The following is a 72,089-nucleotide window of genomic DNA, read 5'->3' as shown; positions in this document are numbered from 1 at the left end:
TTAATGTTGGAAGGATGGTGAAAAGACAGGGACAATTGGGAATTATGTGAAGAAAGTGAATCAAATGTTCATACCCTGACCAAGAGATTCTTCTGCTAGGCATATGTGCCATGGAGATTGATGACAAAAAGAATGGTCCTGTATAAACTCACATATTTACAACAATGTTTTTGCAGTAGGAAAGAATTGGAAACAAAGTAGATGCCCACTGATTGAACAAAGGTTTAACAATTTGTTGATATGAATTAATGGAATATCACTAATCAAACTGGAATTGTGTAAAATTTTAATGGCCATGTTTGGCTGCAAAAAATACCAGTGAGAAGGCACCACTCCCTGTTTGCAGCGGGAGGGGGCTATGGATATGGAGCCCTGCATTTAATGTCAGACCTTGTCAATATCTTGGTTAGTTTTACTGAACTTTCTTCTCCTCTTTCTTCCTAGTTTAAAAAAAAAAGATATAGTGCTTCTACAAGTTAGGAGAAAAGATACATTGGGAAGTGTAAGTGGTGTAAAAAACAAAAGATATCAATAAAAATTTATTTTAAAATTATAGTGTTGTTTCTAGCTCTGTCTCTGTCATCTTCCTTCCATACCACCTCTTTGAGGATTCCTTAACAAAACATGGATAGACATTATTATCATCACAGATATATCTAGTCATACAGAACCTGTTTGTACAACACCAAAAACTTGGTGAATTTATATCAAGGAACTAATCCTATACCAGCACCTGATAATTCTGCTTCAGGTGTGATTCTTGTAAGCAACATACTATTGGATTCTGGTTTCTAATCCATTCTGCTAGCCACTTCTGTTTTATGGGTGCCTGTATAGATATTTGAAACCAGTGAGTCTCACTTTACAGAAAAGATTATTCTTGAAATATTGGTTTCCTAAACAGATTTTTATATATTGTTTTCATTCTTCCCATTGATATTCATTAAGAAATTTGAGATGTCAATTGGGGAATACTTGGAAGCAAGTTGTGGCATATGATTGTGATGGAATACTATTGTGCTATAAGAAATGATGAGCAGGATGGTTTCAGAAAGTATGAAATGATGTAAAGTGAAGTAGCAATACAAGGAGATCGTTGTATACCAGTAAGAGCAATGTTTTAAAATGATGATCAACCATGAAAGACTTAGCTACTCTGATCAATACAGCAATCCAAGACAATTCCAAAGGATCTATGATGAAAAATGCTATCCATCTCCAGAGAGAGAACTGATAAACTCTGAGTGCAGACTGAAGCCTCCTTTTTTCATTTTCTTTTTCTTGTTTATTTTTTGGCAACATAGTTAATAAGGAAATGTGTTTTGTATGACTTCACATATATGATTTCACATGTATAATTGACTTAACTTCATATGTATTATGAGAAGCTTGCCTTCTCAATGAGTGGGGGTGGGGCTTGATGGAAGGAGAGAATTTGGAACTCAATATTAAAAAGTTAAAATAAAGTAACTAAATATAGATATTTGTGAATATATATATGGATACACACAACTATATACATATATGTGTACACACGCACACACACACAAACATATTTCAGAAGATAGAGGGACTGGTTAGAGGTATTCTACTGCCTAGCTACAGCTCAATTCAGGAGACATCAGAGAGCTACAAGTAATGGTATTATAGTCAATTTCACTCTCAGAGTCTCCAGCAATGGGACAGAGTCTTGTCTTGGTGTCCAGGAAAAGCAGAGTAGAGTGGGATAATAATAACTGCTATTACTAGATATTACATTTACATAACACTTTGAGGTCAGCAATATGTTTTACATATATTACCTCAAATGATCTTTAATCAATCCATGAGGTACGTGCTGTTTTACAGATGAAGAAACTGAGCCTGAGAGAAGTTACATGATTTCCTCAAGGGCCTTGGTGAATGATGGAGAGGCAACTTTTGTCAAGCTGTTAAAAGACTGGGCAATCTGCCAGTCTATACAATAATTCTAGATAATCATCACGACCCTAAAAAGACAATCCATTCCTACTGCTATCTGCCCACAGGGAAGTTAATCTGATTCCCTGGATGAAGACAGGAATCAAGGGGAGGAGGGTGAGTGAATTCAAGGAAAATCCAAGTATCTATACACCAAGTAAAAATGTTCAATTGGCTATAAACAATGTCTCCATGTGGAGAAAATCCAGAGAACATTTCAGAGAAAGTAGAAACTGTATGTAGGTACAAGTTTTAGGGTTAACAAAGCCTATAAGGCTTATGACAGCTTGATGGGGACTATTTCCCCTGGATTAGGGGAAGGCTGAATCCAGAGATCATCTTTTACTCTCTGATATTTCAACTGTGAAGGCTACATGAGGATGGAAACCAGGTAAATACCTTGATTTATTGATCTAGAGACAATAATAATAAAAAATCTGGGAATACCCACTGGCCCAGGATTCAGATTGGAAGCTAGAGGACCTGAGTTTATGAGAGTATAGAATACAGAGTGGTCACTGCATGAAAGTCAAGACTAGTAAGCTTGTGTTCAATCTGAAATGATGTCCCAGCAATAATGAGAGAGAAGGTCATGCATGTACATTTATACCAGTGTATACTATGTATATTCTGTATGTGTAGCTTTAGCATGTGATATGTATGGGACCTATGTGTCTGGTCTACTGCATGCAACGCTAATATAAATGTTATGTAATAAATGTTTAGGAAAATCACCTGTGACTTTATTCTGTGTTGATTAATGAATGTTTGTAATGTACACCTACAGAAAGTATACCTGCTCACTGGGTGAGATTAGCAATGACTGCTTCAATTAACTATTTGATTAATTAGGCAATTAATTTTAAAAAATTCTATGGAGGAACTTTTCTGTGTAGGGTATTATGAATGTGAATTCAAGACAGATATCCTGAATAGTTTCAGCCTGGAGAAACTATAAGACAAGGCTGGTGTGGCTGATGTGAAAAAGGCATCAACATATGACTAGAGCTAAAAGCAAAAATAGATCAGAAATAACCACTAAATTGAAGGGGGAATAGTATGTGAGGGAGAAAAGGATAGCTCTCCTTTTTACTAGAAATCAGTTTTTTTTTCCTCTTCAATTAATTAAGAATATGGGGAATTTAAAGTTATGCTACTGGTTATAGCTGTCAGGATTCATAAATATTTTTATTTACATGGAAACTATTAATTAGGGATGGTGCTGCATTGGCTTAGATGTAAGAAATAACCTTTGAAGATGATTGCATCTTTTAAAAATACTACTAGGAGTTTAGGCAACTCGATGAAAATAAAAGGACTTAATATGGAATAAAGAGGTAGCATAGCAGGGTGGGTAGAGAACCATGCCTGGCAGTCTGAAAGACCTGATTTAAATTTTGCCTCTGATTTATACTGTCTCTGGGACCCTGGGCAAGTCACTAACCCTCCAGGAGCCCCAGGAAAATAGGAGATAGAATGCCATGATGAAGAACAGTGAGACGGCCAGATTGGCTTGGCCTATTATGTTTTTTTTAAGAGGACCAATAGTATCAAGGGGTGATGTCTTGACTTGTGCATGAATCAGATTTAAGTGAGGTAGAGTTGCATAAAGTTGTCTGCCTCACTCCTCCTTCCAGAATCATCAAAGTCCAGTGGCAAGACAAACATTGGGATGACTGATGAAGGCTTGGGTTGCAGTGGACTGCCTTTGCTTCTTCACAATGTCTGAACAAGCTCTAGGCATTGCACAGCTCCTGCTTCAGCTGCCTTCATGGCCATTGGAATAAATGGTTCTCATTTGCCCATTCTCCTGGGGGAAGTCTTCACACTCTTGGGGTTAGACATCCCCCTAAATCACTAACAGGTTTGAAGCCTGTCAGTTACCCTCAACTTGGTTTAGTTCATTTGCCAAGATGGTTTTCCTGGGGTGTGGCCACTGGGCATAGGACAGCTTCTTGGAGCCACAGGTGAGAGTTGGGTGAGGTAGATGAGCAGCCCTGAAAAAGACTTGGCAAGCCCTTTCACCAGAAATGCTAGTCTTCCCTGAACACCCCATACACTTCAGTCTAGGGAATCAGACACAGTAAGATATTGTACAATATTAGAGAAGGAAAAGGAACTTAATAATCATCTAATCCAGTGCCTTTTACTTTATAGAAGAACACAGGGACTGGAGAGGCAGTGATTTGTCCATGGTTATAAAGTCAGCTATTATCAGAACAAGACCATTACTGGCTCCCAGTGAAGTCTTTTTTCTCCTGCACTATTGGGATCTATCATAATAAGACAGTAGATAATATTTGGTTGATACAAGCTCTTGGATAACAAACTGAAAATTGGCTATAGCCATGGAAGAAAGTTAGCATTTTGCAGGATCTTAATCCCTGTCTTAAGGTGGAGAAGAAAAGGAAAAAAAAAGAAGCTTAATTAAGGACATTTCCCTTCAATCTGATCACCTCAGTGGTGAACCATTTCAATGGAGGTAACAAGTTCTAAACACTGTCAAACTGGGAGCAAGTGAAGGGGCACCAGACCAGGTTGCAACCTCTGTTTCCTGGTCTCTCACACCTGTTAAGAAGATGCCAGCTCTCTTCTGCAAGAAAAGGACCATGACAGTATTACAGCATTTGTCACCTACCCACTGCTCTATGTGAAAAGTTGAAAGCTTGACAGAAAGAGATGATAGGGATCAAGGAGAAAGCAGGAAATTGTTTGCTAATAAGGCATAGGAGCTCAGCCCAGCAGTAGCAGGCTTTGGAAATGGAATTGTTGTCTCCCAGGTGTTCTTCATGAGCAATAGTAATGACTCTGGCCTGACATAAAGGCTTCTGGAGTTGGCCTCTGGGAAATTAGGGAGCATAAGCAAAAGGGGTATTCACTGGTGTAAGAACACCACCCCACCCCTACCGTCACTTTGGTCTCTGCTCTGCAACTGGTCAACTCTCTGAAAAACAAGTGAATACCACAATGGGCTATTTTCTTTCCATTAAAATTATCTTTTCATTTGCTTGGTGGTCTCACTTTTCACTTTCTTGAATTTCACCGGACCCAGAGCCCTGAGGCTGAAGCTCCCTCTTTAATCCTCATTAAATCTACAAGCCTTTAGCACTCATGCCACAACTGTCAGCAGATAATTATGCTTCTACACTGTTTGGGGGGGTGGGGTGACAAAGCTTCTCCAGCCACAGGGGCAAGACTTTGGCTAATGGCAGCAACTATTTCTTACATCTACCTAGTTATGGGGGAATATACTATTTGAAAGATTCATTTTTCTACTGGTTCCATTATTCCTTTAGAATTTCATTTAGTTTAAATGCCTGACAGAAAAGATATTTAGAAAGGGAAACAAACATATCTTAAAGGAAATCTTTACCTAGCTCAAAAGGCTAGTTATGAGAAGAGCATTTTGCATATTAGAATGCTATAAAAATATGAGCTGTTGTAATTACTATAAAGGGTGCTCTGGGGAACCTAGTCTGTCTGGGGGTTTCTTTTAAGGAAAAATAAAATGTGCTTAACATGCCCTGTAGCTGTTGTTTCCACGCCAACAGACTTGTCATGTGAAAAATTGGGGGTGATTGTTTTATGACTTGCCAGTCTGTACTGGATTGGAATTGTTCTTTTTCTTATTTGAATTCAGGGCTGTGAGGAAGAACAGTGAGAAAATTTTCTGATTAAACACGAATTTTTTTTTCAGCATTTTATAATTTCGAATAACAAAGATCAATTGTGACACTTATTCCATTCAACCTCCCTTGCACAGATTCATAATTAGGAAAGATTTTACCTAGGGCAGAAATGAATGGGGAGTGGGGAGTGTTGAGAGAGGCAGGAAAACAATCTGTTAGGGCATCAGTAATGCAGAAGAGAGTGAAGCCATGTAATTGAGGAAATGGTAAGGGAACCCTCTTGAGAGACAGGAATCATGGAAATGCAACTATGAGCCATGGCTTGGTGGGGGATTGTGCTGCAGAGCACACCTGCCCTCCAAGATGTGAGATTCTTGTGGCAAAGTCGTGGTTACCTCACACTAGTTATGACTTTGTCTTGTTAGCATCCCATTAACTCTTTGACAAACTATGCTCCTTTGAATAAAGTCTTCTTCTCCCTTTTTGTTTCCAGGAAGAACTTTCCAGTTCATTTGATGAATGTTTTCACATTCTCCAGATTCTTTCTCTTTTATTGTGCTTTATTTGGACATTACAAACTTTATTCTGGCTAGTCTGTTCCTTAGTCAGAGAAAAGGTCGGTAACAGGTACCCATAGATAAGACAGTTTACCACTAACCCCACCTGCAGCTCCCCCATGATTCCTTTCTCCTTGATGGAATATGGCTAGACATGAACCTGTGACCTTGAATGCAGAAACATTATGAAGCTGGAGGCAGAGAACTGGGAATTAAGCATGCTTAATAAGGCAAAGTGATGGAGGATAAGGTTGACTCAGTTTTCAAGGACATTGAGAGAAAGAGATAAAACAGGCCATTGGTAGAGTGGAGAGAGTCAATATGTAGACAAGCACTTATTAATCACTCACTATGTACCAGGCACAGTGATAAGTGCTGGGGATACAAATAAAGGTAAATAACAATCCCTGCTCTCAAGAAGCTTACAATCTAATGGAGGAAACAATGTGCAAACAACTATATACAAACAAAATACAGGACAAATTGAAAATAACAGAGGGAAGTCAGTAAAAATGAGAAAGGCTTCTGGCAGAAAGTAGGACCTTAGATGAAACTTAAAAGGAACCAGAAAATCCAGGGGGTGGAGTTCCAGGCATGGGGGGCAGCTAGAGTTGGGGATGGGGTGCAGTGTTATGGGGTTGGGACTCAGTGTTATGGGAGGGGAGCAGGAAAGGGACCAATGTCATTGGATTGCAGATTATTGAAGGAGTGAGATGTAAGAAGACTGGAAAGATAGGAGGGGAACAGATTATGAAGGGCTTTAAAAGTTAAACACAGAACTTTATGTTTGATTCTTTTGTTTTATGGTTGTTTCCCATGCTACAACTTTGAGCTGTGCCTTCTGGACAAGAATAGTCTCAGAAGCAAGGGGGAGGAGAATGGCATCAAGAAGCTAAAGGTATGATTAGAGAGAACACCTAGCACAATGCTGGGCATATACAAGCAGTACACCTATCTCATGTCAGTATTATAGAACAATATAGCTAATAATAAGCTACCATTTACAAAGCATTTAAGGTTTGCAAAACTCTCTACATATATTATCTCATTTTATTTTCACAACAAATCTGGGGATAGGTGCTAATATTTTTCTCATTTTACAGATGTGGAAACTGGGGCAGATGGAGGTTAAGTGACTTGTCCAGGGTTGCACAGCTAGTAAGTGGCTAAAAAAAGGATTCCCACTCTGATTCCAAGTTCAGCATGCTATCAGTCTAGTTGTGCCTGGAATCTTAGATAGAGATCTAGAAGGGAGTTTAGTGGTCATCTAGTCAGATCCTTTCATTTGAATTTATTTATTAAATTGAATTTTTTTCAGTCATTGAAAATCTATCTTCTTTACCTCCCATCTCTTCTTCTTCCTCCATTGAGAAAGCAAAACAAAGCTCCTGTTATAAACATGCATAGTCAAGTAAAACAAACTCTCACATTGGCCATGTCCAAATACACATTTCATCACCTCTCTATTAGGAGGTGTTATGAGTCCTCTAGAATTGTGGTTCATCATTATACGGATCAGAGATCTTATGTCTTTCAAAGTTGTTTGTTTTTACAATGTTATTGCTATTGTATAAACTGTTCTCCTGGTTTGCTCTGAATCAGGACATAAAAATTGTCCCAGGTTTTTAGGAAATCATCCCTTTTGCTGTTTCTTACAGCACAGGACTATTAAATCACATTCATATAACCATTTCCTACATGGTGGGTGTAATCTAAGTTACCTATTCTTTGTCATTGTAAAACAAACTGCTATAAATATTTTTGTATATCTATACTTAGAGTTTGTTTTGCTTAAGACTAATCCCTCCTTTAGTCTATCCTCCTTCTTAATCTCCCTTTCCTTTTCTCCTCTTCCCTACTTTTACCCATTGAGTGAAATGTTTTTCTATACTCAACTCTGTGTATGTGTTTTCTTCTCTCCTTTGACCTGTTCAGATGAGAGTGAGATTTAAATCCTATTCATTCCCCCATTCCTAACTCCTGGTTTGTATAGATTTCTCCTTATATACCCTGACTATGTGAAATGATATTCTCTATCTTTCCCCCCCCTCCCCACCTAAAATGTATTCTTTTTTCCTCCCTTTCTATTCTTTTTTAAAGATAATTGAAACATAACAGAACCACTCCCAGACCCTGTCTAATTAGATTCCATTTATGATCCCTGATGACAATAGGATTTGGAGAAACATTATGTATCCTCTCCCCATATTAGAATGTGAGCACTTTATCCTTGTTTATAAAGTCTCTAATGATTGTTCCTTTATACTTACTTTTAAATAGTTCTCTTGACTCTTGAGTTTGCAGTTCAAAGTTTCTATGCAGCTCTGGTCATTTGATCTTGAATGCTTAGAAGTTCTCTATTTTGTTAAAAGTTTCCCTCACTCTTCCCTCCCCCCAGAGGATTACACTCAACTTTCCAGAGTAAGTTATTCTTCTTTGTAAGCCTATTTCCTTTGCCTTCTGAAATATGGTATTCCAAGCTCTCTTTTTCCTTAAAGAAATAGCTGCTAGATCTTCTGTGATCTGGATTATGGCTTCTTGGTACTTGAATTTTTTTTTTGATATCTGCAACATTTTTTCTTTAACTTGAAAGCTCTGAGTCTTAGGTATAATGTTTCTATGGATTTGGGGGTTTCTGTCAGGAGGTGATCAGTGGATTTATTCTATTTTCATGTTGCCCTCTGGTTCTAAGAGACCTGGACACTTTATTCATTTCTTGAACCATGTCTAGGTTCCTTTTTTTGATCAGGATTTTCAGGTAATCTAATAATTCTTAAGTTATCTCTCCTTGATCTCTTTTTCAGGTCATTTGTTTTTTCTATGAGATAACTTAGATTTTCTTGTATTGTTTTCCAGTCTTTTGACTTTATTTTAATATGTCTTGTTTTCTCATGCAGTCATTAACTTCTATTAGGTGCGTACTAAGTTTTCAGGAGTTTATTTTTTGTGTAAGGTTTTCTAGCTCTTGTGCCAAGCTCTTAATTCTCTTTCTAGTTCTTTCATCCATAGATTTCATTATTTATCCATTTTTTTCTTCTAGCACTCTCATTTAATTAAAAAAATTTTTAAAAAATTCTTTTTAAACATCTTGTTTGATCTGTTCTACAAATTCTAGTCTAACTCATGTCCAAGTTGTGTTTTTCTTTGAGGCTTTGTACGTAGATATTTTGAAATCATTCTATTCTTTCAGGTTTGTGTCTTAAGTGTTCCTGTCACTATGTAAGTGTCCCTGTCAGCTTTTAATGGTAGAATTTTATTTTTACTCATTTTTTCCAGCTTATTCTCTGATTTAAGAATTTATGTTAGAGTTGGGCTCTGCACATTTCTGGAGGGAACATCTTGATTCAACTTATATCCCCTTGAGTTTTGCTACTTTCCTGGGGTATTGAGCACTGCATTATTCCAGGATCTCAGGGACAGCTCAGATGGGGACTTACAAACTTCCAATACTCCCAAAGTAATCTGATTTAGTCCAAAATCTAATCACTGACCTCCTGGTTTGAGCTCTGCAATTGCTTAATCTCTGTTGGGTCTGATAAAAACAGCTGTGGGCTTGCCCCTATTTGGAGTTCCATTAGACTGCTGCTGGAATCAGTCACTATTAGCCACTATCAAATGGAAACATCTGCTGGTTCAGAGTGACAGAACTCCAGACTCTGGTCATAGTTATTGTGCTGTAGACTTTGAGTGGTCTGGAATCTGGAATTGAAACCCCATTCCACTCCTGACATGAGAACCACAAAGCTATTACTTGCTTCTGAACTTTCTCCTTGTTTACTACACTGCCTAGTACCCAGGACTACTCCTCATCCTGTAGTACCAGCCCAAGGTGCAGGTTCCCTCTCTAGTTCACCCTGGATCTGTGATCTAGAACTGGGTAGTGAGCAACTGAGATGCTAGTTGACACCTGTTCCTGCACTCTGCCCAAGATCAGATTCCTCATTGTGGAACTGGGACCTCTTCTTGCCTCTCCTTGTGCTAGAAAGTTTCATGTAGCTGTTCCTGGATACATTCCATCACCAGTGTCTACAGGCCTTTCCGTCTGTTTCCCTTGGCTGACCTGGGCTGGAAAAATGATCCACTGTGATTTTTCTTCTGATTTTATGATCAAGATTCAGTCTGGTACATTTAAGTTAAATAGACAAGGAAACTGACACCTCAACAGGCTAAAGGAATTTTTTAAGGTTGTAAGTGGCACATTTGGGATTCACGTACTTGGCAAGACTAGTCTGGTCATTGGAAATAACCTGTCTGCCTCCAAATACCTCACTTACCCACTTATATTTGAAATTATTCTAACAGAGCACAAAATTTTTGTTCCAGAATTAGAGAGAAGGTTCAAAATGACATTACATATAGGAGAAATACAAGAAATACAAGCCTGAGAAAGGGCTATTTGACTGGTTTATACTAATCTAAGGTACAAATGACTGATATCAGCTTTTTTTTCTCTGAGATGAGGTTTTGATAGGGAAGAAAGTTACGTGGGGTACTACTGAGGTAGAGAATCTCAAGATGAAGTTTGTAGAAGAGGCAAAAGAAAACAGGCTAGAGGCACCTCCATTTTTAATTTGATTGGACCTCTTATTATTGGTGGTAGACATTCTTGTTATGGAAACTTCATCCCCTGATACAGATCAACAATTTCTCTATAACTTACACTCTTAGACAGTTTTCTGGGGGTACCAATAGGTTAAGTTATTTGTTCGTGTTCACATAATATACATACATCAGAATATAAATCCAGGAGTTCATTATTCCAAGGTCAGCTCTCTATCTAGTGGGTCATGCTGCATATTTGCTCATCCAAAGGTCTTTTGATTTAGGATTTAAGCTTGCATGATGTACTGTTCTGCTTTTAAAATGTCAATTGATACTTCTGGCAGTGTATAAGGAGGAAAATGCTTGTTTTGAAGAATTGAAATCCTTTCTGTTGAAAGCAACAAAAATCATCCCCTGTCTTACCCAGCAGCACTCACAGGATACAAAACTCAGTTCAATCATATTGCTTCAGATTCATGGTCATTCTCAGCCTGCCTGTCTCTCCAATATATAGCTCAATTTAGTCAAAGGTATGTATGATGAATGAACCAAAAGTACCATTACAGAAAGTGCACTCTCAAGACCTACATCTTTAAGTCTGGTACCTTGTATTCTTCTGTATTTGACAAAAGGCCACGTATAACACTGATGAAAAGTTTAGAGTTCATAACGCAATTGGAATGTAGAAAGATTTCTCTGTAGTTTTGCTGAAATGGAAATAAGTTGTTGGTACATGTTATTCTAGAATGAAATACCTGAGATGATAACTTTTCTGCAACATAGCTGAATCAAAGGGAAAACATGGCATAGTGAGAAAGCAAACAAATTGAACTGTTGCAGATTGGCCTGGGAATTTAAGACTACCACTAAATGGAAAGGGAATTGGATTTCTAGTCAAGCCTTTCCTATGCTTTTTATTTACTCTATGTCCTGGGCAAGTCTCTTGTTTTTCTGAATGTCAGCCTCCTCATCTGTAAAATGGGGTTAATTATATTCACCATGTCCCTGGGTACTTGTGACAAAAGCACTTTGTAAACCTTAAAGTGATAGATAAATGCTATTTATCCACAGTTACAGTTATGTAGTTATAGAGTTATAGTTACAATGGTGATTATCAGCAATAAACATATTATTATTATCAATAAATAATAAACATTCACCAAGGACCCATTACCTACCTGGAAGACATTGTGCTCTATGATGGGATGCCAAAGAGGTAAGATGAAGAGAAAAGCCAATGTGAATGGGACCACCATAGAAGAGAGGGATTCTACTCCTTATACACCTATTGCCAGTATCAATCATTTGATTCTCTACTGACTTGGGATGGCCTTTACATCATTGCCTTATATTCTTATTTAGCTTTTAATATATACATATCTTGTAAACTCAGATGGAAAATAAGCCCCCTGAAAGGAGAAACTTGGTTCTTTGGGAATAATGGAAAATAGTATGACAGAAACTAGGCATAGACCAACATCTCACACCCCATACCAAGATAAAGACAAAATGAGTACATGATTTAGACATAAAGGGTGATACCATAAGCAAATCAGGAGAGCAAGGAATAGTTTACCTGTCAGATCTACAGAGAAGGGAAGAATTTATGACCAAACAAGAAATAGTGAACATTATCAAATGCAAAATGGATAATTTTGATTACATTAAATTAAAAAGTTTTTGCACCAACAAAACCAATGTAACCAAGATTAAAAGGAAAGCAGAAAGCTGAGAAACAATTTTTACATTTAGTTTTTCTGAAAAAGGCCTCATTTCTCAAATATATAGAGAACTGAATCACATTTATAAGAATACAAGTCATTCCCCAATTGGTAGTTGGTCAAAGAATATGAACAGGCAGTTTTTATATGAAGAAATTAAAACTATCTATAGTCATATGAAAAAATGCTCTAAATCCCTATCAATTAGAGAAATGCAAATTTAAAAAACTTTGAGTTACCACCTCACATGTATCAGATTGGCTAATATGACAGAAAAGGAAAATGATAAATATTGGAGAAAATGTGGGAAAATTGGTACACTAATGCATTGTTGGTGGAGTTGTGAACTGATCCAACCATTTTGGAGAGCAGTTTGGAACTATGCACAAAGGGTTATAAAAATGTGCATACTCTTTGATCCAGGAACACCACTACTAGGTCTGTGTCCCAAAGAGATCATAAAAAAGGGAAAAGGACCCACATGTCCAAAAATGTTTATAGCAACTCTTATTGTGGTGGCAAAGAATTGGAAATTGAGGGGATGCCCATCAGTTGGGGAATGGGTGAACAAGTTGTGGCACATGAATGTAATTAAATACTATTGTTCCATAAGAAATGATGAGTAAGAGGATTTCAGAAAAATCTGGATAGACTTACATGAACTGATGCTGAATAAAGTGAGCATAACCAGAAGAACATTGTGCATAGTGATAGCAACATTGTGTGATGATCAGCTTTGATAGACTTAACTCTTCTCAGCAGTACAATGATCCAAGACAATTCCAAAAGACTTGTGAAAAAAATGCTATTCACAACCAGAGAAAGAACTGTAGAGTCTGAATGCAGACTATTTTAACTTTTTTGTTTTTTTTCTTTCTTGGGATTTCTCCCTTTCATTCTGATTCTTCTTTCCCAACATGACTAAAGTGGAAATATGTTTAATGTGATTGTACATGTATGGTTTATATCAGATTGCTTTCCATGTTGGGGAGGGGAGGAAGGAAAGGAGGGAGGGAGAAAAATTTGGAACTCAAAATTTTATGGAAATGAATGTTAAAAACTCTCTTTACATGTCATTGGAAAAAATAAATACTATTAAGTGCAAAAAAGAGGGGTGGGAAGCAACTTGGTTCTCTTTTGAGAACCATCAAATCATGAATGCTTCCTGGTCAACATAGCTGTTAGCACCATCCTCTCTAAAGTTTCCTTCCATCTATTCTGTATTCCTCTTGTGTGTTATGATTTATACATGATATTTTCTCCATTACAATGTAAACTCTTTGCCAGGAAGAAATTTTTTTTGGATCTGTGGCAAAGGGAATAATTCATGACCAAACCAAGGATAAAGAAGATCACAGAAGATAAAATGGACAGTTTTGATAGTATAAAATTTAAAAGCTTCTGCACAAACAAAACTAATGTAATTAAAAGGGAACTAAATAACTGAAAAAGCAACAACTTTGGGTTTCTTTGATAAACATCTTACATACAAGATATAGAAGGAACTGATTCACATTTATAAGACTAAAAGCCATTTCCCAATAGACACATTGTCAAAGGTCATGAATAGGCAGTTTTCGAAGGAACAAATGCAAGCTATCAACAACCATACAAAAAAAATATACTCCAAATCACTAATAATCAAAGAAATGCAAATTAAAACAGCTTTGAGATTCTGCCTCACACCATTCAGATTAGCTAAGATGACAAAAAAGGAAAATGACAAAAGTTAGAGAGATTTGGAAACAGACACAATAATGTACATAGTTGAGCATAGTTGTGAATTAGTCCAGCCTTTCAGTAAAACAATTTAGAATGATGTCTAAAGAGTCTTTAGTGTCTAAACTCTTTTGCCCTAGAAAGACTGTTATAGGACTCACTACCCTAAAGTGATCAAAGATGGCAGAAAAGGACAAAATATTTAGCAATTATTTTCATAATAGCTCCAAACAAGAAACTACAAGAGTGCCCATTTACTGGGAAATAATTAAACAAATTATATTATATGAGTGTAATGTAATGTTACTGTGCCATAAAAAATGATGAAATAAATAGTTTCAGAGGAAACCGGAAAGACCTCTATAAACTGATGTAGGGTAGGATTAGGAAAACAATTTATACAGTGATAATATAAATAAAAACAACTCTGAAAGAATTTACAACTTTGACTAAAGCAATGACAAACCAGAATTCCAGAATACCAGAGTCAGAAAGATAATAGACTCAAGATGCATGAAGAAACCTACATTTTTGGATATGGCTAATGGAATTTTCTTTGCTGGACAGTGCATGTTTGTTAGGATGGCTTTATTTCTTTTTTCTTTTTCTTTCTTGTTTGAAATTGGGAGGGGAAACAAGACGGAAAGATAATAAAAATACTTGTTGAAAATTAAATATACATATGTATTAAAAAAAACTATAAGCTACTAGAGGGAAAAGACTACTTTGATTTTATTTTTTCCTTGAATTGCCAGTAATTTGCACGGTATCTGGCACACAGTAAATGCCTAACACATTCTTGGTGATGTGTTGATCATAGATCAATGGGTTAGAACCAGAAGAAAGTTGGGGAGCAGCATGGATTAATGAAAAGACTGCTGCATTTGGAGTGAGAGGACCTGAGTTTGAATTTTGGCAGTTCTGATTACTACGTATGTGACCATAAGTAAGTTACTTAGAATTTCTGGGCCTTAGTTTTCTCATTTGCAGTTTAAATTAAAAAAAAAATTAAAACAAAAAAAATTTTAAGAAGTGGACTAGATGACCTTTCAACTATAAACCTATAATTCTTTGAGATTTTCTATTCCAACCTACTGAATTTACAGCTGAGGCATCTAGGACCTAGAGAAGCCAAATGACTTTTCCAAGGGCCCTTATAGTATTGAGCTGATCACTGAAGAGATAGGCCCTGGAGCGAAAACTTGATGAATCTACGGCTGTGTAACCAGTCTGATTGACTCAGGCCAAAGTACTCTCTCTCTCTCTCTCTCTCCACTAGATTATTTGGGCAAAAAAGCAATTCCTTGAGAACCTGAAATATCAACATGATTATAATCATGAAGACCAGGCCTAACATAATTCTAAATTCTCATCTGCCAAATCTTTTTTCATTTTATGAAAGGCAACCTGGTTTAGGGCAAATTGCATTGCATTTGGAGTTGGAAGACCTAGGTTCTGATCCTGACTTTGCCACTTAGGAGCTTTGTGAACTTGAGACATTTAATCTCTTTAAGTCTAAGTTTCCTCAATTATAAAATAATAATATTCATCCTTCTTGGTAATGCTGAGGCTTCAATGATTTAATGCCCATGAAAGCCATTTGTGAATTGTAAAAAGATACACAGAACTAATGGATTTGTTATTTGGCAACCAGGTGATGCAACTCAATGCTATTGATTATTAGTACATTTTGTGGGATGGGGCAGGCCTTGAGGGCTAGGCCTAGACACACCCTGGACAGTGGATAGAAGGTGTCAGACTTGGAGTCAGAAGACCTGAGTTTGTTATGAACTGATATAAAATGAGTTAGTAAAACCAGTAGAACATTGTATATAGTGACAATAATATTATATGATGATCAATTGTGAATGACTTAGCTGTTCTAATCAATGCAATGATCCAAGACAATTTTGAAGAACTCATAATGAAAAATGCTATGCAAATCTAGAGAGACAATTGATGAACTCTGAATGTATATTGGAGCATACTTTTTTTCACTTACTTTCTTTTCTTACTTACTTTTCTTGCCTTTTTTTGCAGCATAGCTAATGCGGAAATATGTTTTGAATGATTTCACATGTATAATTAATACATTGCTTGTCTTCTCAATGGGCAGGGGAGGGGCTAAAAGGAGGAAGAGAATTGGGATCTCTAAAATTTTTAAAAATTAATGTTAAAATAAATAAATTAAAGTATATTTTAAAAAAAGAAAGGCCTGAATTTGAATCCTACTTGAGATATTTATCAGCTGTGGGACTCTGGATAAGCCACAATTTTCCACCTCAGCAGTGTTAGCCATAAAATGGGGATAATAATACCTGTAACACTGACACTTAAGTAGGTATTTTTAGAATGAAATGAGTTGATGTATTCAAAGAGCTTTGCAAATATTAAGGCTACAAAAACATATATATATATATATCATACTATATAGATACCAATTATTATTAGTATTTGGGTGAGCTTTCCAAGCTTCAGGTCTAGCCTACTCAGGCAAAAAAGGGTCTCATGAGGATCAGTTTGTGAAACAAATGGAAATATGCCCTGATGTGCAGAATAAATTCTCTTAAGAACACCAGCAAAAAAGAATTGTAAATTGAAGGGATGCCCATCAATCAGGGAATGGTTGAACAAGTTGTGATATATGAATATAATGGAATACTATTGTGCTATAAGAAATGATGAGCAGGTAGACTTCAGAAAAACCAAGGAAGACTTACATGGACTAATTCTGAGTGAAGTGAGCAGAACCAGGAGATCATTGTACATAGTAACAGCCACACTGTGTGATGACTAACTTTGATAGACTTAGCTCTTCTCAGCAATGCAAGGATCTAAGACATTTCCAAAAGTTTCATGATGGAAAATGCTATCCATATCCAGTGAAAGAACTAGAGTTGAATGCAGATTGAAGCATGCTATCTGCTCTTTTTTTTCCTTCTGTTTTGTTCTGTTTCATCTTTCTTGTGGTTCCTTCTGTTGGTTCTAATTCTTCTTTACAACATTGCTAATGTGAAAATATGTTTAATAGGAAAAAAAGAACACCAGCAAAATAAAAATAATGTGAAAATTGTGCACAGGCACTTTTTTGAAATTACTTGGGGAAGCACAGAGCTGATACCACTACAGGGTTTCCATCCTCGATTCAATCCTTAGAGGCATCAAATAAGAGCAGCAGTGGGGATACTGATCCTGGAAAATAAGCGGAAAAGAGAGGCAGGCCCCTGTGAGTTGCCCAAATTGGTCATTAGTCTGTGTGCTGTGATCTGTTCTAAATGCAACTAATATTAACCATTTCTTCAACTTCTAGTTGTGCTTGATATGTTTTGACATAATGAGGAAGGATGTTCTAAAAGGCAAAATCTTCCAAGGCCAAGGATTTTCTTTCTGCTGCTTCTCTTTCTCTTGGGTCCCCTCATATGTTAGTTTTCAGGCATCCAGCAGCTTGCTCCTTACGATGACTTTTTACCCCCAGGAAAATCCACAGCAATGTAGTAGATAATTCTCAGAATTCTTATGTCCTTCTGGTATTCTATGGATCAGAAAAGCATGCATGAGGGAACAGAGAGTGGGGAGCTTGCATTCAAAGACAGTTTGGTAGAAAATAGATGGGCATTCTGAGATATGTATTATTTCATATTTGAGCAGCAACAATGCCCTGAAATCATCCCTGTCTCTCTACACTCTGACACAGGCATGGGAAAGGGTGGAAGGGAAGAAAACAAACATTTATTAAGCACCTGACAGGTGCTAGATGCTGTGCTAAGCACTTTACAAATTTCTCATTTTATCTTCACAAAAACCCTAGGAGGTAGGTACTATATTATCCCCATTTTAAAGTTGGGGAGACTAAGGCAAGTGAGTGACTTGCTCCAGAGTCACATAGCTAGTAAGTGTCTGAGGTTGGATTTGAATTCAGGTTTTCCAAACTCTAGTCCCAGTGCTCTATCCACCACACCACCTAGCTGGATATATATATGGTCAATAGAATGATAGAACTGTCAGTAAGACAGTCCCTCAACAAACATTTATTAAGCACTTATTCTGTGCCAGGAACATGCTAAGTACTGGTAATACAAAGAAAGGCAAGGGCAGTTCCTGCCCTCAGGAGTTTACATTCTAATGGGGGAAATAACATATAAATAAATAAGTAGAGACAAGGTACATACAGAGTGGGTGGGAGTTATTCTTAGGGGGAAGGTTTTAGTAGCTAGGAAGACTGGGAAATAACTCCTGAAAAAGTTTGCTCTTGAGCTAAGGGTTGAAGGAAGCCAAGGATTCTAAGAGGCAGGGCTGGGGAGGGACAACATGGAAGGCTTGGGTGACGGCCAGTGCAAAGGCAAGAATATAGGATGTGGAGTGTGTAGTATATTGTATAAGAACAGCAAAGAAGCTAGAGTAACTCAATCAGAGGGTACAAGTAGAGGAGTAAAGAGTAAGAAAATTGGAAAGGTAGGAAGGGTCCAAGTTGTAAAGAACTTTAAATGCCAAACACAGGTCTCATCCAAAAGGCACTTACATGCCTAAAAAAGAAACTAGAGATATTAGGGTGAACTAGAGAACATCTCTCAAATGACAATCAAGGGCCAGCTCATGACCTGCCTCCTCCATGCAGCTATCTCTGTCTGGTCTAGCTGCCACTGATCCCTCTCTTTCAGTATGGGTACAGACCACAAATCCTCCATATTTTCACAGCCTGTGTCATTCTTGCTCAAGTCTTCCTGTTGATCTTCCAGGGAGGGTCAAGTCAATGGGCAGTAAACTTTCCTCTATTCCTTTTTACCTTCTGTAGCATCTGGACAGTTCATCTGTAATCCCATGTTCTCACTACATCAGGTTGCCTTTCTAGACAAGATAGATTTTGGGTTCAACAAAAGGCCATAATCAAAGTATTGATTAAATGTCTTATTTTTGAGTTTTGTAGAAACGGCAATGAAGGACATAGATACACTCTTCTTTCATTAGTAACTTGCATTCAAAGACATTCAATATCACAAATAATGATAAATAGTAAAATTAAGGAAAAACAGTAAAATTGAAACCTGTATATAATCTTTAAAAAGAAGGGAGGCATTACTCATGATCATGGTGATTATCCTCATTTTCTGTACTATTATTTTCTTATCAGTGTCTTGCAGATCCTGCCTCAAAGAGAGTAGTGGGGTGGTATTGATCCCTCCATTTGCCTGACTATTTGCCCACAAACTTTGGCATGCCAAACTTTGGCTAGATTCTTAAGAAAATTAAGTGGAAGGCAAAATGAGTTATGTTATATAGATAATAGTGATTTGGGGTGGACGAAGGCAAATGGCATGCAATAAGTTTCTCCCTTCATAGGCACCCTTTTTTTTTCTTTTGAATATCACTTCCAGCAGGAATTAAAAAAACACACAAACAACAAATGGCCTGACCAAGGAGAATCAGAGTCCCCCAGAGTAAGCCATAAGCTTCACTATTTTTTGTCTTCTAAGCAAAAATTTCTCAAAAACTTGCTTCAAAGTTGATCACACCAAATTCGCTTCTCCCCCCCACCCGCCATAGTCATGCAAGGGAATTACCTAGAGGGCAAGTAGGCTTAAATTATATGTATATATATCTTTACATTAAATTAATACTATATTTTTCCAATTACGTGTAAAATCAATTTTTAACATTCTTTTAAAATTTTTTTGAATTCCAAATTCTCTTCCTCTTCTCCCCCCTCACTGAGAAGGCAGATAATTTGACATAGGTTAGATATGTGCAGTCATATAAAACATATTTCCATTTTAGTCATGTTTCAGAAGAAAACACAGATCAAAAAACCATGAAAAAAATAAAGAAAGTAAAAAATAGTGTGCTTCAATCTGTATTCAGACTCCACCAGTTCTTTCTCTGGAGATGAATAGCATTTTTCATCATAAGTTCTTTAGAGTTGTCTTGGATCTTTGTATTACTGAGAATAGCCAAGTAATTCACAGTTGATCATCATAATATTGTTGTTACTGTGTACAATGTTCTCCTTGTTCTGCTCACTTCACTTTGCATCAGTTCATATAAGTCTTTCTAGGTTTTTCTGAAATCTGCCTGCTCATCATTTCTTACAGCATAATAGCATTCCATCACAATCATATACCACAACTTGTTCAGCCATTCCCCTATTGATTAGCATCCTCTCAGTCTCCAATTCTTTGCCACCACAAAAAGAACAACTATAAATATTTTGTACATAAAGGTCCTTTTCCTTTTTTTTAATCTCTTTGGGGTACAGATCCAGCAGTGTTATTTCTGGTCAAAGGGTATGCATAGTTTTATAGCCCTTTGAGTATAGTTCCAAATTGCTTTCCAGAATGGTTGGATCAGTTCACAGCTCTACCAATAGTATATTAGCTGGATTTTAATTTTTAATGAGCTACTAATCACATTTTTCAAGGACTGGATTCTGAAGAAAACTAAGTGGAAGGCAAAATGAGTTTTATTATATAGACAGTAGTGATTTAGAGTGACGGATACCAAATGGCATGCAACAAGGAAGGGGATGCAGTTTTTGTCTCTTCCAATAAAGAAGGTGCTCTTTGCCCCATCCAACTCAGTACCAATTGGCAGGCACCACTTCTCCTGAGATATCTTTCACTCCTAGTTCCTGACCTTTCTTTAATAGGGGTACATATGGTCTACTTCTCAGCCTTGGCTTGCACTCTGGGAATGGATAATGATGCCTGAAAGAGTGGAGCATTTGGGCGAGACACAGGGAAAGAAAAAGGCATGGACTATGGGACATAGATAGGATAAGGCAATCCGGTTTGGGGTGCTGGGCAACAAAAGAACAGTATAAGAGGTTCTTGAGGAGGGAGAGAACACTAACAGGAGGAAAGGGTACCCAAACAGGAAGTGAAGTAGGTGGAGCAACAAAGGCAAATTTAAACTGAGGGTGACTCTGATAATTGATGCTTATAATGAAAATCTTGAGGCACTGAAATATCTTTAAAGGACTGATGAGTGCCCATTACCTTCAATCTGATTTTGATGTTATGTCTTCAAATTCTTCAGAAAGTAGTGATCTACAAATGTCTTATGGATATGGCTATAAAATATTGAGCCTGATTTCCATAAGTCATATGTGAAAATCAGTCCATTAGTATTTAATGCTTTATTGAAACTTTTTTTTAACCTTGTCTCATTGTAATGACACTCCATCCCCCCCACCCCATCAAGCCCTCCTTTGTAACAAAGAAGTACAATGAATTAAAACAAAGAAAATTATTGGCTAAGCATGACAATGCATGCTTCATTCTGCACCTCTAGCTCTCCACCTTTCTGCCAAGAGACAGGAGGCATACATTTCAACATCAGTCCCTTGGAGTCATGAGTGGTTACTGCATTCAAAAGACTTCTGAAGTACTTCCATTTGGATTTCCTTTACATTATTGTTGTTTTTTTTTTCCCTTTACATTATTGTGGTTATTGTGTAACTGTTTTCTTGGCTCTGCTTTATTTTTGCTCTGCTTTAGTTTATCAAAGTCTTCCTAATTTGCTCTCTTTTTCTTTTAAGACTTTTTAAAAAAATAATTAATTAATTTTGATTTATCAACAATCATTTCCATAAACTTTTGAGTTTTAAATTTTTCTCCCCCTCCCTTCCCAAGATGGCACACAATCTGACATAGGCTGTACATATACATTCCTATTAAACTTATTTTCACATTAGTTAAGGAAGTATTAGAACCAATAGAAGGAACCACAAGAAAGAGGAAACAAAACAAAACAGAAAAAAAAAGAGCAAATAGTATGCTTTGATCTGCATTCAAAATCCATAGCTCTTTCTTTGGATGTGGATAGCATTTTTCATCATGAGACTTTTGGAGATGTCTTAGATTCTTGCATTGCTGAGAAGGGCTAGTATATCAAAGCCATCACATGATGTGGCTGTTATTGTGTACAACATTCTCCTGGTTCTACTCATTTCACTCAGCATCAGTCCATACAAGTCTTCCCAGGTTTTTCTGAAGTCTGCCTGCTCATCATTTCTTATAGCACAATAGTATCCCATTACATTCATATACCACAACTTGTTTAGCCATTCCCCAATTGATGAGTGTCTCCTCAATTTCCAATTCTTTACCACAACAAAAAGAGCTGCTATAAATATTTGTGTACATGTGGGTCCTTTTCCCATTTGTATCTCTTTGGGATACAGCCCTAGAAGTGCTATTGCTGGGTCAAAGGGTATGCACAATTTTTATAGCCCTTTGGGCATAGTTCTAAATTGTTCTCCAAAATGGTTGGATCATTTCACAACTCTACCAACAATGCATTAGTGTTCTAATTTTCCCACATCTTCTGCAACATTTATCATTTTCCTGTTTTGTCATGTTAGCCAATCTGATAGGTGTGATGTGGTACCTCAGAGTTGTTTTGATTTGCATTCTCTAATCAGTGGTGATTTAGAGCATGTTTTCATATGACTATGGATGACTTTAATTTCTTCATCTGAGAACTGTTCATATCCTTTGACCATTTCTCAATTGGGGAATGACTTGTATTCTTATAAATTTGACTTAATTCTCTATATATTTTAGAAATGAGGTCTTTATCAGAGACACTAGTTGTAAAAATTCTTTACCAATTTTCTACTTCCCTCCTAATCTTGGTTGCATTGGCTTTGTTTGTGCAAAAACTTTTCAATTTAATGTAATCAAAATTATCCATTTTGCATTTCATGTCTTCCTAGTTTTCTCTTAAATCATTGTTTTTTATGATACAAAAATATTCAATTATTTTCATATGCCAAAATTTGTTGTCATTTCCCAACTGATGGTGACCCACTTTCTTTCCAGTTTTTTGCTATTATAAATATTTTTGTATGTATTGAAACTGTTCTTATGTCTTTGACTTCCTTGGGGGTATATCAGGCTATTAATTTATAGCCACTCCCATATTATGATTCTGTTGCACTGGATATTTTGCCAATCAGAATACTAAAATCGACAACTATGCTGCATAATAGATAAAGGTCCAAAATAAGCTTTAAAAAAAAAACAGGCTTAATATATAGTTTTTGATTCAATTCAACAAACATTCTTTAAGTTCCTATTAAGTTCCTATTAAGATGGAGGCAGAATGGAGAAGGGGGTATAAGCTGCAATCTTGTTAAAAGCTGGTGTCCATGAAGTATTTCCACATGATGTGTTCCTTGTACTGATAGAAATTACAAGTGAAGCACTCCCCACCCATCCTGCTAATGTTCAAGTCACATGCTTAGGCTTTCAGTCTCAAAGACGAAAATTAAATAGTTCTTTCCCTCCTGGAAAATCTACTGGGGAGAGAGGGGATAGATGATGTACACAAAAGAGCATAACACAGGCTACAATGAGGAATGAGGCAAATGGCACTAACAACTGGAGGAATCAGGGAAGACTTCATGGAAAAGGTGCCATCTGACCTGAGCCTTGAAATTCACATTGAAATTTGGTACGGCCAATGGGCACCCAGAAGATCTTCACTATAGCTAATATAGTTATATTTTATTTTTTATTTATCTATATTCTATAAGGATTCATTATTTATACCCTCTGCACTAATATGTTATTCCTAGTTTGAAAATTTTCAAAAGTAAATATAACAGCACAAAAAAAAATCTCTCCCAGGACCTATGAAACTTTCCGCTAAGGGTAATTGGGGTGGATGATTTTTTTTATCCTTATGTTTTTATAAAATCTCCCCTATTATGGAAAACCACCAAATGAAAGCCCCAAGAGAGTTCGTTGGCACAGATCACATCCATGATAGCTTTTTTTTGTGAGACCAATATGTGTGCCTACTACTTTCTGCATTTTTTCCTTCCTCTTGTATTTTTTTTAAGTTTCAAAAAATGCTCTTATTGCCTTGGGGCACATCATACCAAATTAACAGAATGCACAGGACAGACTAAAAAACACTGAGCAGTAACCAATGCCAAGTGAACCAGAGAAAGAGCTCCTCCCTTCAGGGAGAGGCTGGCCTGAAAGATATCTACTACCCTATCCTGACATACTAAAAAAAACCCACCAAGACTGAAACTCATCATCTTGTTTCTGTTAAAGTCATATCAATAAATTTGCTTTGATGGAAATGAGATAGTATATTTATCATCCCTGCTTTCTACTGTCTAGGAAGACTTTTGAAATCAATTCTATTGCCAAGCTATAGAGTATCTCAGACTTGCTCAGTTGTTTCATTTGTGCCCAACTCTTCATGACCTCATTTGGGATTTTCTTGGCAAAGATACTGGAGTGGTTTGCCATTTCCTTTTCTAGCTCATTATACAGATGAGGAAACTGAGGCAAACAGGGTTAAAGGACTTGCCCAGGGTCATACAGGTAGTAAGTGTCTGAGGCCAGATTTGAACTCACGAAGATGAGCCATCCAAGCCCAGAGGACTAGCCACTGAGCCTCCTAGCTGCCCCTAACTCAGGCTTAGAGAGGTTCAGAAATTAAACCAGTCTGTGGAAAAGAACAGGAGAAAGGAAAGAAGAAAGGAAGTATTTACTAAACACCTGCTATGTGCCAGGCACTATTCTAAGTGCTTTCCAAATATCATTGCATTTGAGCCTCACAAGAAACCTGGAAGGTAGGTATTATTATTAGCAACATTTTACAACTGAGGAAACTGAGGTGACAGAAGTTACAGAGAGTAAATGTCTGAGGACACATTTGAACTCAGGTTTTCCTGAGGTTCAGAACCTATCCACTCTATCACCTACCTGCCTAGAGAATTAGGCAAATTACTTAATCTCTGTCTCAATTTATTCAATTGTAAAAAGAGTATACAGCACTTACCTGCCAAGGTTATTATGAAGCTCAAATAAGAAAATATTTTTAAAGGACTTAGCATAGTGTCATACACATAGTAGATGTTTAATAAGTCCTTTTCTCCTCTTCCTTTGATGATGATGATGATGATGATGATTTGAACAAAGTGGGATTTGGTCCTCACCATCTTAGAACACATACTGGCATGCTTAGTGATGTCATGCCACCTCCTCAGATTTCCAGAGACTTTCTTTGTAACGCCTCATTGCCTACATCTACAATGGCCTGCCCCGCATATGTAGTTAGCTAATCTGAAAGGTTAATTTGTGCTAATGTGGTAAGGAAGGATGACTAAACTATACATCTTCCCTTCCTATAAGAGAAGACAAGGTTTTAAGCTGAATGATTAACTCCAAGGGTAGGAGATTAATATCAAGGAAGAGAGATGGATGGTATTGTGGAAAATGCACTTTATATATACAACGTTGTGCTAGGCATTGGGCACACAAAGATGGAAAATGATATCATCCCTACTTCATGGATCTGCTATTCTACTAGGGGAAGGGGGGATGGAGAGTACAACAAGGGCATAGATAAGAATAAACCAAGCTGGGGAGTGATGAGGGCAAAGTGCTCTGGGCATATTTGGAGGGATAGAGAATGTTTTCATTTGGAAGGATAAAGGAAAGTCTTACAGAAAAGGTGGGAATTTGAAGAATGGGAAGGATTTTTAAAGGGTTATATATATTTAGAACTCGAAGGGACCTCAAAGGCCAGGTGGTCCAAGCCTCTCATTTTAGAGATGAGGAAAATGAGGCTTAAGGTTAAGTGGCTTGTCTAAGGTAATAGAGAGAATAAATAGTAGAGCTGGAATTCAAAACAGGTCCTTTGGATTCAAATCCAGGACTCTTCACCATACCACTTATGGAAGTATTGAGTACATTCTAGGCATGGGGGACTTGTGTAAACATACAAAGATGGTAGATGGCATTTTGTGCTCAAGGAAGAGTAAGTTGAAGTTAGATTGCACAAGGTCTTAAATGACAGACTGCGTTTGCATTTTATTTTAAAGGCAATAGGTAGATTTTTGAGCAATGGTCAGACTGGCACCTTCAGATGATGATTTTGGTAGCTGTCTTAAAGGTGGAATCAAGAGGGGAGGTAGCTTCTGGAAGCAGCCAGATCAGTTAGGAGGCTACTACAATCATCCAGGTGAGAGAAGATGAGGGCTTGAACCAGGATAGTGGTAGCAGGAGTGTAGAGAAGGGGGCAGGTGTGAGAGATGTTGTGGAGATGATCTCTAAAGTCCCTTTCAACTAAATTCCATTATTCTATGGCTTGGCAAGTGAGTAAATGGGAGTGGGGCTGGAGAGAAGGAAGAGATCATTTCAGCTGGGCTCTTAAATCATGTGGCACATAGAGATTCTTGAGTACAGAAGGCCTGACATTAAAAAAAAGTAGACATAACCCAAGAAACAAGATTTCTTTCTTCATGGACTTCCCACCTCTGGTTTCTTCATATTGGGCAGTCTTAAGTCAGCATTGGGCTGAGCTTGATCTTGAGCTTACTCTGGGATCTGGGTCAACACAGTTTTAAATTCAGGTGAAGTCAAGCTACCCTGATTAATTCTGATGCTCATTTCCTGTTTTAAATATGGAAGGGGCTATCTCAGAAAGTAGCAAATTTCCTCTCACCAGAGGTCTCCTAAAAAGGCAGAATGATCTGGTATGTTGATGATAGGATTCTTGTTCAGGTTTGTGTTGCACACTGTGACCTCTGAGGTTCATTCCAACACTGAGACTGTGATTTTTCTCCTTTTGAAGTCTTGAAGGAAAGTTAGGCCTTGTTTTATAGGTGGTGGGAAGACAGGATAGATCTATTCATTTTTACCTTCTTCATAGTTAATATCATTTGCCATGGTCAATTTGGTCATGTAGGATTTTTTTCCATCATCATGATAGCTCCAAGGGATTTAATCAATCATGCCATAGTCCATTCATTTCAGATGTATTGACAAGGCTATAGACATCCAGAGATTTTTTTTTACTTCTAGGGAGGGAAAGAAGATGGGAAAAGCCTTGTCCTAGGGCTATTCTCTGTATTTGTTACTATAATCAAGTAGACAAAGGCAATTGATATGTGGCACAGGAAGACAGTAGTAACAACCAAAAACCATACTGAGGACAGTAGTTTCACATCTGAGCTTGTGTTTCTAAACTGGTCCTTATATTGTAATAGAGAGTAGGAAAAAAATAGTCGAGTCATAATAACAAAGCAATGTGTCCTAAGGTAATTTTGATTAATTGGATAGCTTTCCTTTTGTCTGTTTCTCTTGTGTGTGTCACTAAGTAGAGGCTTGCATAGGCCATTGGGCTGAAAATTGCTCGAAGTCTCAAGGTACAACATACACAAAAGGGAGGTGCTGTCTCTCAGGACACATATTAGTTGGGGCAGGGTCCCTCTAGGTAAAAACAAAATTGAGACACATCACCAAACACAGAGTTACATTTACTTGATCACCTTTGACTTTGAGATGAAATGTGATACAATGGAAAGAGAGAGGACAGGCCAAGGGATACCTGGTTTAACTCTCTCTACTGACATATACTGGCTGTATGTTCCTGGGCAAGTAATTTTAATTTTTCAGTTCCCTAGACAATCCTCTAAGACTCTAAGTTGCAGAGCAGGTACCAAATTGAATTAGTAGAGGGAGTTGTTTTTACACTAATGAAATCATAGGTCTATCCCATCCACCTATGTCATTATAACGTAGGGTTTGTTTTTTTTTCTGACAAGGGATTTCCTGAATTACTTGGAAGATTGCAGCATTTTTAGATGACTTGCTTGGTACCCAAGCCTCTTTAATTTTGGTTGTGAAAACCTGAAATCCTTGACATCTCCCATTATTACCTCATTGTGGTATGGAGTTGACTCTGGTTTCTCAGAGACTATGTTTGCTCTTCAGTCCTTTTCAGTCACGTCCAAAGGTTTTTCTTGGCAAAGATACTGGAGGGGTTTGCCGTTTCCTTCTCCAGCTCATTTTATAGATGAGGAAACTGAGGCTAACAAGGTTAAGTGACTTGCTGAGGGTCACACAGCTAGTAAGTGTCTAAGGCTGGATTTGAACTCAGGTCTTCCTGATTCCAGGCCTGACATTCTGTCTACTGCATTACCTAGTTTCCTTGTCTTACTTACTTTTAGATATTTATTTTCACGTTTGTTAGGTCACACTGTTTGGGACATCCATCTTCACTAGTCTTTATGATTTCATCAAAGATGTAAGTATCAAATTGTTATTCATTCTACAGTACAATTACTCAGTTCAGAGACCTAAATGAAGTAAACTCTTGGAAATCCTTCAAAACACTGGATTAAGGAAATTGTTCATGGCCTCATAAATGCCAGTGGCCACACTTTTAGCAAATCCAGAATGATAGATGTTTTTATTTTCTTTATGTTAGAAATCTAACTCATAGCTAAATACATAATCATTCTAGGAGGCCTAGTTTTTAGCATTGGATTTGCCTAGTTGGTTTTAAAAAGGAAGTAGTTTATGCCCAAATACTGTTGGAATACTTCCCTCCTTGAAAGACTTTTGTTGAGAGGCTTTAACGATAATGACCTGAAGCTTTCACTGGATTCATAACAAAGATCTAAAAATCTTACAAACAGAAAACCTAGGGGCTTCAAGTCAATCCAATGAAAAGAGTAGGTGTGAATGGATCCTTGCTTCAAAAGAGATTTCAAACCAGGAGAGACAAAAAGCAAAGCAAGTCAGGAATACAGTCAGTTCTTCTATAACTTGATGTGTGTTCCTCCAAATCACCATGCTGTGCAAAACCACTAAATAAAAACCACAGGGACTCATGAGAAATATGGGGTCAAGGACACAACACTAAAAAACTTCACTGATGACAAATTTTAAAAAAAGATAGGAATCTAATAAAAAGTGGTAGCAGTTTTATGCGGATTAAATGGTTAAGAAATCCATAAAATATGTCCATAAATACTGGTGGTGTCCTTGGTCTCCAGAAGTTGCTGGACCTTTACTCTGGTTCCCATGGGGCAGGGCCTGCAGCCTTGGAGGAGGTGGGGAGTGGGGGTGGAGTGCATGAGTATGGATCAGTTCTCCTCCATCCAAAGCTCTTACTGCACCAGAAGATACATAATGAATATGCCACTTTCCTTTGGAAAAAATCTGATGTTTTCTTGTGGAAGTGGGCTCTGAACTCAATCCCTTGTGGTTACCCCAGGTAAAGCTACCTGGAGGAGAGGTGAATCCTTTTTGCAGGGGTTTGGATCATTGTCAACATTGGCTACTATCAGTCCAGTGTAGCAAGATGGCCTAAGATTGAGATGAGTTGTCATGGGAGATAGCCAACCACCTACAGTTCCCATAGCCCTGGGTAAATGGCTTGGGATGATGAGGGTCAAAGGGTCTAGATGGACCCCTGGAACCTCTCTCCTGTGCTCTCTGTCCTCCTTTCCTTTCTGTGCTACCTCTCCATGCCCCTGCCTCTTGTTCTCCCAGTGTTATATCCCCCTTCCCCCATTCCCACATATTCCTCCCTACTTTCCCAAGGTCTGACAAACAGTGTTTGAAGGGAAGGGAAAAATCAGAAATAGGCATCTGCTTTTCCCACAGAATCAAATGCAGACTGGTGTCACATCCCCACCAAATCTCATTCATCAAAGTCACCCTCCTAATGTGCCCTGTGCCAAATATATTACCTTGGTGCAGCTTTCTGCTATTTCTCAAGAACAAAATTGCATAAGCATATGCAAAATTCTCATTATGATCAAACTATATCCTAATATATTAATCATGTTGGAATAAATTCACAGTTTTAAAAGAAGTGTTATTATAGAACTGACTACGCTAGGAAAAAAACCCCAACAACCCAGGATGACCATGAGACTCTTGGGCAGAACTGAAAAGTGGTTATAGTTTGTTTTTGAGTCTCCCAGTGGTCTTCTTCTCCCTCTTGCCATTTTGCCTCTCACATCCATCCTTAGTCTTGTAGTATTTTCACTTTTTTTGTTGCTGTTGTTTCAGCCTGTGCTGCCATGAGTGAGAACATGGCAGTTCATCCTACACTGTCTATAACCTATAGTCTTAGAAGGTTAGCTGGGGCAAGAGAGGTCAAGTGACTTGCCCTTGATCACATCGAGTATATGTGATCAGACGCAAGATTTGAATACAGATCTTCCTGACTCCAAGGCCTACACCTTGACCCTCTATATCAACTTGCCTGGAGTAATCTTTGAAAAATTGTTTCATGATTATGTTGCTATTCATTTAAGATAGAATCTTTCCTAATGGCATATACATTTCAGTGGTGGAATCTTAATAAAAAAGCTTCTTAGTTATATGAAATGAATCTCCAATTCTGCAGTGACAAGAAGTAGGGTCAAGTTTCATATGGAAATAGAAGTTGTTCTGCCCCATTGGAAGCAGGCCAATCCACTTATTCATAACCAAGTCCTAGATATCCATGTTTCCCATGTAATGGGGGAGCTAAAACGGGCACTCTCACTTCTCTTTTCATTTCTTATTTCTCTCTTCACTTTTAGTACCACATTTCTACCTCAGCCAGGCACCCACTGTCTTTATAATTACTCTTGTTTGTCAGTGCAGCCCCTTCCTCCCCTCCTTACCCTACTTATGGTCTTTATCTAAGTTTGATCTCCCCAGGCTTTGTAAAAGTATAACATTCTCCAACCCTATTACTCTCTCCCTGTCAAAACTTACTAGTCTCATGTCTCAGTCCTTTGAAGGGTACACTGTTTACTGGGGGATTGACTAAGTCTTTGATAAATGATCATACTATTCTAAATACAAGCCACTGTTTAATATAGTCTATAATCCATAAAGATGAGATGTCTTTGAAAGGAAAAATTGTATAATATATACAACCACTTATGTCACCGATAAGAAATGCTAGCTTCCTATTGTGCCTTCTGTACAGTTTTAATGAACAGGCATCACTAAGTTCAGTATGTCACTTTAACTGGGAATCATGAAAGTCATGGTGAGGGAGGTAGAAAGTCTGTTTTCCAGTGACATTTTTTTTGGCACGTCTTGGCTGTATCTTGAGACCTTCCCAGAGTTTGTCTCTGGTACCTTCCCACCTCCCGTTTTGAATCCCTCTGCCACCTCCTAGTGCCTACCTTACCAATTCTCAGGTGTCCCGGGACGTCATACTGATCTCTGGCTATCTACAATCTCTTCTCTGGTGCCCATCAAGGTTCAACCTCTAGAAGTTCCCTGAGCTCCCAAATCACCTTTCTCTACTCTGTATTTTACTCTTGCCCTCCACAATCTGCCACATCAATGACTCTCTCAATCAAGGTTCCTATTTTCTTCATCTGGCCTCAGGAAGGTGATGGTTATTTTAACAAGAGAACAAGCACTTTCTTTATGGCAGACACTGTGCTAAGCATCAGGGACACAAAGAAAGTGAAAAAATCAATCTCTGACCTCAAAGAGCTTACAATCTAATGGAAGAAGCCAACATGGAAAGTATGTACAAACAAGATATATACAGGATGAAGTACAGATCATCTCATAGGGAAGGAACTAAGATGAAGGAAGACTAGGAAATACTTCTTGCAGAAAGTGGGATTTGGCTGAGAGTAGAAATGATTGTCAAAGATACAACTGTTGCTAATCATAAGACATTGAGTCATCATCTAGTAAGTAGATGTTTTTTATACCCAAGACTTTTAGGCAGCATGCAGCCCAGCCCAGCATAGAGGATCATTGATTCAGAGTTGCAAGGGAGTCAAACCCCCTCATTTTATAGATGAAATAAAGTGACTAGCCCAGGGTGGCAAAGCTAATGCATGACATGAGATTTGAACCTGTAAGATTTATTGAATCATAAGCTCACACAAGCTTTAGAACTAGAAGAGGCAGCAAAGTTAAGTGATTTGTCCCAAATCATCTGGGCATCATAGAGGTGGGATGTGGAACTAGAATCACATAATTTAACAGTTGGTAGGGACTTCAGAGATCATCTAGCACAACTCAGGTTCTCTGACTCCAAATCTAGTTCTCTTACAATAGGAGCACACACACATACACACACACACACACACACATACACACACAGAGGGAGAGACAGAGACAGAGAGAGACAGAGAGAGCTTTGTCATTGCAGTATAATGGAGCAGACTAAACACCAGTCCTGTGCTCTGGGCCCTCTCTACTTTCATCTGATACCCACAGGCAGCTTCAGAAAGGAAGAGAGGTTTCTGTCCTCCTTAGGGCTGGTGGTAATAGCCCCCATGACTCAATTGTCCTGCTATGCTGGTATGGTAATAAAGCCAATTAAGCAACCAATTATTATTTTTATACATAAGGAAAACAAAAACTCTAATGTTAGGAAGAAAAAACTTGGAAGCTCAGAGGAGAAAATCTGCCAAGTTTTCTTTCTTATTTAAAAAAAAATAACTTGAACTCCGACATCTTTCTTCTCTGACACATGCTTCTTCATGAAAACCAGGTCACAGAGACATGGAGCCTCAGTTTAGAGACTACACACAAGACACAAATTGTAAGTGTCACCAGCAAATTAGACTCTATACCACCATCCAAGAAAAAAAAGAAAAGGAAATTGGAGAGAACGGGAAAGGAAAAGTCAATTTGCGAACCAAAATGTGTATTATGTTTTCAAAAGAGTAGCAAGGGTTGAGAAAAAAATTGCCATTATGGTAGCACACAATGCTGTGACCTTCTAGGCCAGTTTCAGACAGCTGCAGCTGCTGACTTTTTATCAGGCAAACCTATTCAGGGCACAGCTTTCTGTTCAACCAGATGTTGAAGCTCATTATTTATGTCAGGCCTAAATTTATTTGAGGTCTGTACAAACAGAATATTTTCTCACTTCAAAAACAAACACGATTCTTTGAAAATTATTTTAGGCACCTCCATTTCAGGTACTGAGGATACAGAAGAGTTTTCTCCCAGTGTAATTGATGCACACATTCTTTGGAAAGCACAGGGGTTAGCAGCTTGTTTTTTTCTTTGCACTCCAGAGAGCACCCAGATTTATTTAGACCTCTAAGGATTGGGAGATGAACATGTCATGCTGTTAGTGTCAAAATCACTGTTGTAATCATAAAATGTCAGAACTGGAAGGGACCATTTTTTATTTTTGGTAAGGAAACTGAGGCCTGGAGTGGGGAAGTGATTTCATCAATTGTATGGCAAATTAGTGGCAGAGCTGGGGCTTTAATTCAGGTCTCCTTCCTCTCAGTTTGGTGTTCTTCCTCTTAAGCATTACTTTTCTAGTGAATTTATCAAAAGATCATTGAAGTTAGAGCCAGAAAAGAACTTAGATATATGCCTATCTGGTTCCCTTATTTTACAGATCAGGAAACTGAGGCCTAGGGAGGCTAAGTGACACCCAAGTTCATACAATTATTAAAGTAGCAGAACAGGGATTGGAACCCAAGTTGTCTAACTCCAAGTCCAGGATGATTTTCCTTAGAAGAAGCCATTGACATGTTTTGATGGGAATGTTCTGAGAGATAAAGAACTTGAGTAACTATAGATTTGACTGGGGTGGCACAGATTAGAACACTGGACCTCAAGTCAAGAAGTCTTGAGTTCAAATCTAGCCTCAGACACTTACTAGCTGTGTGACCCTGGGCAGGTCACTTAACCCTGTTTGGCTCAGTTACCCATCTGTGAAATGAGCTGGAGAAGGAAATGACAAACTGCTCCAGCATATTTGTCAACAAAACCCCAAATGGGGTCACAAAGAGTTGGACATGACTGAAAAACAACAACAAAGCATATACAAGGACCTGTGTGCTAAACATGTCAACAAAGAGGCGCCTAAACACTAGATATAGTGCTGGAACAGAGGAGATACAAAGATTGACTAAGACAGAGGCTTTGCCCCCATGCAGCTTATACTCTAGCAGTGGGTTGAAACATATACATACATAACTATAATAAGGTGATATTCTCATAGAACACAGATTTAGATCTGTAAGAGACTTTAGTGATTGTTTAGTGAGTCTAAACCCTGAAACTTAAACTTAGATTTTGGTGGATTTCCTAATTTCGTATGGGTAGCAAGTTGCTAAGACAACATTAAAATCCCGCTTCCCTGACGCCTAACTCAGTTTTTGTTTTCCACACCAGGGTCCCATTAATCTCCAAAATTCACTGTAATAGTGTAATAATGAATGAACACAAAACCTTTTAGCATTATTATGTCCCTCCCCCCCCATTCCCTGCTCCTCTCCCTCTCCAGTGTTGCTAATATTGTCTTGAGTTTCCTCTGAACCTTTGAGAAATTTCATGCCTTGGCCCTAGTGATTTGGGAACATGACAGAAATCAAAAAGGTGAGTGTAAATGGGCATGTGCTATTCCCCAACCTCTGTCAAAAAGGGGGGAATGCTAACTATGAAGTGGACATAGTATCTGTGCCGTGATATAAGGAAGAAGTAAACATAATTCAGTAGCACTCGTTCAGCTAGGAATGAAGGCTTGGGATTCTCATTTTGAGACAGAGGAGGTAGAAGTCCTTTATAACTCTGTGAGGCTCTTTTGTGTGGCAGTCAGGTGAGACCCTGCAGCTGATAAATAAATGAACTGGAAATACATATGTCAACTCAGTCAGAGACATACTGGCCCAGCTACGTTATTCTAAGACTTGTACCACTTTTCAATAAAGGAAAAATGGAAAACAGTAAGAGGGCCATTGGATGCTGTTTCTACCCCAATGTTCAGACAGAAAATGCCCATTCTCTGTCTCTTTATTTCTCTCTTATACTAGGCTAGTCAATAATTCCCTCCCCTTCTCTCTGACTTCCTCTTCAAATAATGAAGTACACAATCAGGTCTGGGTATTTTAGGCATTGATTAGGATTGATCCTTTATCTAGGTATTGGTACTAATTATAACAGAAGGTGTAACAACTTTGAAGAACAGGTAAATCTTGGAATGGTAATTCAGTCTTCTTGGGAAAGATAAGAGAAAAGACAAGAGGCAAGAAGAGGGAAAATTTCACCATCATAGTTTTCAGCATACTAAAGCAGTCATAGCTTCTCCTGTTTCTACTCCAGGGAGCATCTGCAAAGTTTATGCCTCAAGTACTAATACTAACAGTGGCTGGAGTTTCATGAGTGTTCTTCCCATCATCCTAGCTCCTTATTCAAATCACCTACTTTGTGACTTCTACTCTATATCTGCAGAGCTTATACCCCTCTGATGATGGCTTCTCTTTAAGTCAAGGGGAAAAAAAATCCATTTATTTGAATCTTCAGCACCCAGAAATTCTCATTGCTGGATATGGAAAACTTTTCTCTGCCTCCTACACCCTAATACAATTGGGCAGAGGGACAATTGGGTTGGTCATGTTAGAGAGAAAGTAGAAGGTAGACCAGGAAAGAGAAAATGCTCCTTTTCCCTCCCCCACTAAGGTGATTCACAATGAGTCATACCATTGTCCACAAGGAACCCTCTTTTCTTATCAGCACTGCAAAAATAAACTTCCCCATTCCCTCTATCAGCTAGTTACCTGATGGATATTTTTCAGTTGACCCATAGAATTCTCTCAAAGTACTGAAAGCTTATCAAACCCACACAAAAGTTTTCCATGTTATACATTTACACCAGAAGTTTTTCTCTTGCAGTGAGGTTGAGTGAGGGCTGAATATAGAAGCATGAAGAACTCATATATTTGGGCTGACATTTATTAAACTGGTCCTTTTATTGTATGTATAGAGCTACGTAGGTTGAAAGGAGGGAGAATAAAGGAGTCAGGTAAGACTTCATCATGGTAGAAGAGGTCTAGGTACTATGTTTGCCTTAGGGAAATGTTCCATCTCTCCCCCATCTCTTGGAATCCCTGTTTGTAGATTCTTTCCTCAAATTCTGCTCAAGTGCCATCTTCTATGTAAAGTATTTCTTGATCTTTCCCCTCTTGAACTGCTATTGCCCTCCTTTCCCAAGTGACCTGGTATTTATTTTGTATATATTCTGTATCTGTTATTGTTCAATTATTTCAGTTGTGACCAACTCTTCATGATCCCATTCGGGGTTTTCTTGGCAAATATACTGGAATGGTTTGCCATTTCCTTCTCCAGCTCATTTTACAGAAGAGGAAACTGAGGCAAACCGGGTTAAGTGACTTTCCCAGGATCACACAGCTCGTACATGTCTAAAGATGGATTTGAATTCAGATGTCCCTGACTCTAGGTCCAGCACTCTATCCACTGTGCCACCTAGCTGCCCATTCTGTATATATCTTTATCTATATCTACATCTATCTATATCTATATCTGTATCGATATGCATATCCACTTCCACATCCACATCCACATCCGTATCCACATCCACATCCATCTCCATATTCATATCTATATCAATATCAATATCTATATCTATATCTATGTGTATGTGTATGTCTATATCTGTATCTTGATGTCGTTTTGTTGCTAGAATGTTAGCTCCTTGAATGCAGGGACTGTTTCACTTCTGACTTTGTATCTCCAGTGCTTAGCAAGTCAATTGACATTTATTAAATACTTATTATGTACCAGGTACTATGATAAGCACCACAGACACAAAGACAGGCAGAAGTCACCCCTGCTTTCAAGGAGCATGAAAACAGTGATGTACAAATACACTATAAGAAGGATAGATTGGAAATGTTCAACAGCGGGGAAGCACTAAGATTAAGGGAGATTGAGAAATGTTTCTTATAGAAGGTGCAGTTTTAGTTGATATTTAAAGGAAACCGGGGAGCTAGGATGTGTAAATGAGGAGGGAGAAAATTTCAGGCAGGGGAGACAGCCAGTAAAAACATTCAAAGTCAGAAGGTGGAGTGTCTTGTGAGAGGAGCAAGGGGACCAGAGTCATTAGATTACAGAGTACATGGGCTGGGGGAGGGATGAGTAAGATGTAAGAAGACTGGAAAGGTAAGATAGGGTAAGGTTATAAAGAGCTTTGAACACCAAAAAGAGGATTTTATTTATTTGATCTTGGAGGTGCCTGGGAGCAACTGGAGCTTTAAACACCAGAAGAGCTGATAGAAAGCCACTGGAGTTTAGTGTGTGCATGTGTGCGTGCGTGTGTGTGTGTGTGTGTGTGTGTGAGAGAGAGAGAGAGAGACACACACACACAGAGACAGAGAGAGATGGTCAGATCTGCAAAAAGTGGAAGATATAGGCTGATATTGGGTGGGACTTAATGCAGGGAGACCAACCTGCAGATTATTGCAATAATGTAAGCATGAGGTAATAATGGATTGCACCAGGGTGGTGGCCATGTCACAGGAGAGAAAAGGGCAAATATGGAAGATGTTATGAAGGTAGAATTGACTTGGCAACAGATTGGATATGGCAGGGGTGGGGTCGGGGGTCTGGATGGAAGAGAGTAAGGAGTTTAGAATGACACCAAGGTCGCAAGCCTGAGTTACTGGGAAGATGGTGGTGCCCGTGACAGTAACAGGGAAGTTAGGAAGAGGGAAGGGTTTTGGGAGAAAGCTAATGAGCTCAACTAGGGACATGCTGAGTTCAAGATGTCTATGGGACATCTAGTTCAAGATGTTCAACAGGCAATTGGAGATGCAAGTCTGGAGGTTAGGAGCCCAGTGTCTGGCACATAGTAAGAGCTTAGTACCTCTCCCGGATCACTGCCTTGTCATGGTGGAGGGGTTCGCATAGCTCGAAGAAACAGTGAACTATGCCATGCAGGGTTACCCAAGATAGACAGGCCATAGTGGAGAGTTCTGACAAAAGGTGAACCACTGGAGAAGAAAATGGTAAACCACTCCAGTATGTTTGCCAAGAAAATCCCATGGATGGATAGAAGGGCCTCGAGTGCTATGGTCTACAGGGTTGCAGAGTCAGACATCATAGAATGACTGAACAACAACAACAAGGATCTTAATAAAAGCATGTTGGATTAAGTACAAAAACAGATGAAATCACAGATACTTAAGTGTTGAAATTTTGGACTGTTCATATTACAAAGGCTAGAGAAGTTTCTGGAAGACATTATTTAAAATGATTATAGTACAATTAAAGTGCTCTCTTTATCTAGATCTTCGGTGGTTGTGTGACCTTTAAAATGATTATAGTACAAGGGGATGTATGTTGTTACTTTCCAACTGTTAACACTCAGGTAGTAGCAAAGGGAGAAGTAATACCAATATTGTCTTTGGCATCTAAGCAAATGCCCACTCTCACTCCTACATCAAAGGCTTCTTCCTGATTATGTGAGCAATTTGCATCTCAATTAGACACATGAGGTCCTAGAGATCAAGGAACGTATTTTCCATTTATCCGTTGAAGTTTTAGGTTACCAGTGCTCTTAGTTTAGGTGAAGGTGGACCTAGCTGGCTAAGCTCTGCTGCTAGCTTTTCAAAGATGCAAGGGACAAGTTATCTTTATGAATTCTTTCTTTTTTCCTGAGCCTTTCCTTCTTCCAGCCTCTTAATCCATTCTGAAATACCTCTCCTTAAGGGTTCCAGTGCTTTCCTCTGCCCAGGATCTTGACTGCAGCACCATGTTCCTTCTTGTCTGCCCCAGGGAACACCTCATTCTTTTGTCTTTCCATCTTCAAAACTCAGGTGACCAACATCCCATCACCTTGCTATAAAAGCTTTGCCACAATTAACTAATCTGATAAAATAAAACATGCTAATATGTTGGTACTGCTATTTTAGTGAACAACTTCTCCCTTCCCAGTGATGGGGTTTTAACGGGTACTTTTCAATAAACAAGGGCAGGTAGATGGCACATTGGATAGAGCACCAGGCCTAGAGCCAGGAAGATTCCTCTTCCTGAGTTCAAATCTGGCCTCAGACACTTCCTAGCTGTGTGATCCTGGGGAAGGCACTTGACCCTGTTTGCCTCAGTTTCCTCATCTGTAAAATGAGCTGAAGAAGGACATGGCAAACCACTCCAGTATCTTTGTCAAGACAACCTCACATGGGGTCAAGAGGATTCAGACACAACTGAAAAAATGACTGAACAACAACAAGTTTCAATAAGCATCAAACTATAACCTCTATTGTTCAATCATTTTTTCAGTCATGCCCGACTCTTCATGACCCCATTTCGATTTTCTTGGCAGATACACTGGAGTGGTTTGCCATTTCCTTCTCCAGCTCATTTTATAGTTGAAGAAACTGAGGAAAACAGGGTTAAGTGACTTGCCTAGGTCCCACAATTATCAAATGTTTGAGGCTGGATTTATACTCAGGTCTTCCTGATTCCAGGCCCAGCATCTATCCACTCTATCACCTATCTGCCTAGAGAATTAGGCAAATCACTTAATCTCTGTCTCAATTTATTTAACTGTAAAAAGAACATAATAACAGCATCTACCTGCCAAGGCTCACATGAGGCTCAAATAAGATATTATTTGTAAAAGACCTAGCACAGTATTATACACACAGTAGATGTTTAATAAGTCCTTTTCTCCTCTTCCTTCAGTGATGATGATGATGATGATGATGATGATGATGATGATGATGATGATTTGAACGAAGTGGGGTTTGGTCCTCACCATCCTAGAACATATACTGGCATGCTTAGTGATGTCTTACCACCTCCTCAGATTTCCAGAGACTTTCTTTGTAACGCCTCATTGCCTACATCTACAATGGCCTGCCCCGCATATGTAGTTAGCTAATCTGAAAGGTTAATTTGTGCTAATGTGGTAAGGAAGGATGACTAAACTATACATCTTCCCTTCCTATAAGAGAAGACAAGGTTTTAAGCTGAATGATTAACTCCAAGGGTAGGAGATTAATATCAAGGAAGAGAGATGGATGGTATTGTGGAAAATGCACTTTATATATACAACGTTGTGCTAGGCGTTGGGCGCACAAAGATGGAAAATGATATCATCCCTACTTCATGGATCTGCTATTCTACTAGGGGAAGGGAGGATAGAGAGTACAACAAGGGCATAGATAAGAATAAACCAAGCTGGGGAGTGATGAGGGCAAAGTGCTCTGGGCATATTTGGAGGGATAGAGAATGTTTTCATTTGGAAGGATAACGGAAAGTCTTACAGAAAAGGTGGGAATTTGAAGAATGGGAAGGATTTTTAAAGGGTTATATATATTTAGAACTCGAAGGGACCTCAAAGGCCAGGTGGTCCAAGCTCTCATTTTAGAGATGAGGAAAATGAGGCTTAAGGTTAAGTGGCTTGTCTAAGATAATAGAGAGAATAAATAGTAGAGCTGGAATTCAAAACAGGTCCTTTGGATTCAAATCCAGGACTCTTCACCATACCACTTATGGAAGTATGGAGTACATTCTAGGCATGGGGGACTTGTGTAAACATACAAAGATGGTAGATGGCATTTTGTGCTCAAGGAAGAGTAAGTTGAAGTTAGATTGCACAAGGTCTTAAATGACAGACTGCTTTTGCATTTTATTTTAAAGGCAATAGGTAGATTTTTGAGCGATGGTCAGACTGGCACCTTCAGATGATGATTTTGGTAGCTGTCTTAAAGGTGGAATCAAGAGGGGAGGTAGCTTCTGGAAGCAGCCAGATCAGTTAGGAGGCTACTACAATCATCCAGGTGAGAGAAGATGAGGGCTTGAACCAGGATAGTGGTAGCAGGAGTGTAGAGAAGGGGACAGGTATGATAGCTGTGTGACTACCATAAGAAGAGAGACAAGACAATACATGGCAGTCATCCCCATGCTCTGCTGGTCTCTCCTTAATGGACATACGACCGCTAACTCAAATTTCATGATAATCAGGTGCCAAGTAATAAACTCTCTGCTCATCCGCTTTAACATCCTATTTTCTACCCGGTGTTAGCTCTCCCCATGCTTGCTGAATGCCAGCAGAATTGATTGCTCCCTTCATTAGGCACTTCCGTCCTAGCCAAAGCTATGGAAAAAACTTTTTCTCCACATTGTAAATGGCAGAACCTGTATGCCTCTCTTCCTTACAGTCTAATATAGTCTCAATCTTTGGACACTTTAAAAATAGTACTTATCTTTTAAAAGGTCAGCTTATTTACCAAAATTTAACTAGCTCAAGATTTCCAGGTGGGCATATGTAAACCTTGGTGAAACAAGATATACCTATATCAGGAACATGCCTGGATCACATGCAGGAAATGACTTCTTGTGTGCATTGTGGTAAAAAAAAATCTGTTGACTGTCTATGGATCTTGGGGAAGTTAATGAGTTGATGCTAGGGACTGCAATATCCCCAATGAAGCACAATTGACTAAGGTATCTGAAACAATGTCTATGAATGCTAAGATGAAACTAAGAAATATCTGATCATGGGCTGTTGGTTAACAGGTTCAGTTTGCTCTCAAAAGATCATGTTAATCTGTATCCCTCTATAATTAAATCTCAACATTTCTTTCCTACTATTTCCCTGAGTTGCAGCTCAGATGGATCCATTTATAGGTTTATTCATTTCTTCTTGAACATACCATGTTTACTTACCTTTGCTCCCAAATTATTTTCCATATTTGCAAGTCCACCTGAAATGCTGTGTTCTCCTCATATATTTGAATCCTACTCATATTTCAAAGCTGAGCTGATTGCTGAGGAAGAAGGTAGGGAAAGAAATCCAAGCTCTTCCTTAAAGCGTTTCTTAGTAACTTGGCTGTTAAGTAGTCTTTCCTTCCCATGTATTCTATACCTTTCATTTGATGCTTAAATACTTCACCGTCAAGGCTTCAATGACATAGTAGATAGAAAGATCATCTCAGAACCATGAACACCTGGTTTTAAATTCTACCTCTAACTCCTACTGCTAGATGATCCAAATCAAGTTGCTTAATTTCACTGTGCTGCGAGGCAGTTCTATAAACCTAAAATGTGTTAACCCACACTGGTAGAGGTAGTGTGCTCTACCAGGAATTCCCTATATCTCTTAAATCATAAGTCCAATCTCTGTCACTAACCTACCTTTTTTGTCAGTCACCTTTGTTCTATCACTTCAGCATGATTTTAAGAGAGAAATGAACATACATCTGAACTCTTTTAATTTTCTGCATTGCCTTCTGCATAGTAGACAGTCGCCAATATTTTTGGATTAATTAATTTACTGAACTCTTTAGTTCCAAGATTCCATTTCTTTTGTGCAGAACCAGAGAAATGGGCATCTTGGGGAAGGTATTTTCTAAACTTTTCCTTGCAGCTACAATTCCATTTGTCTCTCCACTCAACCATTATAAATGTGGGTTGGGTGAATGAGTTCCATGCTGTGGGAGTTACTGGCCTCAAACAAAGCTGGGGAACTATTATTTCTTTGGAGAACAGGGAGGGAGATGAGGAAGGAGAGAGACCCAGTTAGGCTGAATGTTTGTAATAGGTCATGGATGGGGAACCTGGGGCCTTTGACTGAAACCAAGGGCTATACTTGAGGACCTAGAGGGCCACATGTGGCCTCAAGACCACAGGTTCCCCACCCCTGGAATAGGCCAAAGAGAAAAGAATCCAAGATTGGGTAGAAGTCTTAGAGAACGTTCAGCTCATCTTCCTACCTTGTACAGAAATACTTTCTACAAAATCCTTGACATTTCCAGTTCTTGTCTGCATGCTTCGAATGACAGGAGTTCTTGGCCACTAGAAGCATCTCATTCTATTCTTACTGAAGCTAATTTATTAGAAAGAATTTCCTAATGTTTAATCAGAATCTGTCTCCCTCTTAGTTCTAGTCATTCATCTTTGTTCTACCCTTTAGAGCTGGAAAGAAGCATAATCCCTATTCAACAGTCTAGATCTTCACATATTTGAAACCAGCTATTGTAATTGTATTCTCCTCCTTCTCTGAACCTGTCCCCTTTCCCCTAAACCCTCTCCCTCCCAACTCCTATCTTATTTTAACTGGAAAGAGGAAGTGTTTGATATGTGAGTTGGGAAGGGGACATAATAATTATGTCAAGAAGGTGAAGGCCCAATATGAATTGATGCTACAAGTGCTAAAGACAATACAAAATTTTCTTCATTTATGTTAAGAGCAGGAGAAATATCAAAGAGGGCCTAGGAAGCAAGAGACTGTGAGAAACACCCTGGTTCTAGAATGAGAGGATCTCAGCTCAAATCCTAATTGTCAGTTATTATCTACATGATTAGGAGCAAATTCACTTTTTCTCTCTGGGCTTCAGGTTTCTCTTCTGCAAAATGAGGCAGGAGGACCAGATGGGCTCTTGGGCCCTTTCCAGTTCTCAGTTCAGGAGTGGGGAACCCGTAGCCTCAAGGCCACATGTGGCCTTCTAGGTCCTTGGTGCGGCCTTTTAACTGAGTTCAAGTTTTACAGAACAAATCCTTTTATTAAGGAGATTTGTTCTGTGAAGTTTGGATTCAGTCAAAGTGCCGCAATTGAGGACCTAGAGGGCCCCATGTGGCATTGAGGTCATGGGTTCCCACCCCTGGTAGGATCCCATGACCTGTATTGAATGGATAGAAAGATAATTATAGGGAGGAGGCAGAACTGTTCAATTCCATACATACTTCTATTGATGCAATCTAAAACTGCATTAGCTTTATTTGGCTAACATATGACATGGTGGAGACTGAAATCTATTAAAACCCTTAGGACTTACTATCTTCTTAAAAAAACAAAGCAAAACAAAACTTCTGTACTAACTCTTAGGACTTTTTCACATGAACTGCATTCTAGCCACATTTTCCCACAGCTCAAAATGAGTCTGACGATGGTAAGATAATATTTAACTACCTTCGATCATTTCTAGTTATCCAGTTCAGGAGTATTGAAATTCTAAATTTCAGAAGGAGAGGACTTATGGGATATGATTACTGAACCAATCTTTGTGGTATTTCAGTAATGAGACAGGTGCCATATAACTGAGAAAAAAAACAAACCTTTTTCAGTTTCCAGGAAGAAAAAGGAAAAGAAGATGAAAATTTCAATTTATAAAGTGGGAAGGTTCATATGATCCTTTCCAAGCCAAGGGTTCATACCTTTGTGTCACTTATACCATGAGCCCTCGGTGGAATGATGACTCTTGTAAAAGATCAATTTGTGATTTACCCACCTCTGGATTCTGAATTGGCATCATTCACCTATTCCTCAATCCCAAGGTCACTTTCAGACAATCATGGTACTTCATGATGGCTGGTAAGCTTTTGGTATGTTCTCTTATTACCTTATTAAGGTAATCATTATTTGTTAATTATTCCTTACTTATTAAGGAATCATCAATTAACTAATCAGATAGCTTTCCTTCTTCTGAGAAAAGGATAAAGAAAAGTCTATCAGATATAATTAAAAATTATCTCATTACTTGAAAAACAGAATACCACACCACTCTGAATATATACAAAGATAAACCCTACCCATTGAAAACAAATCTCTGGAAAGAAGCAGGAAAGAATCTCTGTCTGTACTCAGTTTGTATATATTCTGTCTGAAGGGAGTCCCTTCAATGGAGAGAATTTCTATATTCTTGTAAGTGCAATTGGCAGCAGTGGCTTCCTTCTCAAACCCTATATTTCAATATACTACTTTTCTAGTTGTAGAAGCAAAAGACAACCTGAAGGAAGATCTCTACTGAAATAGAACAGGACTCTGACATTTTAAAAAACATTTTTATCCATTATTTGGATAAAAATAGAAATAGCATGGTTATTAAATTTAGAGATTGGGGAGCCTTAAAGACTCCACCAGATTAGGACCTTTTGCTGAAGTTAAGATATTTTGTATTTGAAATTTAAAAAGAGCTATGGGAGAGATGTGGTTAGCATGCAGTTCATGTGAAAAAGTCCTAAGAGTTAAGTTCATAAGTTTTTTTTTAAGAAAATAAAAAGTTCTAAAGGTTTTAATGGACTTTAGTCTCTGCCATGTCATACGTTAGCCAAATAAAGCTGATGCAGTCTTAGATTATGTCAACAGAAGTATGTGTGCAGATTATGAGAGGCAATAGTCCTGCTGTACTCTGCCCTGGCTAGACCACATTTGGAATATCGGGTTTGATTCTGGATTCTACCTTTTAGGAATGACATCGACATTGGTAGATGGTGTGATGTAATGAAAAGAATGATGATCCTCATTCTTCCTCTAATGCATACCACTAGCATGACCTAAGGAAAGTAATAACCTCCCTGAGCCTCACTTTCCTTATCTGTAAAATGAAGAGTTTGGACTGAGTGATCTCTGAGGTCCCTTCCAACTCTGGATCAATGACAAGCTAGAGGACATTCAAATGAGGGAGACCAGAATGGTGAAGGATTTCAAAAACATGCCATATGAAGGTAAGGTGAAAGGATTACAGATATACAACTAGGTGGCATGATGAATAGAGTGTTGAGCCTAGAGTTTGGAAAACTCAAGTTCAAATCTACTCTCAGACACTAATTGGCAAATCACTTAACTGGGGTAAATCACTTAACCTTGGTCTGTCTGCTTCCTTATCTGTAAAATGGGTATAATAATAGCACCTATCTCTCAGTATTGCTATGAGAATTAATTGAGATAATATTTGTAAAGTGCTTTGCAACCATAAAGCACTATTTAAATGTTTATTATTATTATCATTATTATTATGTTTAGTCTGGTGGCAGCTAAGTGGTATAAAAGATACAGTGCTGGGGCTAGAGTCAATAAGACCCGAATCCAAATCTAGCCTCAGATACTTCCTAGCTGTGTGATCCTAAGTGAGTCACTTAATCTTTATCTGCCTTAGTTTCCTCAGCTATAAGATGGGGATAATAACAGCATCTACTTCACAAGGTTGTTTTGAGGATCAAACGAGGTATTAGTAAAGTACTTAGTACAGTGCCTGGCACATAGTAGGCACTACATAAATGCTTGTTCCTCTCCCCCTTCTCCTGGTAAAGGAAAGAAAGTGGGAAAAGGAAAACCATTTTCTAATAGTTGAAGGGCTGTAATATGAAAGAGAAATTTTATTTGTTCTGCTTCATCCTGGAGGACGCAATGAGGATAATTAGGTGGAATTTAAAAGGAAATGAAGTTTAAATTGATTTAAGGGGAGACAAATATGAGCCTTTGCTTCAAAGAGAAGTTTGTGGTCATTAAAAGAATCTTATAGTTTCTTGAAGGCATTCCAGACCTCTCTATTCCTCCTTTTTCATTTTAGGCCTATTTTATTTTCCATTTGCAGTTTCTATTCAAGATTATACATAATATGTATGTATATATATACACATCTGTGTATATGTGCATATACATATATCTACATATATACTATATATGTAATATGCATATGTAACCCATCTACTGTGTATTCTAATCTGAACAATAAACATTTTTCATCTACTTGGTTTTTCTTCTGTCAATGATTGACTTGAGTGGTTAAGCTAAACTCTTTTTTGAGTAGTTATAGATTTCATCCAGGAGGTTCTGCAAAGTTCTAGCACTTGATGGAACCAGAACAATGTGAATCTGCAAACTTAAGTATCTGGAACATATGAAACAAAGATCCCTCTCTTAAATATAATATAATATTTTTCAGGTGAGAGGCAATATGGTATGGTATCTAGAGAGTTATCCTTGGGGTCAGGAAAGCCTGTTCTTAATACAGAATGGTTTTGTAATCCTGGGCAAGTCACCTATCTGTCAGTGTCTAGAATAAGTCTCTAAGAATATAAACTATAGAGAAAGTGTCAATATGCAATTGATAGAGGGAAATCTTCCATTTGAGTTACCCACACTGATGAAATTAGAGGTTGAGTTATAACAAAGAATTCTGCTGGTGTTATATGGCAGCAAATTATGGAAGACTACAGTGTCTGAAATAGTGAAAATGATTATCACTTACAAAACAATAGAGCTGCATATGGGGCTGTGAACAGTCTACAACTAAATACAAAAGAGAATTTTGAAGTAATGGAGAACTAGAATAAGGAATATGTCATCAAAGAAATGTTTGGCTGAAAAGGGAGATGGGATGATCATTTGGTGAGAGTGAGTGATAACCATTGGCTAGCCTATGTACTCTACTGCTATTACAGCAACGTCAAGAGAAAATGAGGAAGGCCCTCAGCATGTTGGTTGGAACTGCTGTGGGAAACTCTCAAGAAGACATGAACAAGACTCATGGAGAACGGGTAGGCATGGATGGGGTTACGTTCTTGAAGGGAACATCTAAAATCATGAAATCATAGATAAATTTGAATATTTGAGTATAAAGAAAAAACTATTTTACCAATTTGGGTTGTCCCCAAATAGATAGAACAGGTGAGCTCTCTGGCACTTGAAATTTTCAAGTGGAAGCTGCATGACCACTTGTAAGAAATTCCAGAAATGGGATAAATCCTTTGATTGTGGTTGAAGCATCAGATCTCTGGTCTCTTTCATTTCTATAATTCTCTGATTCTTGGAATCAGAGCTGAATCTCAGAAAAGAACTGTATTCCCTGCTTCCTGGACATATCTGCATTAACACTTACTAGCTATATGACCTTGGGTGAGTCAAATTAGCCTCCTGGTGCCTCAATTAGTCTTCATCTCTAAAATGAAAGAGTTGGACACGATGGTCTGGGGGGTCTCTCCCAGCTTTAGAACTGTGATTCAATGAAAGTCATGTTACCACCATGAACCTCAGTTTTGTCATCAGAAAAAATAGGAATAATGATATTTATTCAATCTACCTCATAAGGTTGTTGTAAGGAAAACACTTTGTTAAAGTATAAACACGTGAGTTATTAATAAATCCTTTTAGAAATGAGTTTTTTTTAAATAATGAGGAAGATGACAATAGCTACGCAAGGTGCTTTGCAAACCTTAAAGTGCTTTACATACGTTACTCATTTGATCCTCACAATAACCCCATAACATAGGTCTTTATAATCATTATTTCCCCCATTTTGTAGATGGGAAAACTTATCCTTAGTCACTGGTGGTGGTCAAGTGACTTGTCTGTGGTCACATGATTAATAAGTGTTGGAGTTAGGATATGGATAGAATCATTGCTTTATTTCAAGTATAATATTTAATTATAACAGAATGCCTCTTTAATATAATTGATCACTGTAACCACAGAATTTAAGGCACACTGGGGAAAAGACATGTCTACTTAAGTGGGACTTCTCTAGAAGCCCTCAAATGATATCACACAGAAAACTGCTTATTTAACCTGTATCTAAGGTTGGCCCTAAACTAATACATACTCTCTCTCTCTCTCTCTCTCTCTCTCTCTCTCTCTCTCTCTCTCTCTCTTTCTTTCTTTTTCTCTTTCTCTCTCCTTCCTCCATATAGAGCATATATACATATACATATTTATGCATATGCATATATGTACACATATGGATGTTCCAGGAACCTAAAATACAAAGCAAGACTATTTATGTATATGTGTATAGCAATCAATAAGCAATCAATTAATAAACATCTACTCATTGCCTACTATGTGTCAGGTACTGTGCTAAGCACTGGGGACACAAAAAAGTAAGATATTCCCTGGCTTCAAGGAACTCACGTATACAAATACACACACAGAGACACGCAAAGCTTCCTGTGTTACTTGCTGTTATTCTTTTTTTTTTTTTACCCTGTCCTGCCCTTTCACTCTTGGTGCTTACTATAATTCCCAGACCTGCAGTAGGTTCCTATTTGCTTTGTTTCTTATGAATTCAAGCTGTTAGACAAATCAACCTTCCTTTTAAAAAGAAAGCAAGAAACTGTGCCACCTGGATATGTTATATCACCTTTTGCATGGGATGATTAATAAGCTTCCCTAGAGTGAATGTCTCATTGTGCAGGCTTCATCTCAATGTATCAAACACATGCCTTATTTTGCCATAACAGGTGCTGTGAGTTTGCACCATCTGCCTATTTAAACCTCCCCTTTAAATTCTCAACAGAGGGTGTATTCTAAGCAGAAAACTCTGCAATGGTGCTATCTTTGACTTTCCTTGTTGAGACTGTGGACAAATCACTTTAGCTCTTCATAATTTTGTGTTCCCACCTATAAAAAGAAGGCTAATAGAGAAAATGCTTTCTATATCTGGTTTAAAACCTCTTTATGATCTGTTTAAATGAATTTCATTAGTTACATTTTGGTATACCATAACAGTGGCAAACACCTCTGATGAACATATATTAGAATGTCCAACGTAGAATCCCAATCAAAGAATTGCTAATGGATAGTGAAGTCCTCCATTTCCTCTTGTTTGCAGAAGATGAGCTGATTACATGAAGCCCAAAGTTTTTGCTGAGTCTTGCAAGTAACATCCATAGTCACCTAAAAGAGTTTGGACTAATTATCCATGAAAGAAAAAACAAGTGGATGAAAAATGCCAGCTTATGATATATGGTTAGATGGACAACTCATAGCACTAGTACATATGTATTGGACATCATTGCCAATGGCTGATAAATTGGGCCCAGAACTGAAGAAGAGAGTAAGCTTCTTTGTATTAGGGAAATTACATAGATTGTTGAAGAACTGTGTAGGATGACATAAAGCATGTCATCAGAGATATATCTGACCAAAAATGGATGAGTGCCCATCATATGATGAGTGCAAGGGAAAACTGATAGATGCAATGTCAAGAGATCAAAAGGAGAGCCTGTAGTGTATTGGATGAACTCTCTGTAGCAGATTGATGGGAGAACATGAACTAGAGTTGCTCAAGGTTAAGAGTCATTGAATGGGTTGAAATCTGCAAGGATGTAGGTATTATCCACCTCGATAATATTTCAGATCTAATACTTCAATGCATCCCCCAACAATTTGGAAGAAGTATCTGGTATAGTTTAAATTATATCTGGAAAATGGATATGATTGTTTTGAATTTAAAAAGCAATATTATGTTATCCTTTTTGTAATTACAGTTGAAATATTTGAATATAAATTTTGTCATAATACTCAGCTAGGCTATTGATCAAAAAATATAGGACTACTTATAGTTAGCATAAGTAAAATGTCTATGAAGTTTCTTCTGTCTGTATTTAAAAAAATAACATAGACTGCATGGACCCTGGCTGTTTGGGTCCTAGAGCACAGCCCAGGTCCTACTTCCCGTTTTACCCAAATTGAAGATGAAGTATTTTGGTAGAAATAGTTTCTGGGGTGATATCTACTCTTACATAGAGAAACCTATAAAACAGTGATGACTTTCACAAGGATAATAGGTGATTTCTCCTGACAGAAATTATGAAGATATGGTTCAGATTACCATGAAATAAGATCAGCAACATATCTAGAGGACCTTGTTAAAAAGCTCTGTGTTATCATCATTCCTTTTAATCACTACTTCAAAACTGGTCATGGTGGCAATACTGTAATGTCTAACTTATTTGAAGGTGAAAGTTGTGGAAATCTGAATCTACCAAATACACGGACACACACAGACACAGGCACACACGTACATTTATGCATGTATATAAACTAGAAAGCTCCTAGTAGATAGTATAAAAAGATATTTCTGGGCTCTTGAAAGCTCTATAACCAAGGCCTTGAACTAAGTTGTATTTTACTCCTCAAAGATCATTTAGAGTGGCTTATGAGATCAATACAAAATTCATTACATTTATTATGTGTCTTTCTCCATCTCATAGCAGAGTAAAAGTACTAGGGAACATTAAAAACTTAGCTCTAGAAAGGAACTTAAAATAATCTTTTTTTTTTACAGATGAGGAAACTGTAAAAAAAGATAAGAGACAGAGGGACTATTAGAGGCAGTCACAATGACAACAGGTTATGAAATAGCCGAGAACCTAACTTAAAGAGATGGGACAGAAAACATACACAATTGTTATACCACATACTATAATAAATGGGAGTTCATAATGATGACCCTGAAGCATCAAGAAAAGGTTAAATTTTGTTCTATATCTTTCAATAGAAAAAATAGAGTAGCTAATATATTTTATGAAATACATCATAAAAGTTAAAATGAAAATAACTTCTTTGATGCAAAAGGGTAAATCGGTCATGTGAAATAGCTCATCAATGAATGATGCCAGATACATGACTTGTATCCATGTAAAAGTTACTAAAATTCTGTGATTTTAACAAAAAAAAACTCCAGAGATACATTTCCACTTCTAGGAAATGATGCAAAGTTGTCATCAATCAAAGATGTTGTAGCCATTTGGAGGAAAGGTGCATGTAGCTCACCAAAAAGTCAAAGCAGCAAACAATGGCTTCTTCTGTTAACCAGAAGACAGAAGATAAATGGAAAGGAATGGAAATGAATGCAAAGTACAGTTTTCTTCACAAATATGGTAACACTACTTACAATAAATTCTTCAAATATGTAGGTCATATGAAAAACTTTGCAAGAAAGTAGATGAGTTTTAAAATGACATGTAAAAAATTGTTTGCTGAGTTTAGTTCTTTGGCAATGAAATGAAAACATACTTGAGATACACAGATATACTTTCATGTACACATAGTATTCAGGCAGAAGCCTTTAGTTTTAAAAATACACAGCTAACTTTTAGAATAGAGATGGCACAATCAAAACATAATCAGATAGAGAAGTAGCATGATGGGGAAAGAGGAAATTTGAGTTCCAGTAGGGCTCCAGCCCTACTACTTATTAGCTGTGTGAACTTGGGCAAGCTCCTTAATATTTCTGAGCCCGATTACCTCAACTTATAAAATGGAATTGATAGCATTTGGAACACTTCCCTTATTGAGATATTATGAGGCTTGAATGAGATAATGTATGCTGAATACTTTGTAACTATAAAGCACCGTATAAGTCTAAGCTAATAATTATCATCTCTTCTAAACAGAATTAAATGTAGCTTCCAAAATAAAGAGAAAACAATTTACAAAACTTCCTATATATACAAAATAAAGAGAAAACGATTTACAAAATAACCTATATATACAAAACAACCTATATGGAAAGTAACAAGCTGTATGTTTTCACTGAAAAACACATCAAACAGCTTCTTTAATAATTGGATTGGGATTTGGGAGGGTGGGGAGAGAGGATGAGGGGGGACTTTTGGAGGGATGGGTGGATTGAGATTTGTGAGGTGTGGTGTAGGGCATGGAGGGTCTCTTGGAGGGGTGGTGAAGTGAATAGTAGGAGAGAAGGGGGAAAAGATAAGGTAATAGGGATAGGGTAAAAAGAGAGGCTGAAAAAGAAAATATTGAATAAGACAAAGATGAAGGCAAATTCACAAATAGTAATTATAACTTTGAATGTGAATGGGATGTTTATAGCAGCTCTCCTTGTGGTGGCTAAGAACTGGAAACTGCAGGAATCCCCATCGATTGGGGAATGGCTGAACAAGTAGTGGTTTATGGTTGTGATAGAATACTACTGTGCTATAAAAAATAATTAACTCATTGATCTTAGAAAGGTATGGAAACACTTGCACAAAATGATAAAGAGCTAAGTGAGCAGAACCAAAAGAACATTGTATACAGTGGCAGCAGTATTGTTTTAAGAATGGCTTTGAGTGACTATGTCATTTTGACTATTATAAATATACAAATTAAAAATAAAGGACATGGGAAGAGAGATGCTATCTGCATTCAGAGAAAGAATTGACAAATAGAAGTGTGTATAGGATAATTTTATGTGTTTACACACAGACACACATGCCTATTTGTGTCTAATGGTAGCTAACTCTGTGGAGGGGAGGGAAGAAAAAAAGAAAAAAAAAGAAATTTACATGATAACTTTGTTGTGTATTTGGAGGGAATAGCAAGTTGTACATGGTAGATTTGCAGTTTCATGTACAATCATCTTTTTTATTGTACTGTGTTATGGAAATATTTGTTTTGTTCTCTGAATTGAAAAGAAAATAAATTTAAAAATTGATGTAAATGTAAATATAGATAATATTGTAATATAATGTAAATGTAAAATCCTTAAAATATTTCAAGGAAAGATAGAGACTGAAAATAAAATCACTTTAAAATTAAAATGTTAATTTTTAAATAATAAATTTTTATTCTATTTTATTTTTAAAACTACTGAACCTGAAGGTAAAAATTAAACTAATAGATGAAGGAAATATCTACAAACACCTGACCTACTATAGGCAAAGCAAACTGAGCATAAAAATACTATGAAGAAGATTTTGGCTGAACATGCTAAGAGCCTTACTAGCACCCTGAAATTAAAGCTAAAGGTCAAGAACACATTTAAAGCAATTAAAAGCTATGCATTTCCAGTTTTAGTTTATAAGTTCAGAATTGTAAAATGGATCAGATAACAGATTTGGAAAGTATCCTAACAAAAATCTACATAATATTAATGACACACATCCTAACACTCGGATGTAGATGAAGACTAACACTTCTCTTTAAAAAGAAGAGGATTGATAATTCTTAAAGTACATGATGAATAAGTAAAAAAAAACTGCAGAAATATTTTTAGAACAAGCAGACATCAATTCACCAAATAATAGTAAAGGATAACAACAGGCCAATCCCCTTGCTTAAGAGGCACATGCCTTTGGATTTGTCAAAAGTAACTAAAAGTGGTTTGCTTTTGGATGGAAACTAAGAAATGGCTAAGATTCAGGGATGGACCCAAAAAGCCCTTGGTGTGCTATATCCACATGAACTTAACCAATAGTATGTTAGCAAATGACTATCTAATGTTAGTAAATTACTAACTAATACAGCTTTATTTGTGGAAAAAGAGAGGTTCGTGATGGAAATTTAGGAAATGGTCATTGCCAAGACATATTACAGAAAGATTTTCTTTAAGGAATCTAGCCTTAGTGATCAATTTAAGTTATGCAAAGAAAAAGGTAGAAACTATACAGCACGTCACTGCAGTCTCAAATATTTAGTGTAATAGGGGTGACAAATTGACACTCATGTATAGTCTAAATGGATTACCTTTCTTTGTACCTACTATAAGTTGATTTTCTTTATTCTTTTGTTTCTAGGTTTCTAATGTAATCAAAGGTTGTATTCTGATATGTTCAAATTCAACCCTAAAATTGCAATATTTCCCATTAGTTAACCAATTATATCTTAAACCCCACCCTAATTTACTAAATATTACCTATTTAACAGGTGAGATAAAACTCTTTTCTCATAGTTTGGTTATTCCTAACTTAAGATAAATCATTCCCCCCAATCTCCTAGGTTTAGGAAATATCAAGGTTACTGGCTCTTTTATTTATTAACAGTATAATATTACCATAAATAAAAGACAAATGATTAAAATGCATTTGTGGGTGAGGAAGATAAAAGTAAAGTCAAAGCAAATTGCTTTGACCGTCATTACAACTGGTGACGTTTCATCTGTTCTGGAAACATAATCCCACCATTCAGTTCTCTCAGGATACTAATTAAAGTCTCTTCCCAACAATTTTCTTCCTATTTCTTCACAAGATAATGTTTAAATTCAATTCTCTCAGAAAATGTCATCTTAGTCCTTTTTCTCTATCCTCTCTTCAGCCATAACAATGAACAGAATGACATTCAGTCTCCTCACAGAATGAGAGTTAAATTGTCATTCCAAGATGCCATTGCCTCTTAAAGATTTAGTAACACCATTTGTAGTCTTTGTGGGACATCCTATTGTAACTGATTTTACACTAGCAAGATGTTATCTGGCGGCTAGAATTATACCCCAGAAGCTTGTTATTTTTCTTTAATGCAAGTTAAGAAAAAAAATAAAAGAGAGATAGAAACAACAATCTATATAAATACAGACCACAGAATATCCTGGAGAAATCAACAAGTATACTTTATTGGAACCAGGCCATTATCACAGAATGAACTGTTGTCCACTTGATATAACGTTGATCAATAAAAACTTAAGAACAATGATTTTAATAGACGCAGCCATATTAGATATTCATAACCTCCAAGCTACATAGAACCAAAAAACCCCCAATCTTTCAAAATATAGAAAACTAGCAGAGTAGATCAAAGACAAGTGAGAACAGGACAAAGTGCATATCAACTCTATTTTACTGTCTGTTACTGAAGTTGTACAAAGAATATTTTTAATTATCCTACCAAGGAGGAGCCTATATTACAATGCTTTTGTTGAATTACTAAAAGCAGTTATTTGAACCGCGTACGCAAAAATCTGTGCAATATTAATTATAAAAGAATAAGCAAAATAGTGATTTGTCCCAGGTCTACTTCTAGTTGAATCCCAATGGAAAAATAAGAATAATGATTTGATGATAATGATGATGATGATGATGATGATATATTAACACCTTTATTCAGTTTAAAAAGTAGTTATTTTATCCATCTGTTTGCAAGTCATCAATTAGAAATTATTAATCACCATTAAATTAAACATTAAATTTAATATTCACATTAAATATAAACAATATATTATAACATTAAAAATAAAAGAAAATAACAGGATAGTGACTTTTATTAACAATTTCAGGCTGAAAAGCATCAAAAAAGAATGAGATGAATGACAAAAACAACAATAATGTTAGCTCTTGGTAGGATGCAACATTTAGCATTGCAGAAGTCCAACAAATATTTTAAATTAACAGCTAACATTCATTTGTCCTACAAACATGAACTAATGTTTACCCTGTAGTGCCTCTACCACAGGTCAATATGAACAGGCTAGATCAATGGGACATCTCTTTTTAAATTCTGTGTAAGTAAATAAAGAAGGACCTTTGCCATTTTAGCCAGAATTCTGAGCAAATTTTAGCTCAGCTCCTCTCCCTCTATTTCTAAGTGACTTCTTAGCATCTAAGTGACTTAGCTTCTCAAAGCTTCAAGAAAACGATTCTTTCTAGGATACCATGTTGCCTTTCAAATATAGCTAATCAATAAGGGTGTTATTATGGTTATTTATCTTGTGATTAGGCTGCATTAAATGCTATATAATCCTTAATAACAAATGTATTATTGTTACCCACTTTTTCACTGGCAGTTCATATTCTACTATGTGCAGTAAACTGGGTACAAGTAGTTACTAATTGGGATTTCTTTTAGATTTAGATTTTTTTAAAAAATTTCTTTTAGATTTACATTTTAGAAAAGAGAAAGAAAATTCTTAGATTTATAAAGCAAAAGCTAATTATATGTGAAGTAAGATCATAGTAAAATGAAAAAGGGAAGACAACGGCCCATATTGAACTTTTAAAGGTTTTGTAATGTGGTAGGAAAGAGTGCTTGACTCAGATACAAGAAATTTGGATTTTAAACCTGGTTTTGTCATTGCTTAGCAGAATGAACTTGGCTGTCATCACACCTATCCATGACTCAGTTTCCTCATCTGTAAAATGAGGTTATTGGACTAGCTATAGGCATACTCTACTGTTTTCTCAACCAACAATATTTTGTAACAACGTCATCTATACATTATCAAAATCTCACTACAACATTGAAATTTCTGCTTTATGTCTATGAACAACTAGGTTTCTGTGAGTGAAAATAATGAATCCTTTAAAGGGGTCACATTATTTGAATTTGTACTGCATAGTTCCATGGGGCTGGAACAAGTCACCATATTTTTCATATAGTTATAACTGTAAACAGTGTGAATTTGAATAATGCCACTTCATGAGGTCCATTATTTGCACCAATTGGGGCTTAGCTGTAAATCAGATAGTCTAACTGTAAAATTGTCTCCTGTAATATTATTTCATGTAATATGTATTGTCTTAGAATCAATTAATGATGTTTGTCAGGATATGTGTGTAGTTTCTACGGTTCTTCATCCCAAAATCTTTGACTGTAATCGGTTAATGTTTTAAAATGCATTGAGTAAATGTGTAAAATAATATTTGCCTTACTAATAACTATTTTTCAAAGTCTCTTGACACTGATTATTTCTAAATAGTCTGATATCTTCTCTGTAATGGGAGACGGAATTGCACGCACCCAGACATTCAATCTACTATTGGCTCATATTGGCCATATAATGGTTATCAAATTATTAAACAATTGAGATTTGTTTTTTTTTTCTTTTTGGAAATAGGAACTGGGAAGGAGGCACGTTCACATAGTTAAAGGAGTACTTTATTTGAAGTAAGAAGATTTTGATTCAAATTCTGCTTTTGCTACATTTTAAGAGGGAATAGGGCTAGGTGATCTCTAGGATTCCTTCTAACCCCAGACTCTATGAGTCTATGAATGTGGTAGGCTGTAGGGTATTATTAATGAAGGACAGGAAATAGACTTTTGCTTTAGAATTGTAGCCTTCCCAGAAAGGCTTTCTTGGGATCAGACAATTTTCAAGAAACTAATGTAATTTGTTAACTTCCTTCTATTTTCTTTTAATTCAGAAAATGGAGATAACACTGCTTGTACTACCTACCTCATAGGACTGTTATAAGAAAAACAAACTATAAAGTGCTATATAATTTTGAGTTGTCATTATGGCTTACTGGACTCCATAGAGCTAAGATCATATGGCTTCAACAGAATAGAGACCTTAGGTGTTCATTTAATATAATAGAGAGGCCAATTTTACAAAAAAAAAAAGTGGGGTCAGCCATTAGAAGAAGCTAATAAATTCCCTTCTGGCTAACTAACCAGCAGGGAGACCTGGACATTTTCCATTTGTTTCTTTACATAGTTCCTTATAATGCTTAATACTAAAGCTCTTTCAAAAAAGACAAAAGCTATAACTAGGGTAAAGCAACCAGTGCTTTGTCCTTCAGTGGAAAATTTAGAGAGAACCCAAATTACTATGCCAGGGGTTCTTTTTCCCTGTTTGCCCTGCCCTTGCAGTGGCAGCCACTGCTACCTTATCCCTTATTTCTCCTTCTTAAGCAGCACCCCAAGTAGATCCATACTACAGTCTCTCTCCTTCCATCTTCATTGACCCCAGGTGCAGAATTTTTTATGTATACCTCTGGTCATTCAGCTAATACATGTTGGATCAAGGACTTGAGTCCAGGTCTACTGATTGCAGTTTTAGTGCTCCCTAAACTAAAATATGCCATGATCCTCTTCCCTAAATCTCACATTTCCATGCTAATTCCAACATGGAATATCATCCAGAACTTAGCTTCTCTTCCCATTCAAACCACCACTCTCAGTAACTTTGCCACCAAATTCTTATTTCTAGGAATCCTTGGATCCCAGGTGATTGGTAAGATGGAAATAACAGATGTACTCTGGGTCTAAAAAACATTGTTTCTTGGTCTTTCTTTTTTCCATCTATCTCCTGGCATTCTTGTTGCTGAATGCTTCATGCCTTCCTCTTCCCCTGGGAAAAGACTTTTCAAAATCCAGATTCACAGTAGGGAGAGAAATGATACAGAGAAGAAATACTAGCAAAAATTTACCCAGTAAAGATAGTGAATGATAACAATCTTTCCCCTCAGATCTAATGGAACACTCTTTTGCAACACTTTATTCATCATTTAATATTGTATATTAAAGCTATCTCTGGGTGGCCATGGCCAAAGAATTCATCACTCAATGACGATGGCCAGAGATAAACTTCTCATACTTAGCTAATGGTCTGGCCCTTAGGAAACAGACACAATCTGTTATCTAGACCCTACTTGAAGTCTTTTTAAGCGTGATAGAATCTGGAAGAACTTGGACACCATTGTTATGGCTTTCAAAAACCTAGAGTGACTTCTGTGATGTGATGAGGCATAAGAGGTGGGACTTTTTGAAGAGATATGTGGAATAGGGCAAGATGAGCCACAGCGAGCTGGTATACATGACATGTGAAGAACTATATAAAAGGGAGGTTGTGTAAAGTATATCATTAGAAAACATGTAACTGGCTCAAATGAGAATATGTTTTATATGACTTTACGTGTACAATCAATATAAAATTGTTTGCCTTTTCAAAGGAGGAGGAGGGATGGAAAGAATTTGGAACTCATTTTTTAAAATTAACATTAAAATGTTTTACATGTAATTGGGAAATATTTAACAAAATAAATAAAAATAATTTTGAAAAAAGAAAAATATGTAACCAGGGAAAAAAGGTAGGCCTTCCATATAACAAGAGGAAGGGACAGCTAATATATGTGTTCCATTGAGAGCCAGACTATGTCAATATATCTAGATAAAGACTCCTACCACAGTGGATAGTTTCAGTTATGGTGGATGGGAGAACATAGTATATGGGATATATGAGAACACGAATAAGAGTTAGATAAGATTGGCAACCATGGATGGATTGCAGTCTTTGTGGGTGGAGGTACTACTCATATCAATGATGGTATTGATATGTTGAAAGATCAAGGCATCATTCAAAGCATTGCTATCTTTGTTGGCACCTAATTCTCCCAGACGACTGCAAGCACCATGAAGGCGGGAATCCTGTCTCATCTAAGTTTCCCCAGATATTAGTATACATACTCTGAGTACAGTTGGAGTGAAAGAAAGTTTGCTTACACTTTGTCAGTTCTAAGAACTCTCATTTTAAATCCAGAAGTGAGCCATGCATCACTTCAGCAGCCTGGCTAGGGATTCAGTTCTGAATTACTGGGAAGAATAGATGTTCTGAGCAGAATAGCAAGTAGCAGAAAGGGCTCTTTTGAGAAAGACAAACATCCATTTGATGCTGTGGCATTTGTGGGGTATGAGGGGTCAGTAAACAGCTGGGCTCTGGCCACCTTCGAGAGCACTGTTTGATTTATAGCTGGGCTTCTCAAATTAAGGGGAGCAGCAAGGAAAAGGAAACTAGAGCAGAAAACGCCACAGAACTCTATGCAATCATGATGTATATGAATATTTAGTGGGTGTCCTTTATCACTCTCTCACTCACACTTCCTTTGATTTCTCCCACCCAGTTTGCAAAAGGAAAAGGTAAAATACAATCCTTCCTATTCAGCTTTAGAAGGTATATTGTCTCAACTCCCGACATGTTTCTTTTCCTAATTACACAGAATAGGCAGTCATGGGTAGAGAGCTGGCCTTGGAGTCAGAAGGACCTGGATTCAAGTCCTGCCATGGCGCTGTGATCTTGGCCAAGTCACTTAGTCCCTCAGTGCCCCAGGCAAATTTCTAAGTTGCACAGAAGATACCAACATTCATTGATTTCTAGAAGGGGATCCCTCAATTAGGAGTTTCCTCTGTCAGTGAACTCATGGTCCCCATCCCAAATTATATAGTATTTTTACAAATATTTAATTAGTTCATTCCATGAACCCATGTTAGCTAGGAGGCAGAAGGAGCTAGAAACGTGCCAATAATATGAAAAATTAGCCCAGGGTTAAAGTTTCTCTCATCGTGGATAACCTACAAAGAGTTAGAGTGGCATAGACAGTAAACTACTGGGCTTAGTACTGGGAAGGGTGCAGTGGATAGAGTGCCAGCTGTGGAGTCAGGAGGACCTGAGTTCAAACCCAACCTTGAACATTTGTGTGACTTTGATCAAGTCACTTAACCTTGTCTGCCTTGGTTTCCTCATCTGTAAAATGAGCTGGAGAAGGAAACGGGAAACTACTCCAGTATCTTTGCCAAGAAAACTCCCAATGGGGTCACAAAGACTCAAACATAACTGAAATGACTGAACAACAACAATAATAGATTGAATACTCCCTCTCCTTTTTGTTAGCTGTGTGCCCATGAGTAAATCATAGCTTCTCTGAGCTTTCAGATAATTCTCTTAGATAATATTATTATTAAAATAAATGGTATTTATACAGGGTTTATAGCTTTAGTACTTTAAAATTATACTTTTGAGACATGCTTTATTGTTTATGAAGCACTTCTTATAAAATATCTCACTTGAATCTTGCGCCAACCCTTTGATGTAAGAACTAAAATTCAATCAACAAACATTTATTAGTTGCATACTGTGTGCCAGACACTCAAAGATAAAAATAAAACAAATGCAAATTAAACAGAGATGCCACTTTGTTTTTTCAAGGAAGCCCTAGAAATGCCTTGTGTATTCTCCCGAGGTTCTGTGAAATGATTTGAAAAGCAATGTCCCAGTATTATTAAAAATGTCTCCATTTTACAGCTATAGAAAATGATGCTCACTGGGCAAGCCACTTAACCCCAATTGCCTCACTAATAAAAGAAAGAAAGAAAATGATGCTCAGAGTTATGTGATTGACTCAAAGACACAAAGCTACTAAGTAGATTAGCAGAGCCTAGACAAGAGCTTAGGATCTCTATTTTCTTATCTGAGGCTCTTCCCATTTGTTGCTGTTTTATTAAGGCATTGGGGGTTGATATGGAATGAGCTATGTAGGGGCAGGTTGCAAGGTGCATATAGGATAGAACACTGATCTTGGAATCAGAAAGACTCATTTTCATGAGTTCAAATCCGGCCTCCAACACTTCTTAGCTGTGTGACGCTGAGCAAGTCACTTAACCTTGTTTGCCTCAGTCCTTCATTTGTAAAATGGACTGGAGAAGGAAAGGGCAAAGCACTCCAGTATCTGCCAAGAAAACCTCAAAAGGAGTCATGAAGAGTTGGACACGACTGAACAGCAATAACAGCAATAAAAAAGGGAATCACAGGTTTTATAACGTAAGTACAATGGATACATACAGTGGCTAGTTTTGTACTAAGCATCATTGGTACATGAGCACTCAGGGTTAATTGACTTGCCCAGGGTCACACAGCTAGGAAGTGTCAAGTATCTGAGGGTGGATTTGAACTCAGGTCCTCCTGCCTCCAGGGCTGGTGCTCTAACCACTGCGCCACCTAGCTGCCCCATTGTAAATTCTTAAAGGCTTTTAGATATCTAGTTCAACACTCCCATTTTACAGATAAGGAAAGTAAGGCCAATAAAGATGAAGTGATTTGCGAAAGGTCACGCAAGATGGTAGTGGAACTAAGAATGGAAGACCTTAGACGATAACAGGGACCAGTAAAGTTATCTTCTCTTTAAGGTTTTGTGGTAGCTCAATTTCAAACCACAAAGCAGAGATATTGTAACCAGAAGAGAGTTCTAAGAAACTGAATTTAGGAAGAGTAGATTGGCAGTTCGTTTAAGTTGATTTAAGCAAAAATGTGTTAGATATTAATCCAATGCTATATTTCATTGCTAAAATACCAAGGAGGAATGATTTGTATTAATCCAAGAATTCCCAATGCCTTACAGTTGTTTTTCTTGAGATAATGCAGTTGAAATACTAAGCTAAGCTCAAAGCTTTTTCAGTCATGAATTTTTTCGTGAATTTTGAGAGATATCATTTTTACCCACTTTGCCTGGCCCTGTTTCAAAATGTTGAACATTAAATGTTCTCTCCTTTCTAAAAGGCATTAAATGTAACCTCATTTTCAATCTTTATACTCCATGTATTTTGAGGAGAGTGGTGAAAGTGGGGGAGGACCTTGTTTTTCCATTTTTTGGTTTAGAGCTAGGGTTTTCAACCTGAGATTACTACATTTTAGGAGGTCTGTGAACTAGGATAGAAAAACTAGGTTTTCATTTTAACGTAATTAGTTTTGTAATCTTATGTATTTTCTTTAATGTATTTAAAAGATTAGTCTGAGAAGGGGTCCATAGGTTTCACTAGACCATCAAAGGGGTCTATGATTCAATGTTAAGAATTGCTAGCTTATTGAGAAATATCCATCCTTCATACAACTGCACGAATAGGAAATGTTCCCAAACATTATTTTAATTTTCAAAAATGTAATTAACACATACCATTTAAAGCTACATTTGCTTAAGATGCCCAGAGAGGAAGGAACATAATTCCTAGAACCAGTCAGCATACTGTAGCCAAGAGATAGGAAGCTATTATTTTAAAAAAAAGAACAAAGTTCCCTTTGCAATATTCCTCTCTGTGCCTCCTACTCTTGCAGATCATTAAGGAGGAACTGGTGACATGGGACAAGCTATAAAAGCATCTGGTCACTGAGTTCTAAAGGAAGGTTTCACTGACTCCTACCTTGCAAGTTACCTCAAAACAATCTGGAGTGCCATACTTCCATCCATTCCCACCCTGCCAAAGGCTATTTTGAATCTGGGGCATGGCACGAATCATTGAAGGCACATTATTCCCTTGCTCTACTCTCCAGGGTTCCATTAGAGAAAGACTATTTTAAAGGTTCACATTACTCCTTTTTTACATAAATATAATTAAAATTAAGGCACTTATTATGTACCTACTATGTATCAGTTAGGGGCACCAGTCCTGGAGTCCGGAAGACCTGAGTTCAAATCCAGCTTCAGACACTTACTATTTGTGTGACCCTGAGCAAATCACTTAACCTTGTCTGCCTTGGTTTTCTCATCTGTAAAATAAGCTGGAAAAGGCAATGGCAAACCAATCCAGTATCTTTGCCAAGAAAACCCCAAATGGGGTCACAAAGTCAGATGCAACTGAAATGACTGAACAAATGTTTTAGATCTCCTCTTAGTCACTGTACAAAGACAACATAATAACAATGATAAGAATAATAATAGCTAACATATATAGCACTTACTATATGCCAGGCACTGTCCTAAACACTTTACAATTATTATCTCATTTAATCCTCACAACAACACTGTGAGGTAAGTGCCATTTTATTCCCATTTTTGCAGATGAGGAAACTGAGGCAAACAGGTGAAATGACTTACCAAGGATCACACAGCTAGTAAGTGTCTAAGGCTCTTTTTGAACTTAAGTCTTCTTGACTCAAGGCCCAGAGTTCTATCTACTATGCCACCTGTCTACCTCAAAAGCAAAAACAGTCTCTGTCTTCAAGTAGCTTATACTTGACTAGAAGAAACAATATACGTATAAAGTAGACACAAAATACATATATACGTATAAAGTAGACACAAAAAACAATATACGTATAAAGTAGACACAAAATACATATACAAGAGAAGATTAGAAGGGTCAGGAAATAATTCATGTAGGAGGTGGCATTCTGAAATTTTAAAAGGCAGAGGTGGGAAGGGAGTGCATTTCAGGTTTGAAGGACAGACTCTTGAAAGGAATGGAGTGTTATATATGGTGAAATAAGTGCAGCCCTTTGACTGAATCCAAACTTCACAGAACAAATTCCCTAGAAGGCCACATGTGGCCTCAAGGCCAAGGTTACCCATCCCTGGGCTAGACCATAGAGGTTCTTAACTTGGGGTATGTGATAACTGTATTTCAATACAATAATTTTCTTTTGTAATCCTATGTATTTAAAAATACTATTTTATTTTTGCCCAATTACATGTTAAACAATTTTAAACATTATTAAAAATAAGTTTTGAGTTGCAAATTCTATCCCTCACTACCCTCCCCCCTCGCTGAGATGGTAAGCAATATGATATAGGTTTTACATGTGTAATCATGTAAAACATTCCACATTAGTCATTTTGCACAAGAAGATTCGAACAAAAAAAAATGAAAGAAAGAAAGAAAAGGAAAGAAAAAGAAAGAGAAAAATACTATGCTTTGGTCTGTATTCAAACAGTATCAGTTCTTTCCCTGGAAGCAGATAGCATGTTTCATTATTAGTCTTTTGGGATTGTCTTGGATCATTGTATTGCTGAGAATAGTTAAGTCATTCATAGTTCTTCGCCATTTGATATTTCTGTTACTGTGTACAGCCTTCTCCTGGTTTGGCTCATTTAACTTTGCATCAGTTCATGTAAGTCTTATCAGGTTTTTCTGAAATGTTATGCATTTTAAATACATCTTAAAACTTTTTTGGGGGGGAAAAGGAGCCCACAGGATTAACCAGATTGCCAAAAAGATTTGTGATATACAATTAAAAAAAGTTCAGAATCCCTGCCACAGCGTGAGCAAAGGTGAGTTGTAAAACAAGACTGGAAAGGTAGCTTGGGAACAATTTGTGAAGGCTATAAATGCCTAAAAGAGGAGTTCATATATGATCCTAGAAGGTGGTAGCAAGTTACAGGAGTTTACTGAACAGGAAAGTAACATGAGTAGGTGTGCTTTGGAAGTTATAGAGGATGAACTGGAGAAAGGGAAGGGACTTAAAGCAGAGAGACCAGTTCAGAGGCATCTTCCTTCTTATTTTCTCTCCGTCCCTCCTCCTTTCTCCCCGCCTCTTTGTCTTTGCTCATGCTGTTTCCTCCACTTGAGATGTCACTTTGCCTCCAGTCCATCTATCCCAAATTTGCCACTTCTTTAGCTCAAATTCTGCCCCTTCCATGAAGACTTCTTTAGTTACTCCAGCCTATATACACTCATTTTTTTTAAGCTATGGAATAGTCGATCAGCAAGCACTACTAAGCACCTAATATGTGCTGGTACTGTTCTAGGTGCTGAAGGCACAAAGACAAAAATAAACAGTCCCTGACCTCAAGGAATTTATATTCTATTAGGAAGAGTGAAAGGAATTGACAGCTGAATTTGGATATCAGATTGGTGGAGGAAGTGATTAACTCAGTTATGTGACTTCCCTCAGTTTCTAAAGCACCAACAGATTTTACTCAGCCCTTGATTCAGAATCTTACTCTCTATTTCACCTGAGTAACTCTTGCATATTCCCAATGAGACCCTAATCTACATGAGGACAGGTACCTTATCAAATTATTTTCTTCCATTCCCTACAGTACCTAGTATAGTCCTGGAAACTAAATAAACACTCGGTTTGATTTAAATACACACAAATAATAATAATAATAATAATTAATAATAAAACAGCTAGTGTTTACATAATTCTTTAAGGTTTGCAAAGTGCTATACTTATGTTATCTCATTTACCCCTCACAATTGAATTCAATTCAATAAACATTTGTCAAGTGCCTACAATGGGCCAGGTACTGTCCTAACCATTGTTGCCACACAGTAACCCAAAGATGTAGATTATCATATCGTTTCCATTTTACAGATGTGAAAACAGACAAAACTGAGACAAAGGTGAGTGACTTGCCCAAGGTCACACAGGGACTAAATGTCTGAGGTAGGATTTGGGTTCAGGACTTCCTGACTCCAGGCCCAGAGCTCTATCAACTATGCCACCCAGCTGCCAAACACTACACCTTATACTACCTCCCACTGCCCCAAGTTCCGTATTTCAGAACTTGTGACAACCAGGGAAATAGAACAATGTAAAAAAATGAAATATGACAGTAATGAATCAAAATCACCCAGGGATAACTGAATCATGTTACCGTATGAATTGTGCTGGATTTAGTTTAGTTAGACCTTCAGCCTGACAAGACCCAGACTGGAGCAGTAAAAAGGCTAGAGATGCTTGATCTTTGCCAACTGAATCTCTCATCTCTAATTCCAGTCGTTGCTTATTATCTGTCTTCATCTACAACTGGAGCCATTATGCCTGGATGGATTTTCCTTTCCTGCTCTTCCTTATTATGAGATATGGTGAGGGAAAATAATGCTCCCTTACTGCACCCATGGCCAAGGTGATACGAAATTGATTTTTTAAAATCTCTGTTCACTCAGAGTAGTTGAGAAAAAAAGGAGCTAACGTGAAAATCTCACTCATGGTACATTTTCATAAACAGGTATTTATAATAGAATAGGTATCAAAAACTGTGTGCTTTGTCATACCCCCTGGTATCCCTAGAAAACTCTTTTTACCTTTCCACTATTACCTTTGGACCCATGTTCTATTGTTAACAATCTACCCTTCATATTAGCCTTGTGTCTTTTCCCCCTGGAAATTACTTTCTGTTTTTTCTGTTCACTGATTTTAATTATTTTGTGTTCACTTACATATGTACACATTTTCCCAAAAGAATGCAAGATCCTTGATGACCGGGGCTATTTAATTTTGTCTTTGTGTCCCTTTTGCCTAAAGTGTGGCTGGCATATAATAAATGCCTGTTGAATTGAATTGAAATAAATTGTATACACAGAGGTTTGTGTGTAAAAGCACCCTGTAGAAGCAACATGAGACATGTTAGTTTTCTATCTTGAGCAGACAGTGATCCAGTACACAGTTCAGACTTATTATTTGTGGAATATGAGCAGAGTTGTTGGCTTTGAATATGACACCAAAGAGACCATAGCCCTAGGGTTTTTATTTTTTAAACTAATCTTCTCAATTCCCAAGACCCTTGGAACTAATATTCCACTGCTGATAGACAACAGCACCCAAATGCTGTATTCATTTTCATATAGAGATTTGTCATCAGTCAAGGAATTGATTTCACACGTCAAGTAGGGCCTATTGTTGACCTGTGGAAGAGGTGACTGAAGATACAGATGGATAAACTTCCCAATCTTCTTCTAGAATAATAATCTACAATTACATTTTTCTAATCCTTTTTTTAAAGGCTCATACTTCTCCCTTTCTGTCTCTGTGTGTCTGTTGCTGTGGAACTTGGAATTCTGAATTCTTCCAAACTCGATCTCTTTTGCTTCATCATTGTAGTCATCATGTAAATTATTCTCGAGTGTGTTGTTCATTTTACCTTGCATTAATTCAACTTTTTTCTTCTTTAAGGTTTAATAGCTTAAAACTGGATGAAGACTTTTGGAATATCATGTATATGTATCTACCTATACATTACATATATGTGACATATATGTTTTTTCTTTTTAAAAGTGTATATAACAGTCCACACTTTGTTATACGATCTTCTTTCTTGTTCATCTGTACTGAAATGTATGTTTGTTGCTAATTGTTATGTTCAAAATAAAAAATATTTTAAAGTCCTAAAAAATAAAAAAGCTACCAGGACAAACTCAAGTTGAGGACAAGCCAAAATGGAAAACTTGTGTCTTGACATCCTCAAATTTTGTATAAATCAGAATCATTGGGCAGCACTGAAAACTTTCTCTACATGTTCATGCTAATTATTTCCTTTTTTCTTTCCTTAAAAATGGTATTTTCTATGGAAATTTGTCAGGATAATCATTCTTGGTAGGTTTTCCACCACTACCGCATAGGCCAGAAAATCCATTTTATCTCATTCAAATGCTTGGTGTTCACAGTCCTTTCTTCACAATCTGGCTCCAAGCTTCCTTTCCAAACTTTCTTTCTCACTGTTCCCTACACAAGATCATACATAGAGCTCTGGGAGGGGTCTCAAAGGCCTTGTGGTTCAATCCTTCTTATAAATGAAGAAACTGGGACCCATTGAGGTTAAATAACTCAAACAAGTTCCTACAGGTGATAAATGACAATCTGAATTTGAACCAGGGTCCTCAATTCCCAATCCAGCACACCTTCCACTATGCCACACTGTCACTGCTTTGTTCTCTATTTTGATCTACTCAAAGTTCCCCAATGCACCTTTGCTCTTTCTCATCTCTGTACTAATCCCCCAAATTGCCTCTTCTCTGATCATCTAGATCACATCTACACTCAAAGATCTAGCTTGAATCTTATTCCATCCTTTAAGATTGTGCTGCCCATTTCTGCTGGGAGTGATTTCTCCCTCATCTGGACTTTAGAGCACTTATAGGATTCAGAGGATTTAGGGATGAGAGGAACCTTAGAGATCACCTAGTTCAATGCCTTCATTTTAAAGATTCAGAAACCAAGGTTTAGAGAAATCACAGAATCATACATTCACAGCTAGAAGGCACTTAAGCATTCTTCTAGTCCAATGCTCTCTTTGCAGGTAAAGATGCAATGATTTGCCCACGTCTCAAGATAGTAAGTAGCAACTCTAGCTTTAAAATTCTTTCTTCTCACTCTAGATTTAAAGCTCTTTCTAGTACATCATGGTAATTTTCCATTTCCTGCCTAGAGCTGACACATCTCTCATGCTGTCTTGAGTACTTAGTTGTTTTCACGCATGTACCTTTTGTCTCTATCTCCATAACTGAAAAGGATCCTCCTTGAGGGAAGATGTTAGGTATTTTATAAATAATTTTAAATGATTAACGATGTATGTTTCAGAGGGATTTGGGATTAGGGGATGCTATGGATGCTTCATTTGAATATGTGGAAGATTTAAAAAAAATTATTCATGTCCAATTTGGAAATGGTCTCAGGGCAAAAGTACAGAACCTAACATTGGGTTTTAGTGCTGACTCTTTCACTAACCAGCTGTCTGATCTTGTGTAGGATTACTTTGCTGTTGTTGTTTAGTCATTTCAGTTATGTTTGCCTCCATTTGGTGTTTTCTTGGCAAAAATACTAGAGTGGTTTGCTATTTCCTTCTCCAGCTCATTTTACAAAGGAGAAAACTGAAGTAAATAGAGTTAAGTGGCTTGTCCAGGGTCTTACAGGTAGTAAATGTCTGAAGCTGGATTTGAACTCATGAAGAGGAATCTTCCTAATTCCAAGCTTAGTGATCTATCCATTGTGCCACCTACTTGCTAACTTAACTACTAAGCTTACTTAACTATTATGAAGATATTTCTTGATCTATAAATGAGAGGGTAAAACTAAATGAAGCCTTGATTTTAAGGTAGAAGTGTTTTTTTGTTTTTTTATTTAATTTTATCATATTATATATAATATATTATAATCATATATAGTTATAGCAAATAATAATAGTAAAAATTAGCATTTATTTGCTGCTTTAAGCTCTATAAAGTGCTTTACAAATATTATCCCATTTTACCCTCACAACAACCTTGGATAATAAGTGTTATTATTATTCTCATTTTACAGATAAAGAGACTGAGGCAGACAATGTCTAAATGACTTGTCCAGGGTTCAGAGTTAATAAGTGTTTGAGGCCAGACTTGAAAACAAGTCTTCCTAATACTAGGTCCAGTATTCTATCCACTGCATCATCTAGCTCTAAAAATCCTAATACTTTAATGGGGAAAAATGGAAAATGACAAGGGTCTTTGGTTCAGCTGTTTGGCTTTATGCTATCTAAATCAAGTTATCCTCACGTGACAAAAAATGAAATTTAATTGAGTGAAAAAGCAAAAAAAAAATACTTGATAGAAGTTTGGACTACATCCAAGTGTTCTGTCATATAGTTTTTTGGGTGGAGATAAGGAATCTTCACCATAGACATTTTGGTCCCTTTGTGTAAAGGCTACAAAAAAAACAGAGGAAAAACTCTTCTTGGGTAGTTCCAACTTGATAGAAAACAGGAAATGTTTGAAATCTGGCAAGAAAAATTTTTCTTAAGCAAAGAAAATTTGGAGCAGAGTCTATGTGTCCTGAAATGGAAAGAAAATTGACCTTAATGTTAGAAGACCTGTTTGAATTCCAAGTATGATATGAGTAGTGTGAACTGAAAGTAACAACTTCCCTTCTCTGAATTTGTTTCTCCATCCATGAAATGGGGGAGATAATACCTGCACTACATGTCTCACAAGGTAGTCATGAGGACTAAGTGTGTTGTAACTAGTAATGTGCTGGTCAATGTTTAATAACTGACTCTCCAGGGGAAAAATGTACCCACAACACGCTTTTGAGTTTATTTTCTGTTATTAACTTTTTCTCCATCACTTTCCTAGGTCTAGACAACTGACAAATCTTGAAATCAAGCCCTCATTTGTAGCATTTGCCAATTTCTAAGGTCACATTGAAAATTTTACTAGCACCTCTCTGGAGTCACTCTGAGCTAGCTCCAACACACTCATGCTTGTAAACATCAAGTGCTATATAAATGTAGGCTCTGATTATGATTGTTTATCTTTTTCAATGGGGGTGAGGTAGACATTTCTGGACTGACTTAAAAGCTGGATTTACAGGTAGATGTTTTAAATATTATAATTTGAATATCTCTAAAAGGCTCTCCCAAAGATCTTCCCCAGTGGTCTGCCCCAGAATGTGATTTTTTTTTAAATCACCATTTACTCTTTTGAGGTTAGATATTAAAGATCCTTTTAAAAGTTAAAATATGTTTCACTGAGATTAGTCAGTCAACTAGCATTTATGAGGTACCTATTATGTGCCAGGCACTGTGCTAAGCACTGGGGATACAAAAAAAATACAAAAAACATCCCATGTTCTCTAGGAGCTCTCAGTCTAATGGAGGAGACAACTAGAAAAAATAAAGATAAATACAAAGTAGACCAGGGATAGTTTCAGGGAAAAGGTACAAAAATTAAGGAGGACTAGGAGAGGCTTCTTGCAGGAGGCGGGGCTTCAGCTGAAACCTGAAGGAAGCCAGGAGGTAAAGATGAGGAGGGAGACAATTTAAGCAATGGGGGAACATTTTATCCATTCAAAGGTCCCTTATATAGCAACTTTGCCAATCAAAAAGACAGCTGCGAATGAGGAAGAAAACAAAAACACATTGAGCAGCCAAAATAATTGCCATGAAGACATCCATGATATGTGTGTAATACATATGCATTATATATTAAATGCAGTAATATTTATTGAATATCTACTATGTGTAAGTCAGTATACTAGATACTCCAACTAAAACTCATAGACTGCTTAGGCCAAGAGTTCTTAACCTGAGGTCTGTGGACTTTTTTTTTGTTAGGCAATGAGGTTAAGTGACTTGCCCAGGGTCACACAGCTAGTAAGTGTCAAGTGTCTGAGGTCACATTTGAACTCAGGTCCTTCTGACTCCAGGATTAGTGTTCTACCCACTGTACCACCTAGCTGCCCCACAGTGAGAGTTATTTTTAAAAAATATTTTGGTAACTGTGTTTCAACATAATTGTTTCCTTTGTGCTCCTATATATTTTATGCATTTAAAAACATTATTTTGAGAAAAGGTCAATAAGATTCACTGGGCTCCCCAAGGGGTCCATTAAAAAAAACACATTAGGAACCTCTCTCTTGAATTCTATTTGTTATCATTTTAGATACAGTAATAGCAAACTTTATTTTCTAGTTTCCCAGTTCATAGGAAATTAAAAGTGCAGTAGGCCATGAATATTTGCTATTGCAAGAGTAGCACCTCTAGTACTTTCTGTTTTCTTCCAAGTTGGAATTATTATAAAAAGAATTATTATTTACATTTTTCAGAAAGTTGTGTATATATTGAAGATTCCTTAATCACCCCACCCCCTCAAAAAACAAACTACATGCTGAAGCACTTGGATGTAGTCCAGACTTCTATCAAGTAACTTTTTTGGTTCTTTTCCTTAATTAAATTTTATGTTTTGTCCTATGAGGATCATTTGGGTTTAGGTAGCACAAAGCTAAACAGCTGACCCAAGGATCATTGTCATGTTCCATTTTTCCAATGAAAGTATTAGGATTTTTAGAGCTAGTGGATAGAGCGAAAAGGGTAGCCACAGGCTAATTTTCATGGCCTGGCTAAGTTGCCACAAATGAAGATGGGAAATTGGAAGACGGGAGGAAAAGGGAGTGAGAGGAATCCTTCTGAACTCTGAGACAACGGAAATGCTGAGTGAGGATGAAGCCCACGGGAAGATCCAAACTAATGCAAATAGGAGTGAAAATGAGAAACTTCATGGGGCATGGCAAATAGAATCTAGTTTTCAAAGCTATCCAAGAAGACTCTATTTGCAACAGCGCTATGGGACCCTACTTAATGAAAGAGCAGAAACCTTAAAATTAGCCCTCAAGTATTTTGTTCCTAGGATTGACTGAAAAAAGCTAGGAAGTTTTAAAAAGCCTAGAGGCA

Source organism: Vombatus ursinus, unplaced genomic scaffold (genome assembly GCF_900497805.2).
Source record: "Vombatus ursinus unplaced genomic scaffold, bare-nosed wombat genome assembly UNPS02014852.1, whole genome shotgun sequence".
NCBI classification, from domain to species: Eukaryota; Metazoa; Chordata; class Mammalia; order Diprotodontia; family Vombatidae; genus Vombatus; species Vombatus ursinus.
Note: the sequence above shows the minus strand (reverse complement) of the source record.